General features: G+C 43.0%; 6 long non-coding RNA genes across 6 annotated transcripts; 2 read left to right on the top strand and 4 right to left on the bottom strand.

The window, feature by feature from the left end:
- Positions 1 to 5,721: 5,721 nt before the first annotated feature.
- Positions 5,722 to 6,327, bottom strand: LOC120717971. Its single transcript, XR_005692315.1, has 2 exons — positions 6,170 to 6,327; positions 5,722 to 5,828 (listed from the first exon to the last, which is right to left on the bottom strand). It is a non-coding gene; the product is annotated as an uncharacterized LOC120717971 (long non-coding RNA).
- Positions 6,328 to 9,330: 3,003 nt separating this feature from the next.
- LOC120717968 lies at positions 9,331 to 10,995 on the bottom strand. The gene is made up of 4 exons (XR_005692312.1): positions 10,652 to 10,995; positions 10,292 to 10,399; positions 10,067 to 10,186; positions 9,331 to 9,924 (listed from the first exon to the last, which is right to left on the bottom strand). It is a non-coding gene; the product is annotated as an uncharacterized LOC120717968 (long non-coding RNA).
- Positions 10,996 to 11,233: 238 nt separating this feature from the next.
- On the bottom strand, positions 11,234 to 13,464 carry LOC120717970. Its single transcript, XR_005692314.1, has 3 exons — positions 13,411 to 13,464; positions 12,237 to 12,410; positions 11,234 to 11,951 (listed from the first exon to the last, which is right to left on the bottom strand). It is a non-coding gene; the product is annotated as an uncharacterized LOC120717970 (long non-coding RNA).
- A 10,330-nt stretch (positions 13,465 to 23,794) lies between these two features.
- On the bottom strand, positions 23,795 to 25,772 carry LOC120717976. The gene is made up of 2 exons (XR_005692321.1): positions 25,282 to 25,772; positions 23,795 to 25,188 (listed from the first exon to the last, which is right to left on the bottom strand). It is a non-coding gene; the product is annotated as an uncharacterized LOC120717976 (long non-coding RNA).
- Positions 25,773 to 46,205: 20,433 nt separating this feature from the next.
- LOC120717974 lies at positions 46,206 to 48,474 on the top strand. The gene is made up of 3 exons (XR_005692319.1): positions 46,206 to 46,259; positions 47,260 to 47,433; positions 47,719 to 48,474. It is a non-coding gene; the product is annotated as an uncharacterized LOC120717974 (long non-coding RNA).
- A 189-nt stretch (positions 48,475 to 48,663) lies between these two features.
- Positions 48,664 to 50,338, top strand: LOC120717980. Its single transcript, XR_005692322.1, has 4 exons — positions 48,664 to 49,017; positions 49,270 to 49,377; positions 49,483 to 49,602; positions 49,745 to 50,338. It is a non-coding gene; the product is annotated as an uncharacterized LOC120717980 (long non-coding RNA).
- Positions 50,339 to 72,089: the final 21,751 nt, after the last annotated feature.

Genomic DNA, 72,089 nt, shown 5'->3' with positions numbered 1-72,089 from the left:
AAAAAGGGTGTAGTTTGTGGGTGTGATCACCCGTGTGTACACCTGTGAGCATGGACGCGCTTGTTTTTAAAAGGTTCCTTCATGTAATGATCTGCTAGAGGGTGTGGGGGGGCCACAGCCCCGTCCTCCAGGGCATGAAGCAGGTATGGAGGAGATCAAGACTCCAGACATCCAGAGGCCCCCAGAACACAAGAGACCAAGGAAGACCAACAGAGGGGCAGCCGCGCCACTGTCCCAGAAAGAGCTGAGGAGAGTCCCAGATGAGGGCTCACTCAGCAGCCGCGGAGCAGAAGCCAGGGGGAGTTGCAGTGACGCGCCCGTGAGCTCCGCCGGCAGCCAGCTGTGCCTGAGTGACCGAGCCCCAGGCCGAGAGGCCGGGGGCACCCCACCTCCGAAGTGGCCCGAGCGAGCCCCAGGCTCCAGGCCCCGATAAGCGGCCGCCAAGGAGTGAGCCGGTGTGTACCTGGACGCCCATCCCCAGACACAAAGAACCACCAACGCACCGATGTCTGAGGGAGTCCGCCACTGGCAGGGGAAGTGGTGGGGGGGGGGAGATAGGCCTCCAAACCTTGGAGGGACTGAGATGTCCCCAGAGAGGTGGCGTCTGATACCCAACCTGACATATAGACACAGACATACAGGCACACACAGATACAAACATCCATTCCCACCCTCATGCTCTCATATACACTTACTCCACACTCAACCAACGTGGAGACAGACATAAAGAGACGCTGTACACACAATCACACTCCCCAAGCGTACTCTACAAACCGGGTCTAGGTACCCTTGCCCCTGGAGGGGGGAACTGCACCCAGACCCAGGTGGTGTTACCCTTTTCCCTGCGGTGGGGAGAGGCAGACCGCCCCGACTCCGCAGCAGCAGGGAGGCCCCACACTCCAGACCGCAGTCGGACGGCCAACTCCTCCTCCTAGCCCCCCGCTCCAGCAGGCCGCAGAGAACGGGGGTGAGAGAAGACTCCAAACCTCCCTCCACCCGCTCATTGTAGTGTTGATGCATGTGTGTACTAAGGTGCATTTAAAACCCAGGAGGGCATGGAGCTACCTGCCAGAGAGCAGCAGGTAAGCGCATGGTCCCTCCTGATAGCCCTCAATGTCTACGTGTATTTAAAATTGAGAGGTGGGCAACGATGCCAGGGGTGAGGTGTACACCTTGATGGTAACTTGGATTCCGTGTAGCGTGCCCACCCCCAAGATCCTATATGTATGTGTAATGAGAGTGTGAGTAATGTGAATGTCTAAGTTGTGGGATAAAATTGAGGCAGAGGCAGCCAGAAGGGGACAGAGGGGGGGGGTAGCCTCCTCTGCACCCTGGTGACATACCCCTACTCCAAGGCCCTGCATGTGTGGGTGGTTGTGGTGGAGCGGGAAGAGGGAGGCAGCTGGAGATGGGGAGGGAAGGAAGGGAGGGGCAAGTGACCCCTCCCTGGGGCCAGCTCCCCCGCTGACCCCAGTAGGCACCCCCATACTCCGCGACCCGCCAGGGAAAGGGGGCCCAGGCCCATCCAGACCGGGGCCCAGCGCAGCAGCGCCGCCCGGCCCCACAGAGCCCGGGAGAATCCACCCAACCCCACCACAGAGAAAACTGCACCAACCCCACCATCCACTCATCTTCCAGACTACATAAGACAATAGACGCCCAGGCTGAGATCTTCCTCCACCTCTCCTGTATCTCCCCCTCCTGCAGAGAGACTTCCTGAAGAGAGGAAAGCTCCTGCAAGATGTGACAACCTCACCCACCAGTTGAAGAGCCCCCCAGGTGGCTCGACACACCGGCGGCACCCTGCGCCAGGGCTGGGCCCCCATACACCCACCCGCCCACAACCCCGGCAACACACCAACCAGGACCCAAGCCCCCGAGGCCCGGCCAGGGCCCCAGCCCAGAGACGGAGCGCCCCCAGAACCTCACGCCCATCCCGGACCCACCCAGGGGCAGCCAGGCTACCAGGTCAGTAACCCACGTGGCTGTAGCTCAGGTGGCAGAGCAGGTCAGCCACTAATCAGAAGGTCGGTGGTTCGATCCCAGGCTGCCTCTTGGCTGCATGCCAAATATCCTTGGGCAAGATACTAACCCCGTGGTTAGATGGTGGTCAGAGGGCCCGGTGGCGCCAGTGTCCGGCAGCCTCGCCTCTGTCAGTGCGCCCCAGGGCAGCTGTGGCTACAATGTAGCTTGCCATCGCCAGTGTGTGAATGTGTGTGTGAATGGGTGAATGACTGAATGTAGTGTGAAGCGCTTTGGGGTCCTTAGGGACTAGAAAAGCGCTATACAAATGCAGGCCATTTACCATTTACCACGTCCGTCAGCACAGACCCTCCCCTAGCACTGCTGCACGCAGCCACGAGGAAACCGTCACCTAAGAGCCAACAGAGCCCCTAATAGGCCATGACCGCTACCCCGGGTTGAGCCCCCCAAGGAAGATGCCTCCGGGGAACCCCCCGACGCCCTAAGCCTGTCCCTGCCCCCACACCAATCACAACAGTGAAGGCGGGACCAAACTATGACCCCCCACCCCCACTAGGTGATGGAGCTGATCAAAGGAGCCCAGAGCAATTGATCTGATGTGGTGGCAGAGGCTGTATCAAGACTAATGTAATCTAATAGGTAATTTCTATATTGGTTAGAATTAAGATTGTTTTTATTTTTCCAGTTCATGAGGACTGTTTTCTTGGCTATGCATATGGCAGTGAAAACCATATGGGCTATATTCTTTTCTGAAGTGACATTATCTAAGCTGCCCAACAAACACACTAAAGGGGAAGTTGGAATGTTACATTTCAGACACTTCGATAAGTCTTCACATATCTCGCGCCAAAACTTCTGAACTGGTGGACAGAACCAAAGAGCGTGGATGTAATTGTCCGGTGAATTGGTTTGACAGTGTGAGCAGTTGTTGGTAAACGTAAAGCCCATCTTGAACATCTGATGACCTGTATAGTGCGCTCTATGTAATATTTTGTATTGAATTAATTGAAGACTGGGATTTCTAATTAGATGAAAGGTTTTTAAGCAAATCTGAGACCAGAAGTTTAGGTCTAAGTTAACTGATAAATCCGCTTCCCATTTTGCAATAGGAAGTGATATTGATTCATCTGTTTTAGAAAGCATTCTGTATAATTTGGATAGTAATTTGGGGGTTTTAAGAGTAAGAAATGGAACCACACTTGGTGGTGTTTGTAGTTCAACTTGACCTGGTTTAAATTTCTTTTTTACTATGGATTTAATTTGTTGATCCCATATTGTGTAACTAGTCTGTCAAATGAAATAAATTCTCTTCCTTCTAGTATATGTTCTAAATATTTGATTCCTTTACCACTCCAATCTGAAAAGTTTATCATATTATTGTTTTGTAATATGTCAGGGTTGTTCTAGATAGGTGTACATTTGCATGGGATTAATGAAGACTCCATCAATTTTAGAAACTCCCACCAACTATTATCTCGCCTATTGATCCCACGTGAATTGTAGCATCACTTTCACCTGGTGTGGTCTTCTGCTGTTGTAGTTCATTTGCTTCAAGGTTGGTAAACCTCAGGGATGGTCGTGTGTGAAGATCCCAGCAGATGAGCAGTTTCTGAGACACGAACCAACAACTATGCCACATTCAAAGTTACTTAAATTACTTTTCTTCCCCATTCTGATGCTCAAATTTCAGCAGGTCGTCTTGACCATGTCTACGTATGTCACGGTCCTGGGTCTCCTGACCCAGCGTTTTTAGTTCTTTGTGGTTTTTGTATTATTGTACTTGTGTGTGTGTGATTTATTCTATGGCTTCTAGTTTTGATCCCTTGCCCTTCATGTCTCTCTGTGTCCCCTCTGTTCTGTGTAATTGTGTGTCTTTGCATGTTTGAGTTTGTTTTCTGTCACTCTGCATTGTGCATTATGTTCTCATGGTTGGTCTTTTGTTACTCCCTCTAGTCTAGTTTCTTGTGTTCCAAGCTGAGTATTTCCCTCCGCGTATTTTGGTTCTTAGAGTCCTCTGCCTTATGGTTTATGTCTCTGTGTTTCTTAGTTGCTGTCTCCACTGTGTCAAGTTCGCGTCTCTGTGTGATCCTTCCTGTTTTGCTTTGGAGGTCCGTGTCTTATGTGAATGTGTCCTGCTTTGCTTGTCTCGTCGGTCCTGATTTCTCCCAGCTGTGCCCTCCTTCTGTGTCTCATTCCCCTCGTTGCTCCCCAGTGTATTTAAACCCTGTGTTTCTCTGAGTCATTGTCGCGTTGTCCCTCATGCTGTGTGTGATTCTCCCCGTGTCGTCTGGTATGTGTTACAATTAGCTTCTCCCAGTTTAGTTTTGTATTGCTTTTGTATCACCGTTATCTTTTGTCACCTTTTTGTCAGCATTAAAGCTGCATTTTGAGTTCAGTCCTGTTTTCCCGTGAGTTTGCGTTTGGGTCCTATTTTCCTGCCTTCCACACACCGTTACATGACAACGTACCTAAATGCTTTGAAAGTAATACATGTGATTGGCTGATTACATATTTGTACTAATGAGCAGCTGAACAGGTGTCATCGATTACAAGTCATCGATCCAGGGATGATGTTGTCATGTCTGTGTGCGGCAGGCAGTAATGGTGGACCCAAAGTGCAAAAAAAAAAACCCAAAAAACTCCCACCATGCTGTCAGAGAAGAGCTGATGTTGATGCTTTTAAAGCATTCATGTCGTTGGATGTTTGAGCTGATAAATGGTAGATCTGAAATCTCTAGATTATTGCAAAGTGCTTGTTCTACATCTAGCCAAGGTTCGTCTAAGAGGGTATGTTTTAGTCATCCTGAGATAAACTGAAGCCTGTTGGCTAAGAAGTAGTGCTGAAAGTTAGGTAGTTCTAATCCTCCTCTATCCTTGGTCTTTTGTAGTGTTTTTAAGCTTATACAGGGAGTGCAGAATTATTAGGCAAGTTGTATTTTTGAGGAATAATTTTATTATTGAACAACAACCATGTTCTCAATGAACCCAAAAAACTCATTAATATCAAAGCTGAATGTTTGTGGAAGTAGTTTTTAGTTTGTTTTTAGTTTTAGCTATTTTAGGGGGATATCTGTGTGTGCAGGTGACTATTACTGTGCATAATTATTAGGCAACTTAACAAAAAACAAATATATACCCATTTCAATTATTTATTTTTACCAGTGAAACCAATATAACATCTCCACATTCACAAATATACATTTCTGACATTCAAAAACAAAACAAAAACAAATCAGCGACCAATATAGCCACCTTTCTTTGCAAGGACACTCAAAAGCCTGCCATCCATGGATTCTGTCAGTGTTTTGATCTGTTCACCATCAACATTGCGTGCAGCAGCAACCACAGCCACCCAGACACTGTTCAGAGAGGTGTACTGTTTTCCCTCCTTGTAAATCTCACATTTGATGATGGACCACAGGTTCTCAATGGGGTTCAGATCAGGTGAACAAGGAGGCCATGTCATTAGTTTTTCTTCTTTTATACCCTTTCTTGCCAGCCACGCTGTGGAGTACTTGGACGCGTGTGATGGAGCATTGTCCTGCATGAAAATCATGATTTTTTTTTTTTTGAAGGATGCTGTTGGGATTCAGAGATTCTTTTATTGATACCATATAATTTGCCTTATGAAGAATGTATTAATAACATGTTTCACAGTATCATTTATCAGTAATATTTCCTACAGGGTTTATATTGCATTGAATATGTCTGTCATCACATTGACCTTTCTATTTTTACAGGTTGAGTTCATTTTATACACAATGCATAAATGTGCTTGGTTAGAGTTGATGTTCCATTCTAGAAGGTTTTAAGCTTCACTGGTGAGAGTGTCCAGGTGATCCATGCTGAGGGGAGATGAGAACATAGCAGGTTAATTGCATGCACGCTTACAATACACATATTAATCGAGTAGCAGGTCTGAGTGAAGGCCTAAGCGTCTTCTACTTCAGTTTGAGACTGGCTGTAAAGTACTCTACTTAGTGATTAATGACGAGGGTCCATTATTAGCTCTCAGAAATGCTGAGACCTGAAGTTATTACCCTAAAAGGCAAGTAATGTAGAAAAGAGAAGTTATATGTCGATTTATAGAAGTGTACGTGATGTACCCTTGTCTGCACGAGTTGAACTTTTGCCTGTCTGTCACCATGTATTTTTGAATTGTATTGACGTAGGTGTGATATTTTACCCTATAAAACCAGAACCCAGTGTATTCTTGTCAGAGCAACGCATTCTGTATGCTGACGGTTGGTTGTTCTCCTGTGACAATAAAACTCATCGTTTGATTGCACTTTTCCGGAGCCTCCGTCGTTTGTTGTCTGGTCTAAAGTTGATCGATCTCGCAGCATTTATTGCAGACTTCTTCCTGTACCACTGCTTGAAGAAGGTGTCTTCCAGAAACTGGCAGTAGGACTGGGAGTTGAGCTTGACTCCATCCTCAACCCGAAAAGGCCCCACAAGCTCATCTTTGATGATACCAGCCCAAACCAGTACTCCACCTCCACCTTGCTGGCGTCTGAGTGGGACTGGAGCTCTCTGCCCTTTACCAATCCAGCCACGGGCCCATCCATCTGGCCCATCAAGACTCACTCTCATGTCATCAGTCCATAAAACCTTCGAAAAACCAGTCTTGAGATATTTCTTGGCCCAGTCTTGACGTTTCAGCTTGTGTGTCTTGTTCAGTGGTGGTCGTCTTTCAGCCTTTCTTACCTTGGCCATGTCTCTGAGTATTGCACACCTTGTGCTTTTGGGCACTCCAGTGATGTTGCAGCTCTGAAATATGGCCAAACTGGTGGCAAGTGGCATCATGGCAGCTGCACGCTTGACTTTTCTCAGTTCATGGGCAGTTATTTGGCGCCTTGGTTTTTCCACACGCTTCTTGCGACCCTGTTGACTATTTTGAATGAAACGCTTGATTGTTCGATGATCACGCTTCAGAAGCTTTGCAATTTTGAGACTGCTGCATCCCTCTGCAAGATATCTCACTATTTTTGACTTTTCTGAGCCTGTCAAGTCCTTCTTTTGACCCATTTTGCCAGAGGAAAGGAAGTTGCCTAATAATTATGCACACCTGATATAGGGTGTTGATGTCATTAGACCACACCCCTTCTCATTACAGAGATGCACATCACCTAATATGCTTAATTGGTAGTAGGCTTTCGAGCAAATACAGCTTGGAGTAAGACAACATGCATGAAGAGGATGATGTGGACAAAATACTCATTTGCCTAATAATTCTGCACTCCCTGTATGAGACTGGGCTGCTTGACTACGATGCAGAAGTGGATGCAAAATCACACGGATCGTGCTATTGTTTGTTTTTTAATATGATGGCCTGAACACAGCACGTGTCTGACTAAGCAAAGATTAATCTGATCCCATTTCTATCTGTCTCTACTGTTTCAACATTTCACTGAAGTTTGCTCAACTGTAACTGTCAGGATATATATTATTCCAGCTCTCGTAGGGCAAAGGAATGACTCAGACTTGTCAAATGTTCTTTCATTGGATACACAATATGAAGTTCATAATTTTCTTACAAATAAAACTCTAATGACAAACATGAACAGCTGTGCTTATTTCTGAGACATGATTTTTTTGAATGTGTTCATATTTAGACAGTGTGCATCTGTCTGCTGAAACTGTAATGGTGAACCTGAGGTGATGGTCAACAGAAGGCAAATATACATAAATATAAAACAATATTGAAGTAATGTCTTTACCCTCTGCAGCGTGTGGACGCTGTGCACGCAATCACCTTATTCACTGTAGTAAACATGCACCGCTAGCTCACGTGACGGACTGTCTCCATGGTTACATCGTATATTATTAGCTATGTAAACAGCTTCCAAAGATACCGCCATAGCTCTCTGCAGCTGTAACACTTTCACACTTTGCAAATCATTTCATGTTTTTGATAGTTATGAAGACAGAATATGTTTTTAAAGACATGCTAGGCTGTTGCTATGGTGGTTGCTGTGGACTTGGGTGGACCTCGCGTCCGATTCCTGTTATTAGCTGTCCGCCGTAGGAAGGCTGCGTTCCATTTACAAGTAGTGACAGTCTGCCGCAACTCGAACTCAAACCCCGTTCATGACACGTACATACACACATACACACACATAAAGCACTTTGCCTCACAATGACAGTGCAACTTTACCTAACCTAACCTTTAAAGTATCTGATATAGGATAGAAAAATGAAGCAACCAGAGATTTAATGATGAAGACTCTGGGTTCTGTAGTTCACGTTTTACAGTCCTGAATGACTCTTTGCATATAATTTATTGAAGAGGAGTTTAGAATGCACTTTACATTTAGACTGTTGCTGTTTCATTTTTTACATTGTTACTGTGTTATGTCATGAATAAGGTTCACCTGCTGGGGGTTTGATGGATCAGTCAAAGACAGACTTCATTCATCATATGCAAGAATCCTAGTTGGATTTTTGTTGTCACTCATGTTTTTGAACCAAATATTGAAAACAATTCTGACAGACTGGATACCTGGGCAGCGTCTACATTACCTTGTACTCAAGCATCCCAGGACAGAGCCCTGCCCCACCATGAGCCTGGGTGGATACGTGGTTATAATATAAAAGGACTGATACTGAATATGAATATTTCACGAAAATTGAATTATAATATGAATTCCTAGGTGTTTGTTATATCCAGCAAGAGTAATATTGATTACATATGTCTGAATTGCTAACCCTAACCCTAGCTCAACAGACCACAATGCCCTGGACTGTCAGTATTATTACATGCTGTGAACATAAGTAGCTTTGATCACAGTTTATGTTGTAAAAGGAATATTGAAAAAAAGATCAACATTGTCATATTATTTCTTCCAAACTGACCAGAAACATGCTTGTCAGACTCTCACAGCAAAGGATCAGACTCGCTGTGCATGACAGCTCAGGCCAATGATGTCTGTTAGATTGTCAGTTGTTTAGTGCTTCTGTACAGTTAGGGTCACCGTCTCTATTTCAGAATAATTAATATGCGGAAAACACTAAAAGCTGATTATCTTTCAATATTCTAACATAATTAGAAAAATTAGACTTTGTAAGTACATATTATTAGTCCTAATGCCAGTATGATTCTTCATAACTCCTGCTTTGAAATACTGAACTTTAAAATTTACCTGATGAAAGATCATTTACAGTGGCAGTCTGTCAGGATCATTCTGACTGTAAGATCACTGTATTAATCTGAATCCTTCTGCAATGTGCTGTGAATGAATGCTGATGCAACTCACTGTGGGAAAGCTGTTAATAAAATGAATCTGTGACACATGCAACACGTTCACAGAGGAAGAGGACACAAAGGGAGGACACGCAGAGGCTGTGTTGAAGTCAGAAATCCAAATCTTTAGTCAAAAACAGGCGGCGGTTACAAACAGGAAGACAAGCAGTCCATCAAACAGTCTACAGGGTCAAACATACAGAGAATTCAAACAGCAGTAAAAAATAACTGGACACTGAAAAACTTAAAGCAATGTGAGACGCAATAAAAGGAAGCAGCGCAGTATATTCACTGAATTATCATCAATTACAAAAGAGAAAAACAATGATTTCTAAGGATTATTTTCTCAAATGCAGTTAGAGTGTGGCTGGTAAAGATGGAAACATACAGAATGTAAACTGTGTGAGTTTGTGAACTTTGTTAGTAACAAATGAGGTAAAAAAACCAAAACAGACAAAACACAGAAAGAGGCTCTCAGTATTCATTATAATTAGAAAGCATCTAAACATTCTGGTCGTGGAGTTTTACAGTCTTAGTTCCGCTCGCTGTCATCATTATAATCACCGTGATCAATGGGTCCTGAGGTGGGCGGGACTGTCTCTGGTGATGTCACCATGAAGGAACAGCATCTGGCACGTGTTGCTGAAACATCCTAGTACACTGGTGTAGTTTCCTCTCCAGCTGTTTTACATTTGACACTTCAACATTAAGGGGAAGAAGAAGAAACAGTGTTAGGTCAGGTGACCACATGGTTTCTAAAGTAACTGACAGGAAGTAACCAAACCGTTAGAAATGGATGGCATGTGTTTAGAAATACTGTAGTTGGGTAACTCTACTTACCAAAAGCAGAAGCACACAGATGAACAAAGCTGCTGAATGTTGCAGGAACATGCTCATGTGTGGTGGTCATTCAATGCTGCTCCGGCAGGTTAGACAGTCCAAGACTGATATGCTGCCCATCTGAGAGTTTGAAAACACACATGCAAAGATTTATTTTGTATTACAGTCAAAGTTGGATGTTCATTTTTGTCCTTTAAAAATGTTTGTGTATTTGAAAGCACTAACATTTAAGGATGACTTGGATCGTCTCCTTTAAAGGGGAGACAAGTGTATCCACTGATCTACGTCACTTTACCTGGATGATGACTCCTCCCCCCTCACTCAGAAACACTCCTAATATAACCAAGCAAATAAATAATATTGAAGATTTACTTACATCATTACAAAAACATCAAAAACATCTCCCTTTGATTCTATTTCTCCATTCCTGCTGAACATCAGGCAACAAATATCCCAGTAAATCACAGTAAAATGTAAAGCACATGTTTTCTCTGCTTTGTCTAACCTCTGCAGAGCCTCTGTCAAGAAAATCACAACTGTAAGCATAAAACAAATATACATTTCATAACACGTCACTGGACAAACCTCGGTCAGTTGATTTCCTCTGTGCAGTGCAGACGAGCTTCAGTCAGCAAGTCAAGGTGGTGAGATGGACTGGTGCCCTTTGTGACTCTGCTGGTTCTTCTGAGGAAACACCACCGTCTCTCCACACCGTCACCATCTGTGAGCACAAACTGCTGCTCTGCCAGCATGTAGGAAATCACATATCACACACACAGGGGTGAAGAAACATCAGAGCTCGAGTTTGGATACTTTAGATCTAAACAGATCAAAGTAGCTCTTAGTTTCAACAATCAGTGAGCAGACAAACAATGATACCAAACTGATTCTGTATGAATACAATATGGTATTTTCAATACAGGTGTCAAATTAATATATTAAAACGAATACAGATATATTCTTTATTTTTATTTTTTTATTTAACAATTGCAACTGAATGAATTAAATATTTAAAACAAAAATATATTGTCACATTCTGCATTCTCAAAAACAAAAGTAAATTTTTGATTAACATAAAAAAATGTGAATTACAAAAAATAATTGTATATTATTAAAATATTATCCAACCATGACCAAAGTCAGAATCTTCATTACAGTACTGTGGACTTACTGCTTGGGTAATAGTGATAAACTTCAGGGGAGATCATGATGACAGAAAACTGTAAACAACACTCTGAAGTCAAGCTTCTTCTCTTGTTTCTGTGACCTCAGCATCCTGACAGACTTGAAGTTGCCAAAGATTTTAAAAAGTGATAATTATAGGGAAGAAACTTCTATTTTTCATCCATTTAATCAAACATTTGATGCCTCAGCTGTCTCAGTCCTATAGCATTCTGCAACTACAACTAACCTGAGGAGGCCTGGATTTGGCTGCAGGTGCCCCTGTACATCCTTCTCAGCAGCACACATGTGGGTACCATTTAATCCCACTTCTTCCTGAGCTTTGCTTCATCACAAGACTAAAGGTGGCATCCTGTGTCACAGTCTTATCATCATCCAACTGGAGAAGAAACATTTATGCACTTCCTGGTTTTGTTTTCTGATCCTGCAAAAAGACCGAGGACAACAAAGCCCAGAGAACACGAGATACACAACATCCAACATTCAGACTCAACAGCCTCCATAAATGAAGAGCACCAGGTTGGTTCAGTTATACTAGATATGAGCATACTTCACATTACTGGGTATGAATAATAATCAAGAGACAAACTTTGAAGATGCAGAGCATGATGTCCCATCATCAGACTGCAAACAAACATCCACCAGGCTTCTTTGTTGGCAGAGGTGATGATTCTCCCATCAGGGATCAGTAGCGTGTATTAACCTGTGGTATAAGCAGCAGTGACTGAAATATTACTGTTTCAGATAAGAAATCTAGGACATAAAAGCCAGGGTGGGAGGGATCTCTGCAAACTGATTTACCTCATGTACTCATGTATCTTTCTACGTAGCACTTTTAATTCTTATTCTTACTTTTATTTTTTCATGTCTATTTAAGCGCAATTTATGACACTATGTTTGCACTGAAGCACCGCAGCAATTTCCTAATGTTGTAAACCTGCTCAACATTTGGCAATAAAACCCTTTCTGATTCTGATTCTGATTCTACCTCTGCAAGTGTGAGGCTGTTCCTCCAACCTCAACAGAAATCTGACTCTCCAGTCACAGACAAACAGAAAACGCTGCTTGGGTCTTGCTGGATGTTGCAGGTCAGAGTCCGCACATTAGCAGAGTGCTTCTTGGTCCCACTGACCCATGTGGACAGCGACTGTGGAGAACCGTTCTGGAAAACAGAAAAGAGTAACAAATCTATTTAAAATTAATGTAAGTTTGCTGCAGCTGTATGTATGAACATGTGTTTCTGTGCTCACAGTCCACCTCTCAGGATCCTGCAGTTAATTTTTAGTCTACTTTAAACAGACCTCACAAAAGGCTGATGTGGCTGGATCAGTAGTCTGATTTAAGTACGATACCTTTGGCCAGAGATTAATCTGGTACATCACTTCACTGCAGTCTTACGTATTTTCCCCACACCTGAATAAAAAATACTGATATATACAAATAACAGCTTCAGCTGATGCAGCCTTTTAACACAGAAAAGTCCCACAGTCAATGCAGCCTGAATGAAATCCTAAATGTTCAGCACACAGAGGTACCGTTTAAAGTTTAGTGTTAACCTGAGTCACTGATCATTTACAGTATTACAGAGTCTGGCAGTCTTTGCATGATGCCCACGTCACTGTAAGTTTCTAGCTGACTCTCAGGTGTGCCAGCAGGAAAGAGTAATAATAACCTGCATCGTGAGGTTTGTCATGCAGGATTAAAGGAGCCAGGCTTTGTTCACACAGCTAGGATTGTATTTTACACTGACCCTGGGTCAGTATAAGTATCGTACAGTTTAAACGAAGCACTGAAACTTGCACATATTTATTACAGATGCACTGAAGCTAATCGAGATATTTGCTGTCAGTCTGTGGCTGCGATTAAACACTTTACTGGAAACTTTATTAACTAGTAACTTCATCAGTCATGACAGAAGCTAATATTTCTGTGCTAGCATCGTTTAAACAGTAACAGCTTTACTCCAATATAAGCTAACGTTTACACCGTAACTTTAAGTTAGCACCATAAAGACGGTAAAACACGTAATAATATCTACAAATGCATCTTAAAGCTGTTATATTAGCACTCGGTGTATTACTAACATAACCACATTAATATTATTGACACTCGCTGACTTTTAATAGTCATTCTATAAATGCTGTCCGTTTAAATGGTCTTACCTGTAAACACTGCTGTATCCACCGGATTCCAGCCAGAGTGGATTCTGGAGTCTTCCACGCTCCTGTTAGTGATCCTCCATCTGGATGGATGATAATAATAATAATAATAATAAATTTTATTTATGAGCGCCTTTCAAGTCACCCAAGGACACTTTACAATAGGATAAAACACTTAGTAAAACAATGGCAGAATAAGAACAATAAAATAAAAGCACAAGATAAAATGAACAAACAGTGGATTCACAGTGAATATGCAGATTTGAACAAATGAGTTTTGAGTTGGGATTTAAACTGGGGAAGAGAACCAATATTTCTTATTTCAGGGGGCAGAGAATTCCACAGCCTGGGAGCAGAGCAGCTGAAAGCTCTGCTTCCCATGGTGGTGAGGCGGAAGGAAGGTACAGTAAGCTGGACAGAAGAAGAAGAATGAAGTGAACGGGCAGAACAAGTGGTGGTTAACAGGTCAGAAAGGTAAGAAGGAGCGAGGTTATGAATGGCCTTGAAGGTGAGCAGCAAAAGTTTGAAAATTATCCGGAATTTCACAGGGAGCCAGTGAAGTTCCTGAAGAACAGGGGTGATGTGCTGGTAGGAGGGGGTTCTGGTGATAATGCGAGCAGCAGAGTTCTGAACCAGTTGAAGCTTATGGAGGGATTTTTGGGGGAGACCATGCAGAAGAGAATTGCAGTAGTCAATACGGGAGGTAACAAGACTATGTACAAGAATGGACGTAGACTGGGTGGAAAGAGAAGGAAGCAATCTGTTAATGTTACGTAGATGGAAGTAGGCAGAACGGGTGAGATTATTGATGTGAGATTTATAGGAAAGTGAACTGTCTAGGATGACACCAAGGCTCTTGACCTGGGGAGAAGGGAAAACTGTGGAGTTATCGATGGTGAGTGAGAAATGGTTTGCCTTCAAAAGGTTGGATTTGGTGCCAATAAGGAGGATCTCAGTTTTATCCTCATTGAGCTTTAGAAAATTAGAGGTAAACCAGGATTTTAACTCGGATAGACATTCTGTAAGGGAAGAAGGTGGGAGGGAGGAATCAGGTTTGCAAGAGAGATATAACTGGGTGTCTTGGGCGCCCTAGGCAGGTGGGCTAGAGATCGATGGTTGACAGCCCGATCAGGGTTCCGGCGAGTAGCAGACCAGAACGATTTAGTTCCATTGGAGTTATGGAAAATCCTGCGGGACCCGCGATGGATGTATCTCTGGCGAGGCTGGAAAGTGATGCCCGGGTGGTAGTGGAGCTCCGCCGGCGACGGGAGCGATAGCTGCCCGCGAAGGCGCAGGAGCTCAGCGGCTGTATAGCAGAGCAGTCCAGCCGTAGGATGGTAGACGAGCGTCAGGAGAATCCAAAATAGTGCCGACCAGCTCAGGAACATCTTGGTCCGCATCTTCGATTGTGTGGAGGAAAAGGAGCCGAGCCGGCCGGAGCAACGAACAGGTAGGCTAAAATAGCTCAAACAGTTAAGCTAGTGCCGCTCACTGAGAAGAAGACGTGAGAACACATTCAGCTGAAATAACAGAAGTTGAGGACAGGCGTTGCAATTCAATCCCTGGCAGAGATCGATCTGGTCCTGAGTGTGAATGTCCCTGTTCATTCAAATCTGAATCCAAATAATCCAATTAATCCAAATAAATCCAAATAATCAAAAAATGAACCGGTGAGTAGCGGCAGCCAGACGCGCCAGCGTTTACTCAAGCCGGGACAACCTTCTGAACAATCTAGCAGGAGATGGCCCATATCTATGGGACTGATTTGTGCTAATAAAGTCACCCAGTCGCTAGCTGTGCCATTACCCAGCATACACCACTCCCTCCATAAATGCAATAAACGATACAAAAGTAATAGCCTATAATTAATGTATCTGCTGTATCTGCTGTTTCTCAGGTAGTTGTTTAATTATATAATTTATTGTGTTCAGTATACGTCACTACAATGGGATTTCGGAAATATATAAATATAGGGACAACAGGCTCTTCCGCGGCAATCTCTTGTCGTCAATAAGCAACGTTTAGGGAGCTCTATAGTATTCAATGAGAGGACCCTGCACGTCAATTCTCGATGCGAGGGGGGTACCCTGCGCGTCGATAAGTGAAGCAGAGGGAGCCTGACCATGCGTCACACATTTGACGAGTTGGGAGTGAGAACGCACTATCAAGTAAAATTTTGTAAGTAAAACCGCCAGTGATGGTAACAAGAACAGCGAGCTCCCTAAAGGGAAAATTTGTCAGAAAGTTCCAAATCTTTGGCAGACAGTTTGTATCTGATGAGCACTGCAGCTTGGAATGTGAACAAGTATCAGCAAGACCACACGTGTGTGTGTGTGTCTGTGTGCTAACCACAATTGCACCCTATTTCACCTCGCCGACTAGCTCCTGACCTCTCACCAGACAGAGAGACAGAAGCCACTCTAATATATGTAATAACCGAACTGAAACTATGTATATGTAATCTACTGAATAAATGTTTTAATCAAGAACCTCTACTAAAAGCTTAATCAGAAGATATAAATGAATAAAAGATGATAAAGAATAACCTGGTTATTCAAATAGCATCATCCGAACAGCTCCTCAAAATAACTTGCACTTACACTCTGCTTTTGGTTTCACTTCTGCAAAAGGCACGCTCTGCAAAAGCATGTAATTTCCTGTCAGCCTGCAACTTTGGCTACGTTCACACTGCAGGCGAAAGCGCATCAAATCCGATTTTTTTGACCCTATGAGACCCATATCCGATCATGGTATTGTCATGTATAGGGCTTTGGAGTTGACGTCACGCCGCAATGCATTGTGGGAGCGCAGCTCCATTTTCGGGGTCTACGAATCAAAACAAACACACTGTGTTGGAACGACGACGACAAGAAACATGCTTAAAAGCAGCTCAAAAGAAAACGGACGGTATAGAGACCGATTGCGTCCAGAGGCGAAGCAGCGGTACTTGAAAAAAATAGAGTGCATTGCAAATCTGGACCCATATGAAATACGGCAGTGGAGTAAAGACCCAGACGACTTACCGCCACTGTCCTACCCCGATATCTTCATGTATCTTGTTTGTGGAGTAAGCGCTTACACAGCGAACCAGTTTCGTAATTACAAGTCACTGGAGGCACACATCCAATTTACAAATGGCTGGGTGCAAGATTTGGCTATTTTCAAGCCGCCAAATTCTGAGTACGTCGTCAAAGTAAGTCAGCTGGAGTGCATCGAGTGAAATAGCCATTTTCCACCCCCCACCATAATTAATGTTATACATTTATCATTGAACTGCTAAAATATCGTTATCATATTATATGCCCGTAATTGTAAAGTACATGCAAATTAACACATTGATAATTGGGCAAATTATTAACGCCAATTTGTGTCCTTCCTGTCTCATTTCATTTATTGTCTTTACATCAACCAATCAAGTCACTCCATTTGATGTTTGATCGCAATTTCTATAACTTCCGAGACCACCAACGATGATATTATTCAGCTATAAAGTGTGATGTGAACATATTTAGAACTTACGGGAATGAAAATGTCTTGAGCACACCAGCTGATATCTGGAGACGTAACAGAACTTGATATCAGCTCGTCTCACGGCTGCTATCCAGGCTAGACGCCTTTGTTTGGTAATATCCGATACATGAGCTCCTTCATGTTGCTTCCAGGTTGGGAAAGCATAAAAAGACAATCCAAACTTATTCCCGTGCCGGTCGTAAGATCGAACATTGCAGCCGACAACACAGCAAGTACGAACCATGGCTATGCTTTCGCTCCTTACTTAGACCCCCAAAATGGCGGATCGGGCCAAAATCCTTTCCACGCCCACCCCTGTGACATCACGCTTCAAAGCCCTATAGATATGGCCAGTGTTGGGGAGTAACGGAATACATATACCGCCGTTACGTATTTAAAATACAAAATATGAGTAACTGTATTCCGTTACAGTTACCGTTTAAAAAGGTGGTATTTAGAATACAGTTACTTTGTTGAAATAAATGGATTACACTGCGGTACTTTCCTGTTTCATTTTGTCGCGGGTCAGGACTGTTTGGGTTTTGTTTGACAGCTACGTTCTGTTGTTCCAGGTGGCAGCGTTATGGTTGCCATGGTTACAGGGCGACGCTCTCTCTCTCTCTCTCTCTGCGACTGTGTGTTTTCCTGGGTGAGAGAGCGCCTTTTCGTTGTTGTTGTGCTAAGCTAACAGGCAGAATGCTACAAGCATAGCTCTAAAGAATGTAGCATCATGGGAAGTGTAGTCCGTGTTGCAGGGAGAATGGACTGCCATACACGTTATGGGTCTGTGAGCGCGAAGAGGGAGAAAAAGTGGAGTGGAAAGGTACGAGTTGTCATCGAGGAAAAACGGGAGCTGGAAGCATGTAAATATAATAATAACCACTGGAGCCAAGAAGAGTGCCTGACGAGCCCAGTTGTAAGTAAGCTATTAAGACTTGACTGTACACCGTGTTCGTGTTTTCCTCCGAAAACAATAAGTTCCGTTGGAGCAGTCTTTCAACGCCTCTCTCTGTCTCTCGCAAGAAAAGTTGACCCACACAACAAAGTAAAGCTATTTTTCGGCTACGAGCCGACAGGGACCCCGCCGTATTAGCCAGAGGTCCCTTTACTACAGTTCGGAGTCACGGACCTTCAGTAATAGTAATAAATCACACAGCAATAGTACATTCACGTTGTTGTAAAAAGCATGATAATATATTAAGTAATCCAAAGTATTCGGAATACGTTACAGAATACATTTTGGGGCATGTATTCTGTATTCTGTAATGGAATACATTTTAAAAGTAACCTTCCCAACACTGGATATGGCTATGTCTTAATGTGATGACCTTTGAACCGGAGGTTGTTGTCCGGAGGAAGCCCCGTTAAGTGGTGAGTTGTAAGATGGACAGTGTTCAATAAAGCAACATAAAGACCGTGCTTTATGTCCTGATTCAATTCAGAGTGCTCTGCCTAATTTAGTAATAAGGTGGGCACACAACAATGGCGACGAGGACGACACGGACCTGGATTTTTTTTTGTGAGAAGTAGACCCAGCGGCGGCACGGTGTTAGCGAAAAAACTTGTGGGCTAACGTGGAAAAGTCGGGTATTCAACCGTTCGCCTGCTACACTGATCCAGCTACGCTCGGACCGAGATGGACGCGCTGGTTAACATCCTTCGAGTTGTTTGCTGATGGGAAAGGTCTTATTTTGACGGATGATGCTACAGACGCGATCAGACAGCGGAGACGCGCTCTTCTACTGCACATGGCCGGACAGGACGTGCAGGACGTCTTCTTCACTCTACCACAGACGGGAGAGGCAAAGGATTACACCGCTGCGGTGACTGCGCTCAACACTTACTTTGTTCCTCAAGTGAATGCAGCATACGCATGCCAAACTTTCCACAAATTGTCCCAAACACCAGGTGAGACTGTGCAACAATTTTGTACACGTTTGAGGCGAGCTGCAAAAGACTGTGACTTTCAAGCTGACAATGATAACCAGATACGGGACGCTATCCTGAGTAAATGCACTTCTGAATATGTACGGAGAAAGCTGCTTGAGGAGGGTCCAGGCTTAAACCCTAACTCGCACGTTGGCGGTGGCTTCACACTGTGAACGCGTGGAGGAGCAGATGGCGGCGATGAGCGTCGCCGGGGAAAAGAAAGGAGAGGACACGGTCAGCCGGATTTTTACAGCAAAGAAAGAGAGATAACTACATTGCAGTGCAAAACGGAGTATACCGGTACAAAAGGCTAATATTTGGAGTCTCCTCAGCTAGTGAGCAATATCAGCATGAGATCGCCAATGCACTAGCTGGCATTGAAGGAGTTGAGAACATTTCAGATGATGTAATCATACACGCACCAGACCAGGAAACCCATGATAAACGCCTGCATGCTGTGATGAAGAGACTCTCTGACTGTTGCCTGACACTAAACTCAGAGAAGTGTCAGTTCAACATAGACAGACTCGTGTTCATGGGAATACTGCTGACACAGAAAGGCATCGGCCCGACTGAAGGAAGAGTGAGAGCTGTGGTGGAAGCCCGAGAACCGAAGAATGCTACTGAGGTGAGAAGCTTTCTTGGACTGGTAGGCTTCAGTAGCAGGTTCATACCACAGTTTGCTACACTCTCTGAACCACTAAGACGTTTAACTCGAAAAGAAACTATGTTTACATTCGGGCCAGAACAAAAGCAAGCATTTGAAAGACTAAAGACTGAGTTAGCCAGAGCAGTGTTGAAATCTCCCAATTCTTTGAATCTTTGGGCTGAAGGAAGGACAATACTCGGTGTATAAATGCTCAATCAACAATCATTTATTTCCATACAATTCAACACTTATGAGCATTAGAACCATCATGATGGGGAGAGCTGCCTGCAGAGGGTCACAGCAAGTCTCAAAATGGTGACGGGTTACACAGCTTTTTATACTCTCTAGTGGCCCCCACCTGGTCGTAAAAGCCTAAACATTCACATTCTTTCTCTCTTACGGCGCCTAAATTATGACCTCGGCTCCCTGTCTTTCTGCTCTTCACAAACGGAATGTGGTCTGTTTCTTCTATTATCTGCACGAGGTCCTCTGCACACAACATTCTCTTCATGATTCAGCAGTATGAAATGTCAAGAAACAGTGTAATACATTCAACAGTGTTGAGTAATACAGGTCAAACCAATAGATCGAATGATTTTCACACTCTTTTAAGTCAGAAGTCTAATGCAAACTAAAACTACATACTAATCACACACTCTATATTAAAGGGTATAATATGATCTACAGCAGTTAACATAATTCAACTATTTTGATTACATATATAAGGTAACATATGATAACAGAATAATATCACAGCAGGTACCCTAGCCTATTTTGACAAAGAAGCCCCAACCAGAGTCATACACTGTTAAAAAAATCCGTAAATTTAGGGGTCCCTTTACCGTGGATTTGCTACGGATTCGCTCCGTTTTGCGAAATACGGAAAGTTTGCTGTTGCGCAAGGCAGAATTTTCTCCCCCAGCCAGAATATTCCGACGCCATTACTTTCAGTGCGGTCAGTGCCTACCTAAATTCCTGCAAGTCACAAGGAAAGTTGGAAACAGGTTGGTTGTGTGGAATGAGAATGGAGTGCCACCTTGTTTCCCCTCATACATTAAATTGGTCTCGATAGGCAGTTGGTAGTGGTGTGTATGTGAGTGGACGTTTGCTGCTAGCTGCGTTAGCATTAGCCAGCCGCCTGCGCTTCGTAAGTACGTCAAAAACCATTTTTCCCTCCCTCTTACATGAAATTTGGTCTCGATAGTCAGTTGGTAGCCGTGTGTGTTTCATGGTAACATTTGAATGTGTGGGTTTTGCGTTATTTTGAAGCGTGGTTTGCCCAACTAAAGTTAACGTTAGCCCATAAGTTGGATGCGCGCGCTTGTGTGTGTGTAATAGTGATGGGTCGTTCGCAAACGAAATGGCTCTTAGAGCCGACTCTTTGATGTGAACGACGCGAGCCGGCTCCTTATCACGAGCCGTCACGTGGCTTTTTTTTTTTTCTTTCTTTCTCTCACCCTCTCTCTCGCACTTTTCTTCCGCTTCACTCCGCACGCAGCCTTCTGCTTTACGCTGGGCAGAGGGGGGAGGGGCGGTAGTTACACTGAGTAGCACAGGAACAGAGCCAGAGGGGGAGAGAGAGAAAGAGAGCCAGGGACAACAACATCACATTAGAAAGGTATAGTAATCATCCACAACTATTTTCGGTTGCAGATGATAAAGGATTCAGAAAGTTTATTCATGCAGGTCCATATGACAGAGAATATGCATCTTCTTTTTGTTTTCATATTTTAATTTATATTTAATTGTGTTGTGGTTTGCAGTGTTTTGTGTTGTTTCACTTTAAATTTGTAAAAGGAAAAAGCTGAAAATTTAAATAGTTAAAAGTTGAAATGTGAATAGTTGATTTTTGTATTATATGATTTATTTATTACATTTTATGTGGAGTGAATAAATAAAAGTATATTTACGGTGGCCCCTAGAGACAAAGCACATACAAACTTCAAATCACGTACAAACTCTGAAGCACGTAAAAACTCAGAAGCACATAAAAACTCAGAAGCATATAAAAACTCAAAACACGTACAAAAGACAACAGAAGTGCTCCAGCATGCTGGGCGCAGTGTTGAGCTTTTGTTACCTAGTGGCTACACAAGCCAGCAAGTACCAACGACCGGATTTGGTGTGTGGTAGTAACAGGTAAATGAACTTTTTAAAAAAAAATTTGAATATATATGAATGCTTGTGTATAAATACACAAACAACACACATATGCTTTCAGTTGTGTAATTTAAGTGATCTAGTAGCTCTGCTTTGGAAGTTCAGTTCATGCTAGAAATGTGTTTTGGAGTTTGTATGTGTTTTGTCTCTAGGGGCCACCGCATATATTTATATATAAAAATATATAAATAAAACCACTTTTTTTTACGTTAGTAATTCCTTTTGTGCATAATTTTATATTATTGTTAATAATAAATTAATTAAAGCAATAAAACAACCTGAAGAGCTGGTCGGAGCCGAAAGAGCCGGCTCTGTAGTTGAGGTGGAAAGATGGATGGAGCAAATAAAGGGCAAGCTTGGAAGAAAACCGATGGAGGCTGCAAAAGACTTGAGACTGGGGCGGAGGTTCAGCCTTCCAGCAGGGACAACGACCCTAAACATAAAGCCAGGAAACAATGGGATGGTTTAAAACAAAACATATCCATGTGTTAGAATGCCCAGTCAAAGTCCAGATCTAAATCCAATCGAGAATCTTTGGCAAGCTCTGAAAAACTGCTGTTCACAAACGCTGTCCATCTAATCTGACTGAGCTGGAGCTGTTTTGCAAAGAAGAATGGGCAAAGATTTCAGTCTGTAGATGTGCAAAGCTGGTAGAGACAGACCCTGAAAGACTGGGCAGCTGGAACTGCAGCAAAAGGTGGTTCTACAAAGTATGACTCAGGGGGCTGAATAATTACGCACACCCCACTTTGCAGTTATTATTGTAAAAAATGTTTGGAATCATGTCTGATTTCCGTTCCACTTCTCACGTGTACACCACTTTGTGTTGGTCTTTCATGTGGAATTCCAATAAAATTATCAAGGGTGCCCAAACTTTTGCATACCACTGTATACAGTAAGCCTGAGTTGGAAGCAGTGACTTCATCCAAAGCTCTGGGTTCCCCACAGATTTTATTTCTTTACCACTCTTGGATAACAAGATATGCCAGGGAGTCTTACACCTTTGGACATGCTGTATGCCATACAGGGTTATGAATGACATGAAATGTTTCTTTTGCTGTCACAGTTACTGTATATAAAAGCTACATAGAATATGAGTATATTCATGTTATGATCTGTTATGATCAGATTGAACTGTGTCTGTGGCACATTATATACGTTTATATTTGCACTTGTGTTCTGGAGTATGACTGTGTTCACACTAGTGCAGGAGAGCTACATGAAGTGCTCTATCAGTTCTCGTATGATCAGAAAGCTACATTTGCAATGCTATTTACTTCTCACCCTCAGTGGTTGCCATCTTAGCCATGTAACTAAGAGAAGATGCTAGTGTAAGATATTCACCCGACTGACCAATATAACCCAGAGATTCTGTCTGCTGTGATTTTGGAAGTCTTCTACAAACACTACATAATAACTGGTTCTGAAAACTGTTCAAACATTGGCTCATTCTTAAAAGGTGCCAAAAGTCTGACTCAGCACTGGCACTGAAAAGAGATATATAAGTTACTGGTCATTTAAAAAAAAAAAAAAAAAAATGGATAGAGATAAAAATAGCAGTTTAGATGCTTCACACGTGATCCAAGGATCTGAATACTTTCTCTAAATTTCAGTTTCTTTTCCAGCCCTGACTCCTCTGTTTCCAGCAGGTTTTGACACACTTTTTCTAGTTTCAGTAACCTGACTCATTCACCTTACTTGTTTTCCTCAATTCTCAGTTTTATCAATTTTATAATTTGATATATTGACCAATATTGTCATTTTGAATATTAATTTATTATTTTTTTCTATTTAAAAGAGGGGTAAAACATTTGATGTTTAATTTTGGACACTAGAGAGAAATGTAACTGTTTTTTGAGAGAAAAGTTTTGTTTTGTTTTTTTTCAGAAGTTGGGACGCTATCTTGGACTCTTTACTAGCATAATAAAATTTCAAATGCAGGAGAATCAAAGGCCAAAATAACAACAATTCAGTTTAGCTCAAATGTGACTTTAATAAGGAGACAGCTAAGAGCCAACAGAACAATAAAAATAACTGAAAAATAATAATATAGAAAATCACATTGTAGTCAGAGATTCAAACAGGTGTCCTGATTCTTTGATGTGGTGTTGAGAACAAACCACCAATACTCCAGACAACTCCAGTCAAAACAATGATTTATTAAGCACACGCGTGGGAGATGCATACAAGGTGGTCCTTTGCATAGATCTCAACTAGAAAACACACTTCCTACAGTTTTTGTATACTCTGGGTCAGCCCCTTCATGCGTAAGCAGATAACATATCATGCATCAATTACAGTTAGTGACAGCTAGATACATTTCCTTTATTGACACTCTTCTATAATACTTAAAGAGTTGTCTCAACCGTCTTACAGACAGGTGTTTCCTGTTGTTCTGTTCTCTGTGTACTCGTCTGCAGCACATCCTGAGTTCATCCTGTACTAACTGTTGCTGAGCAGGCACGTATGCAGGTCATAGGCAAAATGTTTCTTCTAAGGCCCTATAGGCATTGCATGTTCACTAGCTTCTAGATTGATATATTACTAATAAAAGCCCTATTGTATAATAATGTATTTTCCACACAGGCAAGAACATCAGTGGCTCCACATCCTAGACAGGAGCCTGACTGAATTCATACTATGATTGGATAAAAACAAATAATGTAATATTTAGATTTTTGCAGGCTTTTTTTTTTTTTTTTAGCAGATTAACAAGATGGTAGCATACCCTCATGTGACAAAGTAAATATTTACATCCTTTCAGGCCACTAGCAAATCAGAAAATATCAGGAAATACTTTTTCTTTCCTTTCTTACTCCTAATTTCTAGCATTTGGATTACATTTGCAAAAGGCTAAAAGGGATAACACAATACATCCATATAACAGAAATTAGAAATATTCTATGTGCCATCCTGCCATAGTCCATAATATAAAAAAAGACAGACACTTCCTTGTGTTACTCATGTTTTCTTGGGCACCAGAAAATCAGGATTCTCACAAAGAATACATAACAATCCATTACATGTTTTCTTCTGAACTAATATGGCTGGAGTCCTTAAAATCATTCATAGAATAGATGTTTTAAAATTTTATTTTTGTATGTATTATATATGAATTTACAACATATTATATATATGTTATATAAACGAGTTGAATTTGGTTATGATTGTTTTTGTCAATGGGTTTGAAATTTTCAAGCAAATTGTCCTTTTTTGCAGCTAACTCGTCAGGTCAGAAACAGTCAGTCATTACTGAGGCCTGCTGTGCCCACTGTCGTGGATTTAGCTGTGGCCCCTGTTGCAGATGCTGCTTTTAGGTTTTTTTTTTAATCTTGTGCTCCAGCTTGCTTTCTAACTTGCATTTCGTTCAACTCTACTTTTGCTTCTTGTTCTAAACTATTTTTCAATAATGGTTGACCTTGTTCGTTGATCTTTGTGTCATTTTTAGCTGTTCCGCTAGAAGAGCAATCACACCACAGTGACATCAGGGCCAAAGGACAAATGATACAAAGGAGCAAGGAGAATCCAATAATCTGAAAAGGAGTCATCAAAGATCAATTAGAATAAGATAAAACAGAGTTAAATGCTGTGAAAAAAAAACTAAACAAAAAAAAGGAAACACTCACCTTTGATTTGTTTTTTAGAGACAAAATGGTCACATTTTCCTCAGCTGTGATGTTAGTTTTATCTTTGCAGGCTAACTTTGAATCCTTGTCTTCTCTCCAACAGCAAACATACCAGTCTCCATCAACGAGCACAGAGACGACCCACAGCAGACTAGCGCAAATTGCCGTGAAAATATGCCTTAACAATATCCAAAGATATTTAGCATCCAGTTTTTCATTGCAGGTCTTCTTTAATGTCTTGTCTGCCCAAAGTATTAAGAAAAAAATTATGAACAATGGCAAGCACATGTATGTGTTGCAGTCTCGAGCTACTTCTTTGCAAGTGCATTGCATATCATGATCAAGTAAAATATTGTAAGTAAAACTGCCAACGATGGTAACAACAATGCTGAGAGCCCTAAAGGGAAAATTTGTCAGAAAGTCCCTCATCTTTAGCAGACAATTTGCATCTGATGAGCGCTGCAGCTTAAAATGTGAACAAGTATCAGCAAGACCACACGCATTTCCCTTTTGAAATAAAGAAGAAAAAAAAACTTTGCTCTGAAGGGGTGGGACTTTGTGACTAAAATTTCTTTCCTACTTTACACTTAGTATGACTGTTATGAATATTATTGAAATGGTCAACGTTTAGATAGAAGACTTAGAGGGTGACCAGGAACCTAACTGTCTAATATTGTCACATTGATGCCTAATTTCATAAAGGGACCATTAAAGGTTTGTGGATAATATCTCTCCATCTCTGAGTATTTCTAGCAACTTAGAAGTTACCCCACTGAACATAAACCACATAAAAACATGTAGTTCTTGGTCCTTACACCTGCTGAGACTGCACTTTATCATTTGCATTACCCACTATTTCATTTGGGTAATGCAGTTCAGTGGGAGACGTATAAACACTGTAAATTCTTTATCAGCCTGTATTTATTATAAATCCTGTTTTCACACTTTTTAACCTGAATGACTACAACCTGGAATATGCAATCTGGAGGTTTTTGGTTTTTACAGTTTACACTTATAAACATCTTTCAGTTATCCATCTGTGACCTTTGTCAACCGTGGGCCTGGAGGCCAGTACGAGATGTGGCCCCAAATGCAGAAACAGACACTGATGGAGGTGGGGTGCCCCCGGCCTCTCGGCCTGGGGCTCGGTCACTCAGGCACAGCTGGCTGCCGGCGGAGCTCACGGGCGCGTCACTGCAACTCCCCCTGGCTTCTGCTCCGCGGCTGCTGAGTGAGCCCTCATCTGGGACTCTCCTCAGCTCTTTCTGGGACAGTGGCGCGGCTGCCCCTCTGTTGGTCTTCCTTGGTCTCTTGTGTTCTGGGGGCCTCTGGATGTCTGGAGTTTTGATCTCCATACCTGCTTCATGCCCTGGAGGACGGGGCTGTGGCCCCCCCACACCCTCTAGCAGATCATTACATGAAGGAACCTTTTAAAAAACAAAACAAAAAAAAAACAAGCGCGTCCATGCTCACAGGTGTACACACGGGTGATCACACCCACAAACTACACCCTTTTTGGCTCCTACCTCAAAGCACACTGTGCGCTGTCGATCTTACGTGCTGCACAATAATGTTTAATATTTAGTATTTAATGTTATATTCCCATATATCATTGTGATGTTGTTTATTATACCAGTGAACCAGTGGTACCAAACTTGGCAAGAGGTTTGAGACCATTCATTAATTATGGTCTGTAGCTGAGGCAGGTAGGCTGTTTTTAAGTTGGCATTGTGTGTACACCATGTGTGTGCATATGTCAGTGTTGATGGATGCGAATGAGATCCTTGTAAGGTGAGAGTTTTGTGCTGTGACCTTTAGTGTTGTGGGGAATATGGCTACTTTTGTTGGATCACTTGTGAGTGTTGTTGGCCAGGTGATGGCAATAACACTGAGGGGTGCTGAGCCACCCTTGATGTGATCATTGTGTGGCCATAGCTCTCCATTTGAGGTTGGTCATGTAGGGATTAGAGAAATTATTTTACTGCTATTGTTCATATTACCATGGCATTAATAACATAATCCACAAGTATTGATATTGCATTTAAATGTTTAAAGATATTGGCAGACAATTAGTACAGGAGCAGTTATAACCACTTTAAACTGTTGAGTTGAATTTATAATCCTAAATGCTTTTGAATGCTTTTTATAATCTTAAATACTGGTTAAGTTGGTGTGTATGGGAGAGGTCCAGACTTCAGTGTGTCAAAGGCTACGTTCACTCTGCAGGTCTTAATGCTCAATTCCGATTTTTTGATCAAATCCGATTTTTTTTGTCTGCTTCTTCACACTACAAATAAAATGCGACAGCAAACGCGCTCTAGTGTGAACGCTAAAAGCGGCCGCATGCGCAAAAGAAAATGTCTCACACAACGCGCTCTGTTTAGACCCAGAGCAAACAATATTGTTTGACTGATGGCCCTTAATATAAAGACTTCGGACTTCACGTTTCCCAATTTTTGCTTTAAATTATTTTGTTATTTACATAATAATGTAGATAACCTAATAATTATCTTTATTGCTGTTTTAGAGGAGCGGTGCTTCAAAGGATAGTTGCAGATTTCTGTCAGAATCTGCAGATTATGCAGTACAAAGAAAATGTTAACGTTTCTCCAACGTTGTCTTCCCAACAGTTTCACCGGATGGCCAGGAAGCGTTCTCCGGCGCTGATAATTGGCGTCTGTCTTGTGTCAGTGACGTAAAAGACGGATTTACAGGGAGTGCAGAATTATTAGGCAAGTTGTATTTTTGAGGAATAATTTTATCATTGAACAACAACCATGTTCTCAATGAACCCAAAAAACTCATTAATATCAAAGCTGAATGTTTTTGGAAGTAGTTTTCAGTTTGTTTTTAGTTTTAGCTATTTTAGGGGGATATCTGTGTGTGCAGGTGACTATTACTGTGCATAATTATTAGGCAACTTAACAAAAAACAAATATATACCCATTTCAATTATTTATTTTTACCAGTGAAACCAATATAACATCTCCACATTCACAAATATACATTTCTGACATTCAAAAACAAAACAAAAACAAATCAGCGACCAATATAGCCACCTTTCTTTGCAAGGACACTCAAAAGCCTGCCATCCATGGATTCTGTCAGTGTTTTGATCTGTTCACCATCAACATTGCGTGCAGCAGCAACCACAGCCACCCAGACACTGTTCAGAGAGGTGTACTGTTTTCCCTCCTTGTAAATCTCACATTTGATGATGGACCACAGGTTCTCAATGGGGTTCAGATCAGGTGAACAAGGAGGCCATGTCATTAGTTTTTCTTCTTTTATACCCTTTCTTGCCAGCCACGCTGTGGAGTACTTGGACGCGTGTGATGGAGCATTGTCCTGCATGAAAATCATGTTTTTCTTGAAGGATGCAGACTTCTTCCTGTACCACTGCTTGAAGAAGGTGTCTTCCAGAAACTGGCAGTAGGACTGGGAGTTGAGCTTGACTCCATCCTCAAACCGAAAAGGCCCCACAAGCTCATCTTTGATGATACCAGCCCAAACCAGTACTCCACCTCCACCTTGCTGGCGTCTGAGTCGGACTGGAGCTCTCTGCCCTTTACCAATCCAGCCACGGGCCCATCCATCTGGCCCATCAAGACTCACTCTCATTTCATCAGTCCATAAAACCTTAGAAAAACCAGTCTTGAGATATTTCTTGGCCCAGTCTTGACGTTTCAGCTTGTGTGTCTTGTTCAGTGGTGGTCGTCTTTCAGCCTTTCTTACCTTGGCCATGTCTCTGAGTATTGCACACCTTGTGCTTTTGGGCACTCCAGTGATGTTGCAGCTCTGAAATATGGCCAAACTGGTGGCAAGTGGCATCTTGGCAGCTGCACGCTTGACTTTTCTCAGTTCATGGGCAGTTATTTTGCGCCTTGGTTTTTCCACACGCTTCTTGCGACCCTGTTGACCATTTTGAATGAAACGCTTGATTGTTCGATGATCACGCTTCAGAAGCTTTGCAATTTTGAGACTGCTGCATCCCTCTGCAAGATATCTCACTATTTTTGACGTTTCTGAGCCTGTCAAGTCCTTCTTTTGACCCATTTTGCCAAAGGAAAGGAAGTTGCCTAATAATTATGCACACCTGATATAGGGTGTTGATGTCATTAGACCACACCCCTTCTCATTACAGAGATGCACATCACCTAATATGCTTAATTGGTAGTAGGCTTTCGAGCCTATACAGCTTGGAGTAAGACAACATGCATGAAGAGGATGATGTGGACAAAATACTCATTTGCCTAATACACTCAACAAAACTATAAACGCAACACCTTTGTTACTGCTCCCATTCCCCATGGGATGGACGTAGAGACCTAAAATTCATTCCAGATACACAATATAACCATCCCTCCCAAACAGCGGTCACAAATCAGTCCAAATGTGTGGTAGTGGGCACATCTGCCATATTGAGATAATCCATCCCACCTCACAGGTGTGCCACATCAGGATGCTGATCTGACATCATGAGTAGTGCACAGGTGTACCTCAGACTGCCCACAACAAAAGGCCACCCTGGAATGTGCAGTTTTGTCTCACAGCAAAATGCCACAGATGCCACAAGCAATGAGGGAGCATGCAACTGGCATGCTGACAGCAGGAATGTCAACCAGATCTGTCGCCCGTGCATTGAATGTTCATTTCTCAACCATAAGCCGTCTCCACAGGCGTTTCAGAGAATATGGCAGCACATCCAACCGGCCTCACAACCGCAGACCTCGTGTAACCACACCAGCCCAGGACCTCCACATCCAGCAGGTTCACCTCCAAGATCGTCTGAGACCAGCCACCCAGACAGCTGCTGGAACAATTGGTTTGCACAACCAAACAATTTCTGCACAAACTGTCAGAAACCGTCTCAGGGACGCTCAACTGCATGCCCGTCGTCCTCATCGGGGTCTTGACCTGACTCCAGCTCGTCGCCGTAACAGACTTGTGTGGGCAAATGCTCACATTCGATGGCGTCTGGCACGTTGGAGAGGTGTGCGCTTCACGGATGAATCATGGTTCACATTGTTCAGGGCAGATGGCAGCTGAGAATGTCCCAGTTCTTGCATGGCCAGCATACTCACCGGACATGTCACCCATTGAGCATGTTCGGGATGTGCTTGACCGGCGTATATGACAGCGTGTACCAGTTCCCACGAATATCCAACAACCTCGCACAGCCATTGAAGTGGAGTGGACCAACATTCCACAGGCCACAATTGACAATCTGATAGACTCCATGCGACGATGTGTTGCACTGCATGAGGCAAATGGTGGTCACACCAGATACTGACCGGTTCTGGGTCCCCAGACCCCCAATAGCGCAAAAAACTGCACATTCCAGGGTGGCCTTTTGTTGTGGGCAGTCTGAGGTACACCTGTGCACTACTCATGATGTCAGATCAGCATCCTGATGTGGCACACCTGTGAGGTGGGATGGATTATCTCAATATGGCAGATGTGCCCACTACCACACATTTGGACTGATTTGTGACCACTGTTTGGGAGGGATGGTTATATTGTGTATCTGGAATGAATTTTAGGTCTCTACGTCCATCCCATGGGGAATGGGAGCAGTAACAAAGGTGTTGCGTTTATATTTTTGTTGAGTGTAATTCTGCACTCCCTGTAATGCAACTTGACCATTCACACAGCAGTCGCTTTCTAAAACATCGGATATGTATCGGATTCAGTACCACATACGAAAGTGACCCAGATCGGATTTGAAAATATTGGATTTGTGCCGTTCACACTGTCATACCTGTTGTGTGCCCACCTTATTACTAAATTAGGCAGAGCACTCTGAATTGAATCAGGACATAAGGCACGGTCTTTATGTTGCTTTATTGAACACTGTCCATCTTACAACTCGCCACTTAACGGGGCTTCCTCCGGACAACAACCTCCGGTTCAAAGGTCATCACATTAAGACATAGCCATATCAATACATGACATCCCCCTTTTCCTTAGACTCAAACTTTAGTTGTAATAACTTTGATGTCTTTTTTTTTCCAACATTGAACATTCTTCTTGTCTTACTTTCTAACAATTATATAATCTAAATGTCTCACCACACATGTACCTTTCTTTTTTCAATATATACACATGTCGAAATACACATATGAACTTGAAACTTGCCAAATGTAAGTTACCTCTTCACCTTAACATATTATAGTTCATTTCACCACAAAATCACGAAACCTCTCGGGTATCTTTTTAGCCCTCTGTGATCTACTTGGTCTCTCTGGCCCCTGGGAGCCCTCTTGTGGTGTTGGAGTGAAGGTGTCAGTCTTTGTGGGTGTTTCACCTTCCTCCCTTTCAGGTATTGTGTCATAGTGTCCTTCTCTGGTCTCATTCGTCTCGTATTTCTTCACATGTGTGGTATTCCGGTGATAGCGAGCTCCTGTTGGTGATTCAATAATGACTTGGTTTCCAGTTCTGCTTACAACTTTGTGTGGTGTTGCGTTGAATGGTGTTGTAAACTTGTCCACTTTGTCTTGTTGAACCAGCACTGTGTCTCCCGAGTCAACTTTTGAATACTCAGCTCCCCTTCGTTCATCAGCATAAATCTTTGTTTTTCCCTTCTATTCAGCGTCTCTGTCACGCACGTCCAACTCCATTGTTTTTGCCTCACTGATGTTCGGTAACTTTCCTCTCATTTTGCGGTTGAACAGGAGTTCTGCTGGACTTTTGCCCGTGGTTGGATGTTCAATGCTGCGATACACTGTTACATACTTTCTTAGCTCTCGCTTCCAGTCAAGTCCTTCGGCTTGTGCAATCCTGATTCTTTTCATCAATGATGCATTTTGCCGTTCCACTTCTCCATTTGCTGGAGCCCATTTTGGTGTAGTTCTTATATGTTTGATTCCATTAGTTTCACAATATTCTCTGAACAGCTCAGATTTGAACTGTGGGCCGTTATCAGATTTGATGGTAACTGGTAGCCCATGTCTGCTAAATATACAGTCAATAGAGTCAATGACTTTTTCAGCAGTTGTAGATGACATTACATCATACTCATAGTACCGACTGTAGTAATCTATCAGTACAAGTATTGAGTGGTTCGAAGGTAGCGGTCCCAGTAAGTCTACCGCCACATCTTGCCATGGTCCATCCGGTAAAAGTGTGTTTCTCAGTGGTTCAGGTGGATCTGGTCTGGCTACTATTTGACATCCGTGACAAGCTTTACAAAACTTTTCTGCAGCTTTGTCCATCCCTGGCCACCAAACTTTTGTTCTGAGATGCTGTTTGGTTCCAACAATTCCTAAATGTCCTTCATGAGCTAGTGACAGTGCTTGAGCTCTGAGGTTTTCTGGCAATACAATGCGAGTTCCCCGCAAAACTATGTAGCCGATGACACACAGTTCATTTGCAATGCAATATTTTGCATTTTTCAAAGTGTCCATTTTCAATAGCTCTTCGCACTTCTGTTAATTCTGAGTCTGTAGCAGAGGGTTCTTCAACCTCTCTTGTTGTCAGTGCTTTTGGAGTAGCATTAACTGCAACAAATCTCACATATTCTTCAGATTCATGCTTATGTGTCTCTTTTGACGTGGTGTCAGCCAGCAGTCTTGACAGTGAATCCGCAATGTTCTATTTTCCCGCAATGTGCACTACTTTAAAGTCATATGATTGCAGTCTGAGAGCCCATCTTTCTATGCGTGCACAAGGTTTAGATTTCTGGCTGTATATGACCTCCAGTGGCTTGTGGTCTGTGATGAGGTCAAACTTCCTGCCATACACATATGGATGTAGTCTCTCACATGCCCACACCAGTGCTAGGGCTTCTCTTTCTGTTTGAGAATATCTTCGCTCACAGTCTGTTAAACTCCGACTTACGTAGCACACTGGTACCTCTTCTCCGTTCTGTATTTGTATTAGCACTGCGCCCAAGCCTACAGGGCTTGCATCTCCCATATGACTCTGGTTGGGGCTTCTTTGTCAAAATAGGCTAGGGTACCTGCTGTGATATTATTCTGTTATCATATGTTACCTTATATATGTAATCAAAATAGTTGAATTATGTTAACTGCTGTAGATCATATTATACCCTTTAATATAGAGTTCGTGATTAGTATGTAGTTTTAGTTTGCATTAGACTTCTGACTTAAAAGAGTGTGAAAATCATTCGATCTATTGGTTTGACCTGTATTACTCAACACTGTTGAATGTATTACACTGTTTCTTGACATTTCATACTGCTGAATCATGAAGAGAATGTTGTGTGCAGAGGACCTCGTGCAGATAATAGAAGAAACAGACCACATTCCGTTTGTGAAGAGCAGAAAGACAGGGAGCCGAGGTCATAATTTAGGCGCCGTAAGAGAGAAAGAATGTGAATGTTTAGGCTTTTACGACCAGGTGGGGGCCACTAGAGAGTATAAAAAGCTGTGTAACCCGTCACCATTTTGAGACTTGCTGTGACCCTCTGCAGGCAGCTCTCCCCATCATGATGGTTCTAATGCTCATAAGTGTTGAATTGTATGGAAATAAATGATTGTTGATTGAGCATTTATACACCGAGTATTGTCCTTCCTTCAGCCCAAAGATTCAAAGAATTGGGAGATTTCAACAACTTGGTGCCGTGTGACCCGGATCTTTGGTGTGCTGAGGAGGTGCAGATTTGGCTTTTGGTGAGATCGTGAGGCGAGGTGAACAGAGGGCCGGCCTAAAACAGAAAGGTAAGCACAGCCTGTGGTATTATAAATACCAAATGTGCATATAGGGCTTTCCAAATTAATCTGTTCACTGAGTTACACATATTTTCACAGTAAATTTGTCGGTGTCTGGTTTTTGGCGCAAGATACGTTGAGGCTAAATTCCAGTGTGTTAAACAAACTGCTTCTACCGAGATACTAATAACATACTACGTTGGTCTAGTTGCAGCCCACTTTACCTTCCACATTTAATTTTGTCTAAAACTGGCTTCTGTAGCAATAATACGTTAGAATTTCTTCTGGAGACGCGGCCATAAGTTCAGTACATTGAAGTCGAGGTTTTGAAGTTTGTTTATGGTGTCGGTTAAGTCCTTGCTCATGCGGCTGTGAAATAGAAGTTGATTTAAGGAAAAGCAGATGCTGGCTCACGGTGCAGTTAAACGCTGGCAACGCCGAAAGTGCAACACGTCCGTAGGTTTGGTTTATGATACGGGCTTGTTCCGGTGGTACGGCCGTGAAGTGCAGTAGTGGTTGGTGCTGGTTTCAGTACATTGAATAGAGGTTTGACGGTGGTTTATGGTGTCTGTCGAGTTTTAAGGGCTGCGGCCATAAAATAAAGTAAAATTTTACTTGCCAAGAAGTACATAGAGCAAAACCTGGTCTATGGTGTCTGGTATAACTTCTGGGGACGCAGGCATCACTTTATGATGCGATTTTGCCCCGTTGTGGCGGCCATAAGGGCAGAGAAAAGGGTATTTTGATCTTTGGTTGTTGTGCTCCAGAAGAGTTTTAACAGTTGAGCTCAGAGGTTTCTGTGCAAATTTCTGCTGATGAAAAGCGCTTTCTGTGTGTCTCACTGTGGGTGTGAAGCTGCGAAGCGCGCTCCGGGTGCTGTTTTGAGTGTGAGTGAGGCGCGCTCTGAGTGTGTTTTTGTGAGTGTGAAGTGTGAACATAGTGACAGTGACGGTTGATGTGTTTGAATAGGAGGACATTAGTGCGAAGAGGATGCTTTAAGATCTAAGGTTGACGCCTAGTGTACCTGTGGAAATAATTTTGTTCAAGGTTTGGCAACCCCCCTGTCTGTAGACGTGCAGGCAAGTTAAGTGCTAAGGTGGCAACTTGGGAACTGAGGACTCCCGCAGAGCCCCGGAATACCACTGGAACCGCAGCGTAATCACGGGTTCACATGTATTCTGGAATAGAACAAGAGAATATTTTTACATCTAAGGTTGAGTTCTATCATAGGTGAAATATAAAAAGGTTGTATTCCTCGTTTCAGTGGTTGAAATTGTTGTGTGCCTGTCCCCTGACGAGTGTGAAATTAAAAAAGAGGGAATTTGGAGCCACATAGAGATAGACGGGCATAATTGGGTGTATTACTCTGTGGTGTAATAAAAATAAAAAGGAGAGATAGTAAGAGGTGTGCAGTGGAGAATTATGGAGGAGTAGAGAGAGGAATGTGTTGAGAGACTGGCGTGCAGTCTGCGCTGTCAAGGTAGGCGTGTTGCCTGCTTATCTGTTTAACGTGATGAAAATGAAATTAAATAAATCTCTTAGTGTGTTGATACAGGAAGCTGCGGACCTGGACCAACTGCCCCCACAAGCACAGCGGCCGAAGCAAAATTATAAGTAATGGGAGCCACACCCAGTAAGAATCAGCAGCTGTGAAACAGACAGCAGCGAGGAGAGAATTAGAGGAGGAATTAAGAGAAGTTTTTAACTCATAAAATTGGGGCCAACGGACTTGTGGAGGTTGGGAAGGCGTCCGGAGCATCACAACAAAAGGTGAAACAAAAACACACACAAGCAGAGAAGTGTGAGAGAAAGGCTCCTTTTAAGGTAACGCCTAGTTTGAGAAAAAGTTCAAATTAACCTGCTAGCCTACAAATGCACATACACGCAATGAAGAAACAGCTTACACTCACGAACATGTGAAGATTTTCCAGCAAGGTTAAAGAAAAAATTAACATACTTAAATGATGAAGTCTATACATTACTGACAAAGAAACCCTCTGGGTTGCAGGACAACAATTTAACTTCAAAAAAAAGGAAAAGAAAAGCACTGGTCTAACCAACCAAGCAAGACGCAACAAATTTAGTGGTAAAAAGAGTCAAATTGTGACATGTTTTCTGTTGATTGATTAATAAAAGTGATTACTGAATGAAAGAAAATTCTATTTTTGGGCTTTTGAACATGATCTTAAGAATTTTAACATGTACCTGTGTTGTCCTGTCAGCTTGGTGGGTCATGGGTGGATTATATGGTGAGAAAAAACAAAAAAAAAAAGGGGGAGAGAAGGCTGACACAGGGCCTGGCCCCGTTGTCTCCCCTCTGAATAACACAGCCAACACAACATCATTTTCCTGTTCGTTTGTTTTTGTTTTTGTTTTTGTTTTTGTTTTGTTTTTGTTTTTTCTCTTTATGTTTAACTACAGGCTGCTTTGCCGCCCTGAAAGCCGAGGCGGACTGGACTCCTGCTCTCCCCCATACGTGACACTGACCAAATGCTGCAACAGCTGGACCCACAACAACGACCTGAAAATGTCAACAGTGCTGCAGGAATGTGATCTCATGCAGCAGAGACGGAGAGCGTTAAAACCAAGGCCCGTTTCACTACACGGGGGAAAATTCTCAGACAGCTTCAGCTGACAGAGCTGTGACGAGACGCCCGCCAAGCCCAGATGAAAAGTAAGGCTGAGCAAAAGAATGCTGACCTTGATAACGCTGCATTTACACTGTGCAGGACAGTGATGGACCAACACGGATGATCGGGCGGCGAAAAAGGGCGTGACCGAGACAGGAGGAGTAACTGAGGTCAGAAGGCACCTCAGAATGGACAAAAAAACGCAGAAGAAGATGCAGGTTTCACCTGCGGTGAGCATGGACACTGGAGAAAGGACTGCCCCAATTGGGGTCAGAACCAGGACGGACAGAACTTCGAGTAGCAGCAGCAGCAATGGTCGCAAACGAACTGAAAAGGAGGAGGGCAGGACCCCAGGGCATGCTTCAGGCCGTGGTTTACCCAGAACACCAGAACAGGAAAGTGATGAACACAAACACCCACACAAACACACACATCTACATGCACTGACTCAGAATGAAGAGAAACGCACACACACACACACACACACACACACACTGGAATGCTGATTCACTGAGAAGTGATGCACACACATACACATGCACACGCTTGTGCAATGAAGAGTGATCCACACGCACACACACACACACGCTGATGCAATGAAGAATGCTTTGCTTATGCTGATATGCAAAATGCTGCACACAAACATCCCAATACATAATTTTATGAGGAGCTATTGATTACCATTGATTACTTAGAATGTGTTATATGTCACCTAGAGGGCATTTATGTAAAGTTAATAAGGTTTAAAACGGTTTGGTTATGAAAACAATGTCTGTGCGTGATGTCTGTTTATGGCTCAAGGCCTTGACTGAATTCTTTGCTGTGCTCCACACAGCCCTGATGAGGAACAGTGGCACAGAGTGAAGATGATGAATTAATAGTGTAAGTTTAGGTTGGAGTACGGCATTTTCTGTGATTGAGTTTTAATTCAAGGAGGAACAAAAGGTGTTACGGCACCTGAGGTTCTCATTCCCACACAATATTGTCCCGACAGGAAGCAAAATGTTCCTGTGAATTTCTGGTTGATTGTTTGGTTTTGCTTAGCGCTAGCTTGATTTTATCAGTGAGCTTTGGCTTGTGTTCTTTCTCGTAAGCGAGAGAGGATAGTTTTATGCTTGGACATGTCTGCAACGGGCCCTAGTTGGTTTTGTTGGTTACGTCTGTTTTCGTTTTTGTTACAGTGCACTGAAGAAAAAACATCTGAGAGGTGTGATCCACCGGTGGTGATATGGTGATATTTTGTGAGTTCATGATTTAACAATCAGCTCTTTAAACCAGGCCTGAAAGATTGAGATTTAAAGCGCTATAAAATATTATTACTGTAAACAGTTGCAAAGTGTGCTTCTCCATGATTGTAATTGGCTTGGGAGAAATTCACTTATAGGGAACACTGATCTAAAAGGATTGCACCGAGTCAATCCAGTCCAAAAAACAACAAGGAATCGTTTTCCTTTTAAAATGATGACGTCATCTTGCTGGTGATGGATGCTCGAATAGGTTGCGCGTGAGACTCCATTATCAGCAACATCTGGTATGAATGTGTGTGAATGAATGCATGTGACTGGACTGTGATGGACGGACTGAAAGTTTTGACTGACTTGATACTGAGACAATGACTGTACCAACTTTAGGATTAGTAAATGCCAACAAACAATTCACCCAGCCGGCATTAGAAGGGTGGATGCTTCGCTTTGTTTTGTTTTGTTGTGTTTTTGCAGGAGCAGGACGATAAGAGAGACTGAAGAGGAGAATTTCTGATGCTTTTTTGAGATATGATGTCACTAACCTTTTCTTTTAAGTTTCTAGCTCCTGTGAATTGACACAGGGGAGTGTGTCAAAAAAGGGGGGAAGTGGAAGTTGAGTTTGAACATCAAACAATGGTGATATGAAAATTTCTATGAGTTTATTTTTGTGTTTAATAATTTAGTTATGGTAAGACTTAAGCTTATAATGTGTTAGACTTAGAGATGATTCATTAATTTTTGATTACTTTTACACACACATAGATTATGATTAGAATAAGTCCTGAACATAATATTTTGAACCAAATCATTAGAAGAACCATGGATAACAATATTAGATTATCAAGGCTAGGGAGAGAGGTGTTTCGGTTTTCTGTCTCTTGCAGAGAAAGGAGCAGACACCAGACGGGGACCCGGAGATATGAGGACCCTTCACGGCAGAGACAGATGTAGGGACTGCCGCGACAGCAACTGAGGACAAGTGTCATGACGGTTGGGCTCCTTGAGAAGATGGATCCCACAAACACAGCAATAACCATGAAGGGGTTGGCGAGAACCAGGAACACCATACCAACGAGGTTCGAGAGGCTCTTGGCGAAAAAGGGGGACACGGACGTGACCCCAAAACACACAGATCTTTGTTTGAAATCGGGGCAGAATAATCCCCAGAACTGTGCAATGACTAAAGGGTGGTCTAACCCCGGAGGTCGAAGAAAGAAGCTGAGAATCACCCAACTGGAAGACACTGGTAGCTGCAGCAATAAAAATAAAGGTTAAAAGCTCCTTAGACAGAGGTTCTAGTCTAAGTACATTTGAAAGGCATAAGGTGGCATCAAAAGGGGGGTGGAAAACTGGAGCACCAAAATAAAGCTGTGGGAAAATTGGTAGTGATGGGAGTGTCATCTGTAACTGCTGTTATGGTTGTGAATCTAACTTTGCTTGCATCTGAACTGCGTGAACACAGAGGTCATCCCACAGATGGTCCACCCGTTAAAGGGGGACAGAGGGCCTCAGGACCAAGGAGACGTGGACCTTGCAATGCTGGAGGGTATGTTGTAAGTGATCTCTTTTTTAAGAGATCAAAAGGGGGTATTGTGAGATTATTCTGTTATTATATGTTACCTTATATATGTAATCAAAATAGTTGAATTATGTTAACTGCTGTAGATCATATTATACCCTTTAATATAGAGTGTGTGATTAGTATGTAGTTTTAGTTTGCATTATACTTCTGACTTAAAAGAGTGTGAAAATCATTCGATCTATTGGTTTGACCTGTATTACTCAACACTGTTGAATGTATTACACTGTTTCTTGACATTTCATACTGCTGAATCATGAAGAGAATGTTGTGTGCAGAGGACCTTGTGCAGATAATAGAAGAAACAGACCACATTCCGTTTGTGAAGAGCAGAAAGACAGGGAGCCGAGGTCATAATTTAGGCGCCGTAAGAGAGAAAGAATGTGAATGTTTAGGCTTTTACGACCAGGTGGGGGCCACTAGAGAGTATAAAAAGCTGTGTAACCCGTCACCATTTTGAGACTTGCTGTGACCCTCTGCAGGCAGCTCTCCCCATCATGATGGTTCTAATGCTCATAAGTGTTGAATTGTATGGAAATAAATGATTGTTGATTGAGCATTTATACACCGAGTATTGTCCTTCCTTCAGCCCAAAGATTCAAAGAATTGGGAGATTTCAACACTGCTCTGGCTAACTCAGTCTTTAGTCTTTCAAATGCTTGCTTTTGTTCTGGCCCGAATGTAAACATAGTTTCTTTTCGAGTTAAACGTCTTAGTGGTTCAGAGAGTGTAGCAAACTGTGGTATGAACCTGCTACTGAAGCCTACCAGTCCAAGAAAGCTTCTCACCTCAGTAGCATTCTTCGGTTCTCGGGCTTCCACCACAGCTCTCACTCTTCCTTCAGTCGGGCCGATGCCTTTCTGTGTCAGCAGTATTCCCATGAACACGAGTCTGTCTATGTTGAACTGACACTTCTCTGAGTTTAGTGTCAGGCAACAGTCAGAGAGTCTCTTCATCACAGCATGCAGGCGTTTATCATGGGTTTCCTGGTCTGGTGCGTGTATGATTACATCATCTGAAATGTTCTCAACTCCTTCAATGCCAGCTAGTGCATTGGCGATCTCATGCTGATATTGCTCACTAGCTGAGGAGACTCCAAATATTAGCCTTTTGTACCGGTATACTCCGTTTTGCACTGCAAATGTAGTTATCTCTCTTTCTTTGCTGTAAAAATCCGGCTGACCGTGTCCTCTCCTTTCTTTTCCCCGGCGACGCTCATCGCCGCCATCTGCTCCTCCACGCGTTCACAGTGTGAAGCCACCGCCAACGTGCGAGTTAGGGTTTAAGCCTGGACCCTCCTCAAGCAGCTTTCTCCGTACATATTCAGAAGTGCATTTACTCAGGATAGCGTCCCGTATCTGGTTATCATTGTCAGCTTGAAAGTCACAGTCTTTTGCAGCTCGCCTCAAACGTGTACAAAATTGTTGCACAGTCTCACCTGGTGTTTGGGACAATTTGTGGAAAGTTTGGCATGCGTATGCTGCATTCACTTGAGGAACAAAGTAAGTGTTGAGCGCAGTCACCGCAGCGGTGTAATCCTTTGCCTCTCCCGTCTGTGGTAGAGTGAAGAAGACGTCCTGCACGTCCTGTCCGGCCATGTGCAGTAGAAGAGCGCGTCTCCGCTGTCTGATCGCGTCTGTAGCATCATCCGTCAAAATAAGACCTTTCCCATCAGCAAACAACTCGAAGGATGTTAACCAGCGCGTCCATCTCGGTCCGAGCGTAGCTGGATCAGTGTAGCAGGCGAACGGTTGAATACCCGACTTTTCCACGTTAGCCCACAAGTTTTTTCGCTAACACCGTGCCGCCGCTGGGTCTACTTCTCACAAAAAAAAATCCAGGTCCGTGTCGTCCTCGTCGCCATTGTTGTGTGCCCACCTTATTACTAAATTAGGCAGAGCACTCTGAATTGAATCAGGACATAAAGCACGGTCTTTATGTTGCTTTATTGAACACTGTCCATCTTACAACTCACCACTTAACGGGGCTTCCTCCGGACAACAACCTCCGGTTCAAAGGTCATCACATTAAGACATAGCCATATCCAGTGTTGGGAAGGTTACTTTTAAAATGTATTCCATTACAGAATACAGAATACATGCCCCAAAATGTATTCTGTAACGTATTCCGAATACTTTGGATTACTTAATATATTATCATGCTTTTTACAACAACGTGAATGTACTATTGCTGTGTGATTTATTACTATTACTGAAGGTCCGTGACTCCGAACTGTAGTAAAGGGACCTCTGGCTAATACGGCGGGGTCCCTGTCGGCTCGTAGCCGAAAAATAGCTTTACTTTGTTGTGTGGGTCAACTTTTCTTGCGAGAGACAGAGAGAGGCGTTGAAAGACTGCTCCAACGGAACTTATTGTTTTCGGAGGAAAACACGAACACGGTGTACAGTCGAGTCTTAATAGCTTACTTACAACTGGGCTCGTCAGGCACTCTTCTTGGCTCCAGTGGTTATTATTATATTTACATGCTTCCAGCTCCCGTTTTTCCTCGATGACAACTCGTACCTTTCCACTCCACTTTTTCTCCCTCTTCGCGCTCACAGACCCATAACGTGTATGGCAGTCCATTCTCCCTGCAACACGGACTACACTTCCCATGATGCTACATTCTTTAGAGCTATGCTTGTAGCATTCTGCCTGTTAGCTTAGCACAACAACAACGAAAAGGCGCTCTCTCACCCAGGAAACACACAGTCGCAGAGAGAGAGAGAGAGAGAGCGTCGCCCTGTAACCATGGCAACCATAACGCTGCCACCTGGAACAACAGAACGTAGCTGTCAAACAAAACCCAAACAGTCCTGACCCGCGACAAAATGAAACAGGAAAGTACCGCAGTGTAATCCATTTATTTCAACAAAGTAACTGTATTCTAAATACCACCTTTTTAAACGGTAACTGTAACGGAATACAGTTACTCATATTTTGTATTTTAAATACGTAACGGCGGTATATGTATTCCGTTACTCCCCAACACTGGCCATATCTATAGGGCTTTGAAGCGTGATGTCACAGGGGTGGGCGTGGAAAGGATTTTGGCCCGATCCGCCATTTTGGGGGTCTAAGTAAGGAGCGAAAGCATAGCCATGGTTCGTACTTGCTGTGTTGTCGGCTGCAATGTTCGATCTTACGACCGGCACGGGAATAAGTTTGGATTGTCTTTTTATGCTTTCCCAACCTGGAAGCAACATGAAGGAGCTCATGTATCGGATATTACCAAACAAAGGCGTCTAGCCTGGATAGCAGCCGTGAGACGAGCTGATATCAAGTTCTGTTACGTCTCCAGATATCAGCTGGTGTGCTCAAGACATTTTCATTCCCGTAAGTTCTAAATATGTTCACATCACACTTTATAGCTGAATAATATCATCGTTGGTGGTCTCGGAAGTTATAGAAATTGCGATCAAACATCAAATGGAGTGACTTGATTGGTTGATGTAAAGACAATAAATGAAATGAGACAGGAAGGACACAAATTGGCGTTAATAATTTGCCCAATTATCAATGTGTTAATTTGCATGTACTTTACAATTACGGGCATATAATATGATAACGATATTTTAGCAGTTCAATGATAAATGTATAACATTAATTATGGTGGGGGGTGGAAAATGGCTATTTCACTCGATGCACTCCAGCTGACTTACTTTGACGACGTACTCAGAATTTGGCGGCTTGAAAATAGCCAAATCTTGCACCCAGCCATTTGTAAATTGGATGTGTGCCTCCAGTGACTTGTAATTACGAAACTGGTTCGCTGTGTAAGCGCTTACTCCACAAACAAGATACATGAAGATATCGGGGTAGGACAGTGGCGGTAAGTCGTCTGGGTCTTTACTCCACTGCCGTATTTCATATGGGTCCAGATTTGCAATGCACTCTATTTTTTTCAAGTACCGCTGCTTCGCCTCTGGACGCAATCGGTCTCTATACCGTCCGTTTTCTTTTGAGCTGCTTTTAAGCATGTTTCTTGTCGTCGTCGTTCCAACACAGTGTGTTTGTTTTGATTCGTAGACCCCGAAAATGGAGCTGCGCTCCCACAATGCATTGCGGCGTGACGTCAACTCCAAAGCCCTATACATGACAATACCATGATCGGATATGGGTCTCATAGGGTCAAAAAAATCGGATTTGATGCGCTTTCGCCTGCAGTGTGAACGTAGCCAAAGTTGCAGGCTGACAGGAAATTACATGCTTTTGCAGAGCGTGCCTTTTGCAGAAGTGAAACCAAAAGCAGAGTGTAAGTGCAAGTTATTTTGAGGAGCTGTTCGGATGATGCTATTTGAATAACCAGGTTATTCTTTATCATCTTTTATTCATTTATATCTTCTGATTAAGCTTTTAGTAGAGGTTCTTGATTAAAACATTTATTCAGTAGATTACATATACATAGTTTCAGTTCGGTTATTACATATATTAGAGTGGCTTCTGTCTCTCTGTCTGGTGAGAGGTCAGGAGCTAGTCGGCGAGGTGAAATAGGGTGCAATTGTGGTTAGCACACAGACACACACACACACGTGTGGTCTTGCTGATACTTGTTCACATTCCAAGCTGCAGTGCTCATCAGATACAAACTGTCTGCCAAAGATTTGGAACTTTCTGACAAATTTTCCCTTTAGGGAGCTCGCTGTTCTTGTTACCATCACTGGCGGTTTTACTTACAAAATTTTACTTGATAGTGCGTTCTCACTCCCAACTCGTCAAATGTGTGACGCATGGTCAGGCTCCCTCTGCTTCACTTATCGACGCGCAGGGTACCCCCCTCGCATCGAGAATTGACGTGCAGGGTCCTCTCATTGAATACTATAGAGCTCCCTAAACGTTGCTTATTGACGACAAGAGATTGCCGCGGAAGAGCCTGTTGTCCCTATATTTATATATTTCCGAAATCCCATTGTAGTGACGTATACTGAACACAATAAATTATATAATTAAACAACTACCTGAGAAACAGCAGATACAGCAGATACATTAATTATAGGCTATTACTTTTGTATCGTTTATTGCATTTATGGAGGGAGTGGTGTATGCTGGGTAATGGCACAGCTAGCGACTGGGTGACTTTATTAGCACAAATCAGTCCCATAGATATGGGCCATCTCCTGCTAGATTGTTCAGAAGGTTGTCCCGGCTTGAGTAAACGCTGGCGCGTCTGGCTGCCGCTACTCACCGGTTCATTTTTTGATTATTTGGATTTATTTGGATTAATTGGATTATTTGGATTCAGATTTGAATGAACAGGGACATTCACACTCAGGACCAGATCGATCTCTGCCAGGGATTGAATTGCAACGCCTGTCCTCAACTTCTGTTATTTCAGCTGAATGTGTTCTCACGTCTTCTTCTCAGTGAGCGGCACTAGCTTAACTGTTTGAGCTATTTTAGCCTACCTGTTCGTTGCTCCGGCCGGCTCGGCTCCTTTTCCTCCACACAATCGAAGATGCGGACCAAGATGTTCCTGAGCTGGTCGGCACTATTTTGGATTCTCCTGACGCTCGTCTACCATCCTACGGCTGGACTGCTCTGCTATACAGCCGCTGAGCTCCTGCGCCTTCGCGGGCAGCTATCGCTCCCGTCGCCGGCGGAGCTCCACTACCACCCGGGCATCACTTTCCAGCCTCGCCAGAGATACATCCATCGCGGGTCCCGCAGGATTTTCCATAACTCCAATGGAACTAAATCGTTCTGGTCTGCTACTCGCCGGAACCCTGATCGGGCTGTCAACCATCGATCTCTAGCCCACCTGCCTAGGGCGCCCAAGACACCCAGTTATATCTCTCTTGCAAACCTGATTCCTCCCTCCCACCTTCTTCCCTTACAGAATGTCTATCCGAGTTAAAATCCTGGTTTACCTCTAATTTTCTAAAGCTCAATGAGGATAAAACTGAGATCCTCCTTATTGGCACCAAATCCAACCTTTTGAAGGCAAACCATTTCTCACTCACCATCGATAACTCCACAGTTTTCCCTTCTCCCCAGGTCAAGAGCCTTGGTGTCATCCTAGACAGTTCACTTTCCTATAAATCTCACATCAATAATCTCACCCGTTCTGCCTACTTCCATCTACGTAACATTAACAGATTGCTTCCTTCTCTTTCCACCCAGTCTACGTCCATTCTTGTACATAGTCTTGTTACCTCCCGTATTGACTACTGCAATTCTCTTCTGCATGGTCTCCCCCAAAAATCCCTCCATAAGCTTCAACTGGTTCAGAACTCTGCTGCTCGCATTATCACCAGAACCCCCTCCTACCAGCACATCACCCCTGTTCTTCAGGAACTTCACTGGCTCCCTGTGAAATTCCGGATAATTTTCAAACTTTTGCTGCTCACCTTCAAGGCCATTCATAACCTCGCTCCTTCTTACCTTTCTGACCTGTTAACCACCACTTGTTCTGCCCGTTCACTTCATTCTTCTTCTTCTGTCCAGCTTACTGTACCTTCCTTCCGCCTCACCACCATGGGAAGCAGAGCTTTCAGCTGCTCTGCTCCCAGGCTGTGGAATTCTCTGCCCCCTGAAATAAGAAATATTGGTTCTCTTCCCCAGTTTAAATCCCAACTCAAAACTCATTTGTTCAAATCTGCATATTCACTGTGAATCCACTGTTTGTTCATTTTATCTTGTGCTTTTATTTTATTGTTCTTATTCTGCCATTGTTTTACTAAGTGTTTTATCCTATTGTAAAGTGTCCTTGGGTGACTTGAAAGGCGCTCATAAATAAAATTTATTATTATTATTATTATTATCATCCATCCAGATGGAGGATCACTAACAGGAGCGTGGGAAGACTCCAGAATCCACTCTGGCTGGAATCCGGTGGATACAGCAGTGTTTACAGGTAAGACCATTTAAACGGACAGCATTTATAGAATGACTATTAAAAGTCAGCGAGTGTCAATAATGTTAATGTGGTTATGTTAGTAATACACCGAGTGCTAATATAACAGCTTTAAGATGCATTTGTAGATGTTATTACGTGTTTTACCGTCTTTATGGTGCTAACTTAAAGTTACGGTGTAAACGTTAGCTTATATTGGAGTAAAGCTGTTACTGTTTAAACGATGCTAGCACAGAAATATTAGCTTCTGTCATGACTGATGAAGTTACTAGTTAATAAAGTTTCCAGTAAAGTGTTTAATCGCAGCCACAGACTGACAGCAAATATCTCGATTAGCTTCAGTGCATCTGTAATAAATATGTGCAAGTTTCAGTGCTTCGTTTAAACTGTACGATACTTATACTGACCCAGGGTCAGTGTAAAATACAATCCTAGCTGTGTGAACAAAGCCTGGCTCCTTTAATCCTGCATGACAAACCTCACGATGCAGGTTATTATTACTCTTTCCTGCTGGCACACCTGAGAGTCAGCTAGAAACTTACAGTGACGTGGGCATCATGCAAAGACTGCCAGACTCTGTAATACTGTAAATGATCAGTGACTCAGGTTAACACTAAACTTTAAACGGTACCTCTGTGTGCTGAACATTTAGGATTTCATTCAGGCTGCATTGACTGTGGGACTTTTCTGTGTTAAAAGGCTGCATCAGCTGAAGCTGTTATTTGTATATATCAGTATTTTTTATTCAGGTGTGGGGAAAATACGTAAGACTGCAGTGAAGTGATGTACCAGATTAATCTCTGGCCAAAGGTATCGTACTTAAATCAGACTACTGATCCAGCCACATCAGCCTTTTGTGAGGTCTGTTTAAAGTAGACTAAAAATTAACTGCAGGATCCTGAGAGGTGGACTGTGAGCACAGAAACACATGTTCATACATACAGCTGCAGCAAACTTACATTAATTTTAAATAGATTTGTTACTCTTTTCTGTTTTCCAGAACGGTTCTCCACAGTCGCTGTCCACATGGGTCAGTGGGACCAAGAAGCACTCTGCTAATGTGCGGACTCTGACCTGCAACATCCAGCAAGACCCAAGCAGCGTTTTCTGTTTGTCTGTGACTGGAGAGTCAGATTTCTGTTGAGGTTGGAGGAACAGCCTCACACTTGCAGAGGTAGAATCAGAATCAGAATCAGAAAGGGTTTTATTGCCAAATGTTGAGCAGGTTTACAACATTAGGAAATTGCTGCGGTGCTTCAGTGCAAACATAGTGTCATAAATTGCGCTTAAATAGACATGAAAAAATAAAAGTAAGAATAAGAATTAAAAGTGCTACGTAGAAAGATACATGAGTACATGAGGTAAATCAGTTTGCAGAGATCCCTCCCACCCTGGCTTTTATGTCCTAGATTTCTTATCTGAAACAGTAATATTTCAGTCACTGCTGCTTATACCACAGGTTAATACACGCTACTGATCCCTGATGGGAGAATCATCACCTCTGCCAACAAAGAAGCCTGGTGGATGTTTGTTTGCAGTCTGATGATGGGACATCATGCTCTGCATCTTCAAAGTTTGTCTCTTGATTATTATTCATACCCAGTAATGTGAAGTATGCTCATATCTAGTATAACTGAACCAACCTGGTGCTCTTCATTTATGGAGGCTGTTGAGTCTGAATGTTGGATGTTGTGTATCTCGTGTTCTCTGGGCTTTGTTGTCCTCGGTCTTTTTGCAGGATCAGAAAACAAAACCAGGAAGTGCATAAATGTTTCTTCTCCAGTTGGATGATGATAAGACTGTGACACAGGATGCCACCTTTAGTCTTGTGATGAAGCAAAGCTCAGGAAGAAGTGGGATTAAATGGTACCCACATGTGTGCTGCTGAGAAGGATGTACAGGGGCACCTGCAGCCAAATCCAGGCCTCCTCAGGTTAGTTGTAGTTGCAGAATGCTATAGGACTGAGACAGCTGAGGCATCAAATGTTTGATTAAATGGATGAAAAATAGAAGTTTCTTCCCTATAATTATCACTTTTTAAAATCTTTGGCAACTTCAAGTCTGTCAGGATGCTGAGGTCACAGAAACAAGAGAAGAAGCTTGACTTCAGAGTGTTGTTTACAGTTTTCTGTCATCATGATCTCCCCTGAAGTTTATCACTATTACCCAAGCAGTAAGTCCACAGTACTGTAATGAAGATTCTGACTTTGGTCATGGTTGGATAATATTTTAATAATATACAATTATTTTTTGTAATTCATATTTTTTTATGTTAATCAAAAATTTACTTTTGTTTTTGAGAATGCAGAATGTGACAATATATTTTTGTTTTAAATATTTAATTCATTCAGTTGCAATTGTTAAATAAAAAATAAAAATAAAGAATATATCTGTATTCGTTTTAATATATTAATTTGACACCTGTATTGAAAATACCATATTGTATTCATACAGAATCAGTTTGGTATCATTGTTTGTCTGCTCACTGATTGTTGAAACTAAGAGCTACTTTGATCTGTTTAGATCTAAAGTATCCAAACTCGAGCTCTGATGTTTCTTCACCCCTGTGTGTGTGATATGTGATTTCCTACATGCTGGCAGAGCAGCAGTTTGTGCTCACAGATGGTGACGGTGTGGAGAGACGGTGGTGTTTCCTCAGAAGGACCAGCAGAGTCACAAAGGGCACCAGTCCATCTCACCACCTTGACTTGCTGACTGAAGCTCGTCTGCACTGCACAGAGGAAATCAACTGACCGAGGTTTGTCCAGTGACGTGTTATGAAATGTATATTTGTTTTATGCTTACAGTTGTGATTTTCTTGACAGAGGCTCTGCAGAGGTTAGACAAAGCAGAGAAAACATGTGCTTTACATTTTACTGTGATTTACTGGGATATTTGTTGCCTGATGTTCAGCAGGAATGGAGAAATAGAATCAAAGGGAGATGTTTTTGATGTTTTTGTAATGATGTAAGTAAATCTTCAATATTATTTATTTGCTTGGTTATATTAGGAGTGTTTCTGAGTGAGGGGGGAGGAGTCATCATCCAGGTAAAGTGACGTAGATCAGTGGATACACTTGTCTCCCCTTTAAAGGAGACGATCCAAGTCATCCTTAAATGTTAGTGCTTTCAAATACACAAACATTTTTAAAGGACAAAAATGAACATCCAACTTTGACTGTAATACAAAATAAATCTTTGCATGTGTGTTTTCAAACTCTCAGATGGGCAGCATATCAGTCTTGGACTGTCTAACCTGCCGGAGCAGCATTGAATGACCACCACACATGAGCATGTTCCTGCAACATTCAGCAGCTTTGTTCATCTGTGTGCTTCTGCTTTTGGTAAGTAGAGTTACCCAACTACAGTATTTCTAAACACATGCCATCCATTTCTAACGGTTTGGTTACTTCCTGTCAGTTACTTTAGAAACCATGTGGTCACCTGACCTAACACTGTTTCTTCTTCTTCCCCTTAATGTTGAAGTGTCAAATGTAAAACAGCTGGAGAGGAAACTACACCAGTGTACTAGGATGTTTCAGCAACACGTGCCAGATGCTGTTCCTTCATGGTGACATCACCAGAGACAGTCCCGCCCACCTCAGGACCCATTGATCACGGTGATTATAATGATGACAGCGAGCGGAACTAAGACTGTAAAACTCCACGACCAGAATGTTTAGATGCTTTCTAATTATAATGAATACTGAGAGCCTCTTTCTGTGTTTTGTCTGTTTTGGTTTTTTTACCTCATTTGTTACTAACAAAGTTCACAAACTCACACAGTTTACATTCTGTATGTTTCCATCTTTACCAGCCACACTCTAACTGCATTTGAGAAAATAATCCTTAGAAATCATTGTTTTTCTCTTTTGTAATTGATGATAATTCAGTGAATATACTGCGCTGCTTCCTTTTATTGCGTCTCACATTGCTTTAAGTTTTTCAGTGTCCAGTTATTTTTTACTGCTGTTTGAATTCTCTGTATGTTTGACCCTGTAGACTGTTTGATGGACTGCTTGTCTTCCTGTTTGTAACCGCCGCCTGTTTTTGACTAAAGATTTGGATTTCTGACTTCAACACAGCCTCTGCGTGTCCTCCCTTTGTGTCCTCTTCCTCTGTGAACGTGTTGCATGTGTCACAGATTCATTTTATTAACAGCTTTCCCACAGTGAGTTGCATCAGCATTCATTCACAGCACATTGCAGAAGGATTCAGATTAATACAGTGATCTTACAGTCAGAATGATCCTGACAGACTGCCACTGTAAATGATCTTTCATCAGGTAAATTTTAAAGTTCAGTATTTCAAAGCAGGAGTTATGAAGAATCATACTGGCATTAGGACTAATAATATGTACTTACAAAGTCTAATTTTTCTAATTATGTTAGAATATTGAAAGATAATCAGCTTTTAGTGTTTTCCGCATATTAATTATTCTGAAATAGAGACGGTGACCCTAACTGTACAGAAGCACTAAACAACTGACAATCTAACAGACATCATTGGCCTGAGCTGTCATGCACAGCGAGTCTGATCCTTTGCTGTGAGAGTCTGACAAGCATGTTTCTGGTCAGTTTGGAAGAAATAATATGACAATGTTGATCTTTTTTTCAATATTCCTTTTACAACATAAACTGTGATCAAAGCTACTTATGTTCACAGCATGTAATAATACTGACAGTCCAGGGCATTGTGGTCTGTTGAGCTAGGGTTAGGGTTAGCAATTCAGACATATGTAATCAATATTACTCTTGCTGGATATAACAAACACCTAGGAATTCATATTATAATTCAATTTTCGTGAAATATTCATATTCAGTATCAGTCCTTTTATATTATAACCACGTATCCACCCAGGCTCATGGTGGGGCAGGGCTCTGTCCTGGGATGCTTGAGTACAAGGTAATGTAGACGCTGCCCAGGTATCCAGTCTGTCAGAATTGTTTTCAATATTTGGTTCAAAAACATGAGTGACAACAAAAATCCAACTAGGATTCTTGCATATGATGAATGAAGTCTGTCTTTGACTGATCCATCAAACCCCCAGCAGGTGAACCTTATTCATGACATAACACAGTAACAATGTAAAAAATGAAACAGCAACAGTCTAAATGTAAAGTGCATTCTAAACTCCTCTTCAATAAATTATATGCAAAGAGTCATTCAAGACTGTAAAACGTGAACTACAGAACCCAGAGTCTTCATCATTAAATCTCTGGTTGCTTCATTTTTCTATCCTATATCAGATACTTTAAGGTTAGGTTAGGTAAAGTTGCACTGTCATTGTGAGGCAAAGTGCTTTATGTGTGTGTATGTGTGTATGTACGTGTCATGAACGGGGTTTGAGTTCGAGTTGCGGCAGACTGTCACTACTTGTAAATGGAACGCAGCCTTCCTACGGCGGACAGCTAATAACAGGAATCGGACGCGAGGTCCACCCAAGTCCACAGCAACCACCATAGCAACAGCCTAGCATGTCTTTAAAAACATATTCTGTCTTCATAACTATCAAAAACATGAAATGATTTGCAAAGTGTGAAAGTGTTACAGCTGCAGAGAGCTATGGCGGTATCTTTGGAAGCTGTTTACATAGCTAATAATATACGATGTAACCATGGAGACAGTCCGTCACGTGAGCTAGCGGTGCATGTTTACTACAGTGAATAAGGTGATTGCGTGCACAGCGTCCACACGCTGCAGAGGGTAAAGACATTACTTCAATATTGTTTTATATTTATGTATATTTGCCTTCTGTTGACCATCACCTCAGGTTCACCATTACAGTTTCAGCAGACAGATGCACACTGTCTAAATATGAACACATTCAAAAAATCATGTCTCAGAAATAAGCACAGCTGTTCATGTTTGTCATTAGAGTTTTATTTGTAAGAAAATTATGAACTTCATATTGTGTATCCAATCAAAGAACATTTGACAAGTCTGAGTCATTCCTTTGCCCTACGAGAGCTGGAATAAATATATATCCTGACAGTTACAGTTGAGCAAACTTCAGTGAAATGTTGAAACAGTAGAGACAGATAGAAATGGGATCAGATTAATCTTTGCTTAGTCAGACACGTGCTGTGTTCAGGCCATCATATTAAAAAACAAACAATAGCACGATCCGTGTGATTTTGCATCCACTTCTGCATCGTAGTCAAGCAGCCCAGTCTCATACAGGGAGTGCAGAATTATTAGGCAAATGAGTATTTTGTCCACATCATCCTCTTCATGCATGTTGTCTTACTCCAAGCTGTATTTGCTCGAAAGCCTACTACCAATTAAGCATATTAGGTGATGTGCATCTCTGTAATGAGAAGGGGTGTGGTCTAATGACATCAACACCCTATATCAGGTGTGCATAATTATTAGGCAACTTCCTTTCCTCTGGCAAAATGGGTCAAAAGAAGGACTTGACAGGCTCAGAAAAGTCAAAAATAGTGAGATATCTTGCAGAGGGATGCAGCAGTCTCAAAATTGCAAAGCTTCTGAAGCGTGATCATCGAACAATCAAGCGTTTCATTCAAAATAGTCAACAGGGTCGCAAGAAGCGTGTGGAAAAAACCAAGGCGCCAAATAACTGCCCATGAACTGAGAAAAGTCAAGCGTGCAGCTGCCATGATGCCACTTGCCACCAGTTTGGCCATATTTCAGAGCTGCAACATCACTGGAGTGCCCAAAAGCACAAGGTGTGCAATACTCAGAGACATGGCCAAGGTAAGAAAGGCTGAAAGACGACCACCACTGAACAAGACACACAAGCTGAAACGTCAAGACTGGGCCAAGAAATATCTCAAGACTGGTTTTTCGAAGGTTTTATGGACTGATGACATGAGAGTGAGTCTTGATGGGCCAGATGGATGGGCCCGTGGCTGGATTGGTAAAGGGCAGAGAGCTCCAGTCCCACTCAGACGCCAGCAAGGTGGAGGTGGAGTACTGGTTTGGGCTGGTATCATCAAAGATGAGCTTGTGGGGCCTTTTCGGGTTGAGGATGGAGTCAAGCTCAACTCCCAGTCCTACTGCCAGTTTCTGGAAGACACCTTCTTCAAGCAGTGGTACAGGAAGAAGTCTGCAATAAATGCTGCGAGATCGATCAACTTTAGACCAGACAACAAACGACGGAGGCTCCGGAAAAGTGCAATCAAACGATGAGTTTTATTGTCACAGGAAGAACAACCAACCGTCAGCATACAGAATGCGTTGCTCTGACAAGAATACACTGGGTTCTGGTTTTATAGGGTAAAATATCACACCTACGTCAATACAATTCAAAAATACATGGTGACAGACAGGCAAAAGTTCAACTCGTGCAGACAAGGGTACATCACGTACACTTCTATAAATCGAATAATAACTTCTCTTTTCTACATTACTTGCCTTTTAGGGTAATAACTTCAGGTCTCAGCATTTCTGAGAGCTAATAATGGACCCTCGTCATTAATCACTAAGTAGAGTACTTTACAGCCAGTCTCAAACTGAAGTAGAAGACGCTTAGGCCTTCACTCAGACCTGCTAACTCGATTAATATGTGTATTGTAAGCGTGCATGCAATTAACCCTGCTATGTTCTCATCTCCCCTCAGCATGGATCACCTGGACACTCTCACCAGTGAAGCTTAAAACTTCTAGAATGGAACATCAACTCTAACCAAGCACATTCATGCATTGTGTATAGAATGAACTCAACATGTAAAATAGAAAGGTCAATGTGATGACAGACATATTCAATGCAATATAAACCCTGTAGAAATATTACTGATAAATGATACTGTGAAACATGTTTATAATACATTCTTCATAAGGCAAATTATATGGTATCAATAAAAGAATCTCTGAATCCCAACAGCATCCTTCAAAAAAAAAAAAAAATCATGATTTTCATGCAGGACAATGCTCCATCACACGCGTCCAAGTACTCCACAGCGTGGCTGGCAAGAAAGGGTATAAAAGAAGAAAAACTAATGACATGGCCTCCTTGTTCACCTGATCTGAACCCATTGAGAACCTGTGGTCCATCATCAAATGTGAGATTTACAAGGAGGGAAAACAGTACACCTCTCTGAACAGTGTCTGGGTGGCTGTGGTTGCTGCTGCACGCAATGTTGATGGTGAACAGATCAAAACACTGACAGAATCCATGGATGGCAGGCTTTTGAGTGTCCTTGCAAAGAAAGGTGGCTATATTGGTCGCTGATTTGTTTTTGTTTTGTTTTTGAATGTCAGAAATGTATATTTGTGAATGTGGAGATGTTATATTGGTTTCACTGGTAAAATAAATAATTGAAATGGGTATATATTTGTTTTTTGTTAAGTTGCCTAATAATTATGCACAGTAAATAGTCACCTGCACACACAGATATCCCCCCTAAAATAGCTAAAACTAAAAACAAACTAAAAACTACTTCCACAAACATTCAGCTTTGATATTAATGAGTTTTTTGGGTTCATTGAGAACATGGTTGTTGTTCAATAATAAAATTATTCCTCAAAAATACAACTTGCCTAATAATTCTGCACTCCCTGTATAAGCTTAAAAACACTACAAAAGACCAAGGATAGAGGAGGATTAGAACTACCTAACTTTCAGCACTACTTCTTAGCCAACAGGCTTCAGTTTATCTCAGGATGACTAAAACATACCCTCTTAGACGAACCTTGGCTAGATGTAGAACAAGCACTTTGCAATATCTAGAGATTTCAGATCTACCCATTTATCAGCTCAAACATCCAACGACATGAATGCTTTAAAAGCATCAACATCAGCTCTTCTCTGACAGCATGGTGGGAGTTTTTTGGGTTTTTTTTTTTTGCACTTTGGGTCCACCATTACTGCCTGCCGCACACAGACATGACAACATCATCCCTGGATCGATGACTTGTAATCGATGACACCTGTTCAGCTGCTCATTAGTACAAATATGTAATCAGCCAATCACATGTATTACTTTCAAAGCATTAGGTACGTTGTCATGTAAACGGGTGTGTGGAAGGCAGGAAAATAGGACCCAACGCAAACTCACGGGAAAACAGGACTGAACTCAAAATGCAGCTTTAATGCTGACAAAAAGGTGACAAAAGATAACGGTGATACAAAAGCAATACAAAACTAAACTGGGAGAAGCTAATTGTAACACATACCAGACGACACGGGGGAGAATCACACACAGCATGAGGGACACGCGACAATGACTCAGAGAAACACATGGTTTAAATACACTGGGGAGCAACGAGGGGAATGAGACACAGAAGGAGGGCACAGCTGGGAGAAATCAGGACCGACGAGACAAGCAAAGCAGGACACATTCACATAAGACACGGACCTCCAAAGCAAAACAGGAAGGATCACACAGAGACGCGAACTTGACACAGTGGAGACAGCAACTAAGAAACACAGAGACATAAACCATAAGGCAGAGGACTCTAAGAACCAAAATACGCGGAGGGAAATACTCAGCTTGGAACACAAGAAACTAGACTAGAGGGAGTAACAAAAGACCAACCATGAGAACATAATGCACAATGCAGAGTGACAGAAAACAAACTCAAACATGCAAAGACACACAATTACACAGAACAGAGGGGACACAGAGAGACATGAAGGGCAAGGGATCAAAACTAGAAGCCATAGAATAAATCACACACACACAAGTACAATAATACAAAACCACAAAGAACTAAAAACGCTGGGTCAGGAGACCCAGGACCGTGACATATGTAGACATGGTCAAGACGACCTGCTGAAATTTGAGCATCAGAATGGGGAAGAAAAGTAATTTAAGTAACTTTGAATGTGGCATAGTTGTTGGTTCGTGTCTCAGAAACTGCTCATCTGCTGGGATATTCACACACGACCATCCCTGAGGTTTACCAACCTTGAAGCAAATGAACTACAACAGCAGAAGACCACACCAGGTGAAAGTGATGCTACAATTCACGTGGGATCAATAGGCGAGATAATAGTTGGTGGGAGTTTCTAAAATTGATGGAGTCTTCATTAATCCCATGCAAATGTACACCTATCTAGAACAACCCTGACATATTACAAACAATACTATGATAAACTTTTCAGATTGGAGTGGTAAAGGAATCAAATATTTAGAACATATACTAGAAGGAAGAGAATGTATTTCATTTGACAGACTAGTTACACAATATGGGAGTCAACAAATTAAATCCATAGTAAAAAAGAAATTTAAAACAGGTAAAGTTGAACTACAAAACACCACCAAGTGTGGTTCCACTTACTCTTAAAACCCCCAAATTACTATCCAAATTATACAGAATGCTTTCTAAAACAGATGAATCAATATCACTTCCTATTGCAAAATGGGAAGCGGATTTATCAGTTAACTTAGACCTAAACTTCTGGTCTCAGATTTGCTTAAAAACCTTTCATCTAATTAGAAATCCCAGTCTTCAATTAATTCAATACAAAATATTACATAGAGCGCACTATACAGGTCATCAGATGTTCAAGATGGGCTTTACGTTTACCAACAACTGCTCACACTGTCAAACCAATTCACCGGACAATTACATCCACGCTCTTTGGTTCTGTCCACCAGTTCAGAAGTTTTGGCGCGAGATATGTGAAGACTTATCGAAGTGTCTGAAATGTAACATTCCAACTTCCCCTTTAGTGTGTTTGTTGGGCAGCTTAGATAATGTCACTTCAGAAAAGAATATAGCCCATATGGTTTTCACTGCCCTATGCATAGCCAAGAAAACAGTCCTCATGAACTGGAAAAATAAAAACAATCTTAATTCTAACCAATATAGAAATTACCTATTAGATTACATTAGTCTTGATACAGCCTCTGCCACCACATCAGATCAATTGCTCTGGGCTCCTTTGATCAGCTCCATCACCTAGTGGGGGTGGGGGGTCATAGTTTGGTCCCGCCTTCACTGTTGTGATTGGTGTGGGGGCAGGGACAGGCTTAGGGCGTCGGGGGGTTCCCCGGAGGCATCTTCCTTGGGGGGCTCAACCCGGGGTAGCGGTCATGGCCTATTAGGGGCTCTGTTGGCTCTTAGGTGACGGTTTCCTCGTGGCTGCGTGCAGCAGTGCTAGGGGAGGGTCTGTGCTGACAGACGTGGTAAATGGTAAATGGCCTGCATTTGTATAGCGCTTTTCTAGTCCCTAAGGACCCCAAAGCGCTTCACACTACATTCAGTCATTCACCCATTCACACACACATTCACACACTGGCGATGGCAAGCTACATTGTAGCCACAGCTGCCCTGGGGCGCACTGACAGAGGCGAGGCTGCCGGACACTGGCGCCACCGGGCCCTCTGACCACCATCTAACCACGGGGTTAGTATCTTGCCCAAGGATATTTGGCATGCAGCCAAGAGGCAGCCTGGGATCGAACCACCGACCTTCTGATTAGTGGCTGACCTGCTCTGCCACCTGAGCTACAGCCACGTGGGTTACTGACCTGGTAGCCTGGCTGCCCCTGGGTGGGTCCGGGATGGGCGTGAGGTTCTGGGGGCGCTCGGTCTCTGGGCGGGGGCCCGGGCGGGGCCTCGGGGGCTTGGGTCCTGGTTGGTGTGTTGCCGGGGTTGTGGGCGGGGGGGTGTATGGGGGCCCAGCCCTGGCGCAGGGTGCCGCCGGTGGTAGAGCCACCTGGGGGGCTCTTCAAAACTTGTGCCGGTGAGGTCGAGCCCTCCCACCCACATTGCATAGGCTTTCCTCTCTTTCAGGAAGTCTCTCTGCCAGGGCGGGGGAGATACGGAGAGGTGGAGGAAAGTTTCTCAGCATGGGCGTCTATTTTCTTATGTCCGTCTGGACGCATGAGCAAGGGGCTTTGTGGGTTTGTTGCAGTTTCTCTTGTGCGTGGGGTGGTGTGGATTTTCCCCGGGGCTCTGTGGGGCCCGGGCGTCGGCTGTTTTTCGCTTGGGTGCCCCGGTTTCTGGCTGGCCTGGGCCCCCTTTTCCCTGGGGTCGCGGACGTAGTATGGGTGGTGCCTTACTGGGGTCAGCGGGGCGGCTGGCCCCAGGGGAGGGTGTTCACTTGCCCTTTTCCCTTCCTTCCCCTCCCCATCTCTCAATATGACCTCCCTCTTTCCGCTTCCCCCTACAAACCAACCCACCCATGCAGGGGGCTTGGGAGTAGGGGTATGTCACCAGGGTGCAGGGAGGAGGGGCTACCCCCCCCCCCTCCCTCTGTCCCCTTCTGGCTGCCTCTGGCCTCAAATTTTATTCCCACAACTTAGACATTCACCATTAATCCCACTCTCATTACCAACCTTTACATATAGGATCTTTGGGGGAGTGCACGCTACACGGAATTCCAACGTTACCCATCCAGGGTTTGGTGTTACAACCTCCCCCCTCTGGCATCGTTTTCGTTTGGCCCCACCTTCTCAATTTAACTACACGTATACCTTGAGGGGGCTAATTATAGGAGGGTACCCATGCGCTTAACTGCTTGCTCCTCTTGGCCAGGTTAGCTTCCATTGCCCTCCCTGCGTTTTTAAAATTTTGCACCTTACGTCCCAACCATGCATACAAACACACACTAAACAATGAAGCGGGTGGAGGTAGGTTTGGGTTTCTTTCTCACCCCCGTTCTCTGCGGCCCTGCTGGAGCGGGGGGCTAGGCCGGAGGAGGTTGGCCTGTCCGAACTGCGGTTCTGGAGTGTGGGGGGGGGGCCTTCCCTTGCTGCGCGAGAGTAGGGGCTGTCTTGCCTCTTGCCACCCACAGCAGGGAAACGGGGTAACCACCACCTGTGATCTCGCGGGTGCAGTTCCCCCCCTCCAGGGGCAAGGGTAACTAGGAACCCCGGGTTTTTGTTATCGAGTACGCTTGGGGCAGTTGTGATTGTGTGTACAGCGTCTTTTAGTCTGTCTTCCACGTTGGTTGAGTGTGGATGTTTCAAGTGTTTTATATGTAGAAGCATGACGGGCACGTGGAATGACGTTTGTCTCTGTGTGTTGCCTGTATGTCTGTGTCTATCGTCAGGTTGGGTTATACAGACCACAACCCTCTCTGGGGGGACACTCAGTCCCTCCAATGTTTGGAGGCCTCTTCTCCCCCCCCCCACCACCTTTCCCCTTTGCCCTTGGTCGGACTCCCCTTCCAGACATCGGATTTGCGTTGGTGGTTTCTTTGTGTCATGAGGGGCTGGGCGGTCCTCCAGGTTACACACCGGCTCACTCCTTGGCGGAGCCGGCTCTCTCGGGGCCTGGAGCCTGGGGCTTCCGCTTCTGCGCAATTCGGATGTTGGGAGGTGCCCCCGGCCTCCTGCCCACTTGGTGCTCGGTCCCTCAGGACACGCTGGCTGCCGGCGGCGCTCACCGGCCGGCGTCACCTTGACAATCCCCTGGCTTTTCTGCTCCGCGGCTGATGATGAAGCCCTAATCTGGATCTCCTCCAGCCTTTCTGCGGACAGTGGCGCGGCTGCCCCTCTGTTGGTCTTCTTGGTCTCTTGTGTTTCTGGGGGCCTTGGCTGTCTTTTGGGGGCACATGGTTTTTTTTTTTCTTTTTGAATCTCCTCCATACCTGCTTCATGCCTGGAGGCCGGGGCTGTGGCCCCCCCACACCCTCTCAGCCGCTCATTACATGAAGGAACCTTTCTAAAAACAAGGACGCGTCCATGCCATCATCAGGTGTACACACCGGGTGATCACACCCATAAACCTACACCCTTTTTGGCTCTACTTCAAAGCACACTGTGTTCTGTTGCATCCTATGTGCTGCATACAACTAAGTTTAATATTTTAGTATTACTGTCATATTCCTAAATATATCATTTGATCGTTGTTTATTCTATTACTCTTGTTCTTTCTTCTGCCTTGTATTTTCTTTTTTCTTTCTACCAGGTGTCCAAGGTGATCGTATATGCATTTTTTTCTCTGCTTATTTTCTGTATGGGTTTTTGTTTTTTGCCCTTCATCCCCGTCCCCCCTCTTCTCAGCTGCTTTTCCTTTCCCCTCTTTCCTTTCTCCCTGTTTCCCCAGTCAAGTCATGTCCCGTATTCAGCCAGGCAAATAACTAAACATAAAAGCGTGAAATCAAATGGACCATTACGCTCCAGGCTGGGTATGGTTCAATTTAGGATAAAGTAAATCCGTTAGGGCATCTTTCTTTTGCCTTTAGCCAACAATTCTTATGCAAAGCAGCCACACGGGGACAGGCCCAAAAACAGAAAAAAACAAAACAAAAAAAGAACACTAGGTCATACAAAAATATTCTACCCGAAACCTATTTTGGCAGCGTAGGCGGTTCTTGTTATTTTCAGATATTTGTTCTGCCTGGCACACACACCACCTACTCGTGTTTTTAAGTTTTTATGACGCTGTGGGTAGACATCACAGTGATATTCGTAGAGATGATTGCTTTCCCAGAAAACAAACCATGTTTCAAGCGACGATGTATATCTCATGAATCTACCTGTAGGCTTAAATATTCTTAAACCGTTGCGCTAATGGTGAGGGGATTTTAAGCAATGCAGGCGAGAACCCACGGGTCAAGCTAGTTGTTACAGATTCAACTGACCGACATCTGCTGCCACAACTTCCTGGCTTTCATCTATTATCTCCCCCCACTCCGCTAGTACTGCAACTTTGCAGGTGTTTTCTTTACACACTTTGTTAGAGGCACCAGAGTAAAACGAAAACTGCCCAGACTCTGTGTGTCTATTACTCGCTTTTCTGACCAATATTACAGGTTCCTACAGGAAACATTTGGCCCTCTAAGAAACTTGCCACTCAAACCACAAGTGCCCTCTGGTAATTCTGTGCACAACTTAAAACTATAATATAATAAAAATAATTTATTGCTACCAACCAGTCTTCTTTTATTGGCCTCTTTTATGTACAGCTTAACTTAAAAATGTGTTATTTTCAGGGTCACAGGTTTGTCAGTGCAGAATTCGTTTCTTATATGGAACTTACATGTAATTTTTCAGTACGAGAAATTTGAACTTTTTTCTGACTGCGCCGAAAAAGCAAAGAGCATGCAGGAAATGGTTTCTATGCTCATGCTGTAATTTGCTTCACGCTAAAAGTTGGGTAGCATGATGACGTCAATGAAAATAACAAAAAGAAAACTGTTTGTATCTAGTTAAAGCTTCTTTTATGTGTTACACTGATACACAGGACAAATCTTGTAACATAAATTTTTCCTTGTGGATTTTCATTCTTTTAGCAGAAACAAATGCCAGAAAACAGGAATCTAAAATATTTGTTGTCATGTTTCGGCTGTGTGCGGACAAGGGATTGGACCCAAACGCACAACCTCACGGAGACAAGAATTACAACTCAAAAGTCACAGCTTCATCTGACTGGCGAGGAAAGGAAAAGGCCATACAAACTAAAACTACAACTGGGGGAAACTCAAATTGAACTACTGCACACGAGAAGACCTTGGGAAACGCAGCGCCTGAGGAGACGCGTGACATCAATACAGAGAGGCGTTAACGAAGAGAAGTGGGAGCACCACCGGAGCGAACACAGGTGGCACTGATAATCCTAACGAGCACACGGCAGCGTAAAACACCACATGACGTACTGTAGCTGTGTCCCAAAACCAAGGCCGCATCCTTCGGAGGACCCGGATCCTTCGCAGTTTACCGTGAATTTGCGGCCGGTGTCCTTCGGAAAAGACCCGAGAAAGGCTGGAAGTGCGAGGCTGTTGAAAGGGGCTGTGTCTAGGCCTTCAGATTTGCCAGTCACTGAGTAGGTTGTGGTTTTAATAAATTGGCCGTTTGCTCCCCTTACTGTCTAAAAATATCCAGGCACACTGCCGTAAATTCTCGACAATCTCACACTTCTGTTTAGATCAGTCTTCTTGTTTGATGTTATTCAGCTGTGTGAAAATCTGTGAGGAACCCACCTGACTGATTCATAAAGTCTTATTTAATATAATAATCTAATAAACTTTGTCTCAGCCCAAAACCCGATTTACTCAGGAAAAAATAAACACCGAAAAAATCCAAACAATACATTTTTATGTTCTCCTGTAGCTGACTTATATATCATGTTAACCCTGAGTAGCGACCTAGACAGTGGGGGTCTGAAGACGATTGACCGCCGGGCGTCGTGCTCTCGCCGGCTCGGAGTTACCATTGAACCCCCGGCTAGCTATCGAGCGGGTTGTGTGTTAACAGACGTCTCCGAAAATTGTCGGTGCCACTCTGCAACCTATGACAATGTGTCTTGATTAAAACCAAGAGATATTTGCAATTTTAACAGCTTTACTTTCTCTGCCTTGAAAATACCGGTTCGCATGACACAACCGTATTCGCGCCCCCTGAACTTTTATCCACATCTTATAGCCCCAAAACATGATTGATTTTTATTGCCAATTCCCCCGTGAATAGACCCAATACCAAAGTGGCTGTACCTGCTGAGAACTTGGAACGACAAAATCAGACATTGGATTCCAACTATGTTTTACAAATAAATAACTTGCAAGTGGGGTGTGCGTAATTTATTCAGCCCCCTTATGGTCTGCGTTGCAGTCAGTTGCCCCCATATACGTTGCCTGATGAGTTGCTAATGACTAAAAGATGCACCTGGTGTAATCTAATGTCAGAACAACTACCATGCTGCTCATGTTAGGGCCTCAGAGGTCTCCTTTAAACCCTTGGAATGTAGACAAGCTATCCACTTCATTGACTGTCTTAAGGAAATTGATGTTTGGATGACAAACAATTTTTGCCGCTGAATGCAGACAAGGACCGACGTGCTTAATCCTTTGCTCCAGGACTATCAAGCCCCAAATTAGTCAACATCTGGGTGCCTTTTCCTCCTCGATACAAACTTACCTGCTCGGAACTCTGGGATAATTTCGATCAATCTTTGTCTTTATCGCTCATCTTTAAAATCTGTGATCCCGCTCCCTGCTTTTTTTCATTTTTAAGCCAATATTGCCCAAACTCAGGGACTATTGTCTCCACACCGTAAATTGGAGCGTTTGTCCACACCTTCATTTCCTCCCGGCTATGACTATTTGTAATGCACTCTTCCTCCTGTGTATCTAAGGCTTCACTAAATCGGGCCCAATGGGTTTTTCAAAATGCGCCCAGCAGGCTTTTAACCACAGTAATAAATTTTCCCATCTCACTCCTCTACTAAAAATCCTTGCATGCTTCCTGGTTGGGTATAGATATTAAGTTTAAAATCCTCACCTTTACGTTTATGTCTTACTAATGGTGAGGCCCCCCACCTATATCACTGAACCTTCTCCAACCACTACTCTCCAAAGCGGCTTCTTTCGATCCACTGATTGTGGTCTTCTATTAGCTCCACGGACCGTTTGAAAAACGAAGGGGTATTCACGCTTTTCAAACCCTGTCTCCCATACTGTGGAATGCGTTTACCTCCCCGCTCCGCACCCGCGACACTGTGGCTTCTTTAACAACCAGCTTAAAAACACATCTGTTTAGACAGGCATTTGTGGTAATGGTTCATGTGCTTCCTATGTTGTTTTATTCTCGATTTATACGTGTACTATGCTTTTGTTTGTATATTGCTTTTATACTTCCTTTATATTGCTTATATTTGTTTGTCTTGACACGCGCCTTCATTCCCATGTGAACCACTTTGTAACAGCTTCTTGAAAAGCTTTCCGGATGCGAGGTGAATACTGTCTTCAAGCAACTTCAAGAACAGTTCCAGACGCTTTCACTTTCCAGAGCTGTTATTTTCTGATCTACACGTGACCTGCGATGACTGAGAACCTTCACAGATATTTGTAACAGCTTCTTGTCTTAAAACGTGCTGCCTATAAATAAATTTTACTTACTTACCTTACTTCAGAGGCTATTGGGAATTCAAACAACACCTGAAGTCCAAACAACACACCCCGACGGTCAGCGGATAACGTTATTGAGGAAATTTAAAGCCGGCTTAGGTACAGAAGATTTTCCCAAGCCTTCGAACATCCCACGGAAGCACTTGTTCAAGCCATCAGTTAGAAAGGAAGGAGCTATGGCCACAACCTGTAAACCTCCAAGAACACGCCGCGTCCACCTAAACTCAAGGCCGAACGAGGAGAGCGCTGATCCAGACAAATGCAGCCAAGGGCCCCTGGTGGCACTTCTGGTACGAGCTGCAGAGATCTACAGCCTCAGGTTGGGGAATCTTGTCAATAGGACAACTATTAGTCGTCGCACTGCCACAAAGTTGGTCTTTCCGGTAAGAGTGGCAAGAAGCAAAGCCATTGTTCAACAGGAAACCATAAGAAGTCCCGTTTGCAGCTTTTGCCCCAATGCCATGTGGGGGACACAGCAAACATGTGGAAAGTATAGCTGGCTTGGTCAGCTGAGACCAAACATGTGGAACTTTTTGGGCCCAAAAATTCGCCAAAACGCTGTGTGTGGGGAAAAAAGCTAACCACTGCACCTCCTCTGAACACACACCAGCCCCCACACTGTCAGATATGGTTTGTGGCCAGCCTCTCTGCTTCTGGGGGCGGTTCTCTTCAGCAGGGACAGGACAGTGGTCAGAGGTTGATGGGAAGATGGCTGGAGGCCAACTACAGCGCCTCTTGGACGAAAACACCCTCTTGGAGTCTTGCAAAAGCTTGAGGATGGGGCGGGAGGTTCCCCTTCCAGCCGGGACAACGCACCCTAAACATAAAGCAGGAAACCATGGAGATGGTATTAACAAACCACCCCTCACCCCTACCCACCCACCCCTTTTTTTTTGTTTTAGACTGGCCAGTCACAGTCCAGATCTAAATCCAATCGACGACTCTTGGCCGGCAAGCTCTGAAAAAATCTGCTGGTTCACGACACGCTGTCATTCTAATCTGACTGAGCTGGAGCTGTTTTGCAAAGACCGCAATGGGCAAAGTATTTTCAGTTGTCGATGTGCCAAAGTGCTGGTACGAGATCGGGACCCCTTAAAGACTGCAGCTGGAACTGCAGCTAAAAGGGGATTCTACAAAGTATTGGCCCTCCGGGGCTGACTAATTTACGCACACCCGCACTTTGCCGTTATTTCTATTTGTAACAAAATGTTTGCAATCATGTCTGATTTCCGTTCCACTTCTCACGTGTACACAACTTTGTATGTTGGTCTTTTCACTGTGGCAATTCACACTACTACTTATCAAGGGTGCCCCCACTTTTGCATACCACTGATCCCCTTTAAGCGCTGAGTGGAAGCGTGACTTCATCCAAAGCTCTGGGTTCCCCACAGATTTTATTTCTTTACCACTCTTGGATAACAAGCTATGCCCAGGGGTCTTACAATCTTTGGACATGCTGTATTTGCCATACAGGGTTATGAATGACATGAAATGTTTCTTTTGCGTGTCACCGTTACTGTTATATAAACAGCTAGCATCGACTATGCGTATCTTCATTTCTGATCTGTTATGATATAGATTGAAACGTGTCGTTGCCACATTCTATACGTTTTAATATTTGCACTTGGTTCTGGAGTATGACTTGTGTTTCCCCACTAGTTGCAGGGAATAGCTAATGAAGTGCTCTATCAGTTCTGTTCTTATTCAGAAAGCTATCATCTTGCAATGCTATTCCTTCTCACCCTCAGTGAGTTATGCCATATCTTAGCCCTGTAAGCTACAGAGAAGATGCTTAGTGTAAGATATTCACCCCGACACCAGACAAATATAACCCAGAGATTCTGTCTGCTGTGATTCTGGAATCTCTCTACAAACACTACCTAATAAACTGGTGATTCTGAACAACTGTTCAAAACATTGCTCATTCTTAAAAGGTGACAAAAGTCTGACTACAGCACTGTCCACTGACAAGAGATCTATACGTTACTGGTCTTTAAAAAAAACAAAACCAAAAAAACATGGATAGAGATAAAAATAGGCAGTTAGATGCTTCATCCCGTGATCCACGGATCTGACTACTTCTCAAAATTCAGTTTCTTTTTCCAGGCCCTGACTCCCTCTGTTTCCGCAGGTTTTGACACCCATTTTTTCTATTTCTCAGTAACCTGACTCCATTCACCTTACTTGTTTTCCTCAATTCTCCAGTTTTATCAATTTTATCGTTTGATATATTGACCAATTTTGTCCTTTTGAATATTAATTATTATTTTTTCTCTTCAAAGAGGTGTTTAAAAACATTTGATGTTTAATTGGGAACACTAGAGAGAGCCAGTAACTGTTTTTTTGAGAGAAAAAGTTTGTTTTGTTCTTTTTTCAGAATCTTGCGACGCTATCTCGGACTCTTTACAGCATAAATAAAATTTCAAATGAGGAGAATCAAAGGCAAAATAACAAACAATTCAGTTTAGCTCAAAGTGACTATATAAGGAGACAGGCTTAAGAGCCCAACAGAACACAAAAAAAACTAACTGAAAAATAATAATTATAGGAAAAATCACATTTGTAGTCAGAGATTCACCCAGGTGTCCCTGATTCTATTGATGTGGTGTTGACGAACAAACCACCAATACTTCCCGACAACTCCAGTCAAAACAATGATTACTAAAGCACCCAGCGTGGGAGATGCAACAAGGTGGTCCTTTGCATAGATCTCAACTACGAAAAACACACTTCCTACAGTTTTGTATACTCTGGGTCAGCCCACTTCATTGCGTTAAGCCGATAACATATCAGCATCAATTACAGTTAGTGCAGTATATACATTTCCTTATTGACCTCTTCTATAATACTTAAAGTGAGTTGTCTCAACCGTCTTTCCAGACAAGGTGTTTTCCGTTGTTCTGTTATCTGATGTACTCGTCTGCAGCACATCCTGAGTTATCCTGTACTACCTGCTTCTGCTGAGCAGAGGCACGTATGCAGGTCATAGGCAAAATGTTTCTTCTAATGGCCCATAAGCATGCCTGTTCACTAGCTTCTAGATTGATATATTACTAATAAAGCCCTATTGTATAAATGTATTTCCCCCACAGCGCAAGACATCAGTGGCCTCCACATCCTAGACTCGGCGCCTGACGAAATTCCATACTATGATTGGATAAAAACAAATACCTGTAATATTTAGATTTTGCAGCTTTTTTTTTTTTTTTTTTTAGCAGACTTAACAAGCTGGTTTAAGCCTACCCTCAATGTGACCAAAGTAAATATTTTACATCCTTTCCGGCCATAGCAAACAGAAAATATCAGGAAATACTTTTCTTCCTTTCTTACTCCTAATTTCTCAGCATTTGCGATTACATTTGCACAGGCTACACGGGAATACCCTAATACATCCCTATACAGAAATTAGCAATATTCTATGTGCATCCTGCCATAGTCCATAATCTAAAAAAAGGACAGACACTTCCTGTGTACTCATGTTTTCTTGGAGGCCACGCAGAAAATTCAGGATTCTCACAAAGAATACCTAACCATCACTATTTACATGTTTTCTTCTGAACTAATATGGCTGGAGTATCCTTAAAATCTTCCATAGCTAGAATAGAGTTTAACCTTATTTTTGTATCGTCTTTTATATGACTTACAACATATTATCTATCTGTTATATCACCGAGGTTGGATTGGTATGCTTTTTTGTCAATGTTGTTTGACATTTTCCAGCAAATTTACCTTTTTTGCAGCTAAATCGTAGGTCAGAAGAACACAGTCCGTCCTACTGAGCCTGCTTTCGCCACTGTAGTGATTTAGCTGTGGCACCCGTTTAGCAGCTGCTGCTTTTAGGTTTTTTTTATTTTGTGCCTCCGCTTTGCTTCAACTTGATTTCGTTAAACTCTACTTTTGCTTCTGTTCTATAAACTATTTTTTCACTAATGGTTGACCTTGCCTCGTTTGATCTTTGTGTCATTTTTTCGCTGTTCACTCTTTAGAATGAGCACTCACACCACATGACAATCAGGGCCAAAGGCCAAATGATACAAAAGGCAGCAAGGAGCATCCAATATCTGAAAAGGTGTCATTCAAAGATCACTTAGACATAAATTAAACAGAGTTAACTGCGTGTGAACAAAAAAACTAAACAAAAAAAAGGAAACACTCACCTTTGATTGTTTTTTAGAGGACCAAAAATGGTCAATTTTCCTTCAAGCTGTGATGCTTAGTTTTATCTTGCCAGACTTAAACTTCTGAATCCTTGTCTCTCTCCAACAGCCACCTACCAGTCTACATCACACGAGCCAAGCAGGACGGCCCAATCAGACTAGCGCAAAATTGCCTTTGAAACAATAGCCCTTTAAAAAATAATCCAAAAGAATTTAGCATCCCAGTTTTTCATTGTAGGTCTCTTAAGGTCTTGTGGCACCAAAGTATTAAGGAAAAAAAATTATGCACACATGCAGCACATGTCTGTAGTCGCAGTCTCGTCTCGAAGCTACTTCGTTTGGCAATGGCAGTGCATATCAGAGCAAGTAAAATAATGGAAGGAACAAACGGCCAACGAGGGTAACAACAATGCTGAGAGCCCTAAAGGGAACAATTGTCAAAGAACGTCCCTCCTCTGTAGCCGAACCACTTGGCATCCGGAATGGAGCGCTGCAGCTTAAAATGTGAACAAGGGATGCAGCAAGGATCACACGCCTTGCCCTGGTTGACATAAAGAAGAAAAAAAAAACGGGGCGCTGAAGGCAGGGGACTGGGTGACTAAAATTTCTTTCCTACTTTACACTGAGTATCGCCTGTTCATGAATATTATTGAAAATGGTCAACGTTTAAGATCAGAAGAACTTACGGAGGGTGACCAGGAACCTAACTGTCCTAATATTGTCACATTGCATGCCTAATTTCATAAGGGCACCCTTACAAGTTGATGGATACGAATCTCTCCCTCTCTGAAGTTATTCCTAGCAACTAGACGTTACCTCCAAACAGGACACCTAAACCACATTAAAAACATGATAGTTCGTTGGTCCTGACACCTGCGGAGACTGCACTTGTCATTTGCATGACCCAACTATTTCATTTGGCGTAATGAGTTCAGTGGGCGACGTATCAACCCTGTAAAGTCTTGATCTAGCCTGTATTTCTTATAATATCCTGTTTTTCACACTTTTTAACTGAATGACTACAACCTGGAATATGCAATCTGGAGGTTTTTGGTTTTCCTAGTTTTCCACTTAAAACACATCTCTTTCAGTTATCCATCCTTTGACCTTTGGTCAACCGTGGGGCCTGGAGAGCCAAGATACGAGCAGTGTGCCCAAATGCAGAAACTAGACACTGATGGAGGTTGGGTGCCCCCGGGACCTCCTCGGCCTGAGGGCTCGGTCACTCAGGCACAGCTGGCTGCCGCGGAGCTCACGGGCTGCGTCACTGCAACACTCCCCCTGGCTTCTCTCTCCGCGGCTTCTGAGTTAGCCCTCATCATGTGCCTCTCCTCAGCTCTTCTGAGCCCGTGGCGCGGCTGCCACCTCTATTGGGTCTTCCTTGCGTTCTTGTGTTCTGGGGGCCTTCTGGATGTCTGGATTTTGAATCTCCCTACCATGCTTCATGCCCCTTGAGGAAGGGCTGGGCCCCCCACACCTCTAAGCAAAGCTCATTCAATGAAGGACCCTTTTCACACAATAAAAACAAAAAAAAAACTCAAGCGCATCCATTGCTCTACAGGTGTCCACACGGGTGCTCACACCCACAAATCCACCTTTTTGGCTCATACCTCAAAGCACACTGTGCGTTGTCGATCTTACGTGCTGCACCCTAATGTTCTAACTCATTTAGTAATTTGCAGTGTTATATTCCCAATGATCATTTGCATGTGTTTATCATATCACCAGTTGACAACAGTGGGTACCAAACTTGGCAGAGGTTGAGACCATTCATTAATTCTTTGTCTGCGCTGCGGCAGGATAGGCTGTTTTTTAGTGGATTGTGTGTCCACCATGTTGTGCATATTCCGTGTTGATGGATGCCGAATGAGATCCTTTAAGTGCGAGTTTTGTGTGTGACCTTTTAGTGTTGTGGGGACTATGGCTACTTGTTGGATCCTTGTGAGTGTTGTGGCACAGGTAGATTGCCCCTAAACACTGAGGGGTGCTGAGCCACCCTTGATTGATCATTGTGCGGTCCATAGCTCTCCATTTGAGGTGGTCATTCGGGCTTAGAGAAATTATTTTTTATTGTCTATTGTTCATATTACCGTCGGCCTTAATCACATTAATCCACAAGTATTGACTATTGCATTTAAATGTTTCAAGATATTGGCAGTACAATTAGTACAGGTAGCAGTATAACCATCTTTCACCAAATGTTGAGTTGAATCTTATAATCCCTACATTGCTTTTGAATGCTCTTCTCATCTTACATACTGCGTTAAGTTGGTGTTGTGTGGGAGAGGTCCAGCCTTTCAGAGTTTCAAAGGTACGTTCCCTCTGCCGGCTAGTTCTTAATGCCTCAATTCCTCTTTTTTCGATCACATCACGATTTTTTTTGTCTCGGCTTTTCCACTACCCCTCAACTAAAATGCCGACAGCAAACGACGCTTAGTGTGAACGCTAAAAGCGGTCCGCATGCCGCACAAAGAAATGTTTCACACAACTGCCTATGTTTAGACCCAGAGCAAACAATATTGTTTGAACTTGATGCCCTTAATATAAAGCACTTCTCGACTTCACGTTTCCAATTTTTGCCTTTAAATTATTTTGTTATTTACATAATATGTAGATAACCTATATAATTCTCTTTATTGCTTTTTTAGAGGAGCGCGTGTCTTCAAAAATGCCGAGATAGTTGCAGATCTGTAAAGGGATCTGCAGCCTTATCGCAGCTACAAAAGAAAATGTTAACGTTTCCTCATACGGTTTGTCTCAAACCCGTCTCACCGGATGGCCAGGAAGCGTTCTCCGGCGCTGATAATTGGCGTCTGTCTTGTGTCAGTGCCGTTTAAAAGACGGATTTTACCGGGGAGTGCAGAATATTAGCAAAGTTGTATTTTTGAGGAATAATTTTATCATTGAACAACAAACCATCGTTCTCAACGCAACCCAAATAAAATCCCATTAATATCAAAGCTGAATGTTTTTGGGAACGTAGTTTTCAGTTTGTTTTTAGTTTTAGCATTTTAGGGGGATATTCTGATTGTGTGAGGTTGACTATTACTGTGCATCATTCTATTAGGCAACTTAACAAAAAACAAATATATCCCCCTTTCAATTAGTTATTATTTACCAGTTGTGAAACCAATATAACATCTCCACCTTCACAATATATTACATTTCTGACATTCAAAAATACAAACAAAACAAGCATCAGCGACCAATATAGCCACCTTTCTTTGCAAGGTGCACTACAACAAGCCTGCCATCCATGGATTCTGTCAGTGTTTGATGTCACCCTCAAACCATTGCGTGCAAGCAGCAAACCACAGCCACCCAGACACCATGTTCAGAGAGGTTGTACTGTTTTACCTCTTTAAACTCACATTTTGATGCTGGACCACCACGGTTCTCAAGGGGCGTTCAGATCAGTGTGCACAAGGTAGGCCCCTGTCATTAGTTTTTCTTCTTTTATACCCTTTCTTGCCAAGCCCACTCTGTGGAGTACTTGGACGCGTGGTGATGGAAGCATTGTCCCTGACATGAAAATCATGTTTTTCCTTGAATGGATGCAGACTTCTTCCTGACCTCACTGCTTAGACAGAAGTTGTCTCTCCAGAAACTGGCCAGAGGACTGTGGGAGTGCTCTTGAACTCCATCCTCAAACCTAAAAAGGCCCCACACGCTCATCTTTGCTTATACCAGCCCAACCAGTAACTCCACCTCACACCTTGCTGGGTCTGAGTCGGACTTGAGCTCTTCTGCCATTTACCCAATCAGCCACGGGCCCATCATCTGGGCCCATTCAAGACCTTCCCTCTCATTTCTCATTCCCATAAAAACTTAGAAAAACGACCAGTCCCCTTTCCTTTTGAAAAGGGGGATATTTCTTGGACCAGTCTTGAGTTTCAGGCTTGGTGTGGT

This window comes from Simochromis diagramma, unplaced genomic scaffold (genome assembly GCF_900408965.1).
Source record: "Simochromis diagramma unplaced genomic scaffold, fSimDia1.1 OVJJ01000511.1, whole genome shotgun sequence".
Taxonomy (NCBI): domain Eukaryota; kingdom Metazoa; phylum Chordata; class Actinopteri; order Cichliformes; family Cichlidae; genus Simochromis; species Simochromis diagramma.
The sequence above is the reverse complement of the archived record's forward strand: the minus strand, read 5'-3'. Positions and strand labels throughout refer to the sequence as shown.